The 68,395-nt window shown below is 43.5% G+C and overlaps 1 protein-coding gene across 6 annotated transcripts; it reads right to left on the bottom strand.

Moving 5' to 3' along the window:
- Positions 1-8,023: 8,023 nt before the first annotated feature.
- Positions 8,024-64,601, bottom strand: KIAA0232. 6 transcript variants are annotated; one of them, XM_080928461.1, is made up of 10 exons: positions 64,409-64,599; positions 46,071-46,565; positions 34,543-34,677; positions 26,617-26,683; positions 25,734-25,815; positions 20,555-23,849; positions 19,192-19,260; positions 15,645-15,753; positions 12,052-12,149; positions 8,024-10,341 (listed from the first exon to the last, which is right to left on the bottom strand). In XM_080928461.1, the coding sequence occupies exons 2-10, from the start codon at positions 46,299-46,301 to the stop codon at positions 10,162-10,164; spliced, it is 4,266 nt and encodes a 1,421-aa protein (XP_080784587.1). In that variant the 5' UTR covers positions 46,302-46,565; positions 64,409-64,599; the 3' UTR covers positions 8,024-10,161. The 6 variants fall into 6 exon arrangements, with proteins under 6 accessions (XP_080784587.1, XP_080784588.1, XP_080784589.1 ...); XM_080928462.1 differs by having other exon boundaries at positions 64,422-64,599; XM_080928463.1 differs by lacking the exon at positions 19,192-19,260 and having other exon boundaries at positions 64,409-64,597.
- Between the last annotated feature and the right edge of the window lie 3,794 nt (positions 64,602-68,395).

Below are 68,395 nucleotides of genomic sequence, written 5' to 3'. Positions count from 1 at the left end.
TGTGTGGCGTGTGTGGCTGAACATGAACAGGTACCTACCTCATCCTAGGCTGGAATCCCAACTCTGGTATTTCATGTGTGATGCTGATCAAAGTAGTCAGACTTTCTGAACCTCAACTTTCTCTTTCAGAAAGGGCACACCTCCTGTCACCCTTTGGGGGTGTGACTCAGTTCACTCAGAGGCGGTGGTTAGTGGGTGTGGACATCCTTCGAGACCCCTACCTACCCTATCTTCCCGTTCCAATTCCTCCCATCTTTCTCCAGTCTCATTCTCAAGCCTTTTCTATGACACATTGCACATTATTTTCCCTCCCAGTGTCCCAGATCCACAAGCATTTCTGGCTCCATCTAGTGGTACAGAGGTTGAGGTGCAAATGGCCTTGGGGGTCTGCTTGCCTCTTGTCTGCACAGATGCTGCCCCTCACCGTTGGGTAAAAAGCAGATCTCAGCTTTTTAAATTCAGAGGTCTCAGCCCTGAGGCAGATGAAGCCAACTAACCTTCCGCTCTGGCTTCTGTGGCTGTTTTCCTCCCGCCCATCTACCTCTGTGCCTGGTTCTGCACTTAACACCAGAGAGGAAAACCAGCAAGGCCTGGGCCCCTCTCCAGTCTCTTAGAACCTTCAGGCAGCACTGGCCACCCTACCCTCAGTCTTACATGCTTACCTGGAGGACAAGAAAGAGGATTTGAAACAGGATTTCCCAATGTAACCTAGGCTGGACTTGAACTTGCCACCTTCCTGCTTCAGCCTCCTGAATGCTGGGTTTATAAACACCTGTCTCTGTGCCCTCATTAAAATGGAGATCCAGAGGACACACCCTGGAAGAGTGAAGAACAGGTAGGTTCCCGGAGGCAGGTACACCAAGCAGGGTAGTAGCTAGTGTCTGGGAGGCCTTCTTTGCCCTTGTGCCCCAACAATATCAGGGAGGGGGACATGGCAGACAGCAGACCAAAGGGACAATAAAGACTAAAGGGACAGCCCATCTCCAAGGAGCTGCTGCTTCAATTTCAGCCAACCTATGGCCTCCAGAATGTTTCTGGGGCTCCCAGTTGTGGCCTTTCCTATAAATCTAGATAAGCAAGGTTCATTGCAGCCATAATGCACCCCCCCCCACACCAGCCTCAGCTAGTCCAGTTCCCACCAGCCTTGGCCTTTGACACCCCCCTGGATTGGAGGGGAGCTTACACTCAGCAGATTCAGTTATTCCTATGGAGTGTGTGGCCCAATGTGCCCCCACCTCCCACTGGCTCAATCAGAAATACCCACTAACACATCTGCCTCCTCTTTTAAATTCCAAAACAGGGGGCCAGGTGGCAGTGCAGGTTTTTAATCACAGCATTTGGAAGGCAGAGGAAGGTGGATCTCTGTGTGTTCCAGGCCAGTCTGGTCAACAGAGTGACTTCCAGAACACCCAGGGCTACATGTAGATTGTCTCAACTGAACAACAAAAGAAAACAAAACCCTCGGGACATGGGTCAGTAGTTAAGAGCACTGACTGCTCTTCCAGAGGTCCTGAGTTCAAATCCCAGCAACCACATAGTGGCTCACAACCATCTGTAATGGAGTCTGATGCCCTCTTCTGGTGTGTCTGAAGACAGCTACAGTGTACTTATGTGTAATAATAATTTAAAAAAAAAAAATCCAAAACAGGGAAGGATATGTACCAAAAAACCACACCTAGGGCACCAGGCACAGCCCTATGGATTTCTCTCAGGATGTCCCTTTCCTGTCCTCCTCCAGCCAGTACTGACTGTCCCAGGTCTCAGGTCAGTTGTCTCTGTACTGTGTCTCCTTGCCTCCTTGTTTGCTTCAGCTACAAAGCCTCACTTCCAGACACCCCATGCCCAGGGGCCCCAACGCTCTTGAGGACCAGGCAATCACCCAATAAACAGAAGCTAACCTGACCCTAAGGGGGAACCAGAGAAGGTATATCTGATACCAAACACAGCCTGGCCTGGGTGCTGGAAGCTAATAGAAAGTCACTCAACTGACCTCCTTGGAGTCCCAAAAAACAAGAGAAGAGGCTGATGGCCCTCAGGGCTGGCACAATCTGGAACCTCCTGGCTGGTACCTGGGTTACTGGCTCAATGCCAGCCTCTGCTGCTCAACTGCAGACAGGCTTTGCTGTAACACCCACCTCAGGAGGAGAGAAACATGTAAGACTCCTTCCCAACACCCTCCCCCAGCCCTTGGCCCAGCTTCCCGAAAGACTCCTCATTAGCACATGTGCTGATTAGATACTGCCAAGCTTTTGAAGGAGGTGGATATTGAAGGGCCTGCCTTTCCTCTGCAGGGCCTGGAGACTCCTGAAAGCCACCGGTTTGGCTTTCCTCCCTTTCCTCCAGCAGCAGGTGTTAGTGCAGCTCTATTGAAAAGGCTGCTGTGACACAGAGGTCACACCTTGTATTTTTAGCCAAAAGGGGCAGCTCCATGCTGAGTCCAGGGCCAACTTGTGGGATCTTCGCAGATGACTGGACCCTTCCTGTTAGGGAAGATGAATTAGACAAGGGTCATCCCAAGACCCACGGTCTCTTGTTCACAAGCTGGGTTTTTTTCAGGGTTGACATAGTAGTTCAGTGGGTAAAGGTGCTTGCTGCCAAGCCAGACGACCCATGCCTTTAAACCACCCCACCTTCTGATCCACACATTGGAGGTTGGAGGATGCAGCATATAATTTGGAGAAAGGAACACAGATGGAAAAATTATCAATAAAGTTGCTTTTTCAATATTGAAGAAATCAAGTCAGGAGGTGGTAAAGGAGGCAACCTTACCTACGTCTTGGAAGAACTATATTGCTCAGTTAGGCAGGCAAGCCTCAGTTCACAGGAAGCACGGTGTAGGGCGGCTGACAGTAACTTTGCAGGTGAGGTGTGTTGGACCTACAAAGGCCCATCTAGCCTGGGACAGGGCTTCCCTGGTTATGGATCTTGCGCAGAGTGTCAGTGTTCCAACTGTGTATTGTTCCTCATTTCTACTTTCCTAGACCCATTGTGGCCTCAATATCTTTGAACCCCCCTTAGATTCCCATGGCAGTGACTGACCAGCTCAGGCACACACTGACATCCTTTGTGAAATCTATTACTTAAGGTGCCGCAGTCACAGCTACTGGGAACAGCAAAGGGGGGACCTATGTATAGAGCTGAGATGCACAAGATGGCCCCATTCTCCTGTGCAGATACTGGCAGGGACCAGCTTCCACCTACCCAGAGCTGAAGAAGCAGCATCACTGGGCTCTCCTAGGACTGGGTGACTTATATTATGTACAGCATGGTTTAATGCCTGCCCTAAGGGATGCTCTGGAATAACATGGCGAGGAAAGGCTTCAAGGGAAGCCTTTTATGTGTCTCTTTGCCCCTGCTCCTGCTGCAGGAGCTAGAGATCTGGCTGGAATTCATTTTCAGCTCCTATCGGTGAAGAAACTGACGCAGGTCCCCAGGGTATGCAGACAAGTGCCAGGGCTGTGACCCTAAACAGTGGGAGGAAGCACACCCATGCTGTGGCTCTAAGTGGGTCTCAGCAGCTGGAGACAGGGCACAGAGGTGAGCCCTGGGTTCAGTTCAGCAAGGCTCAGCAAACTTAGAGGGACACAACACCGAATTAGCATCCAGAAGCACAGCATCCTAACTTGGAAGTGGGTGTGGCAGATGGCCTCTGTCTAGACTATGGAGGAAGGTATTTTTTGCAGTATCTCTTCCCCTGAAGCCCAGGAGCTGGTGCCAGTCTGAGGGCAGAAGCTAAGAGTGAGGCTTGGATGTAGCTCCTCCTGTTCCAGCTGGATGCTTCAAAACCCCGCCCCGCTGCTGGTCCAAACCTGGAGGCCCACTTGTAACACCTTAAAATGAGTCCCATGCTACGGAACAGAGTTCTGCTCACTTTTCCTGGCTGCACATTTTCACTTAGTCGGAATTCTTCTGGGAGTACATCTCAAGAGTTACCAGTCCACAGTAAATATCTCCACTTCTTCCACACAATCCCAAGTAGGACAGCTTTCCTAGGCACAATGCCAACACTGCCAGCATTCCTAAGGACACCGGACAGTTCTGTCTTTTAAGATCCCAGGCACCTCTTCCTCCTCCCTCCTGCTCCTCCCTCTCCCTCCTGCTCCTCCTCCTCCTCACCCTGCTCTTCCTCCTTTCTGTTTCTCCTCCTCATCCTCCTCCACTTTCTCTTCCTTCCTCTCCTCTTCTTTGTTCTGTCTTTTGTGGTACTGGAGAATAAGTTGGAACCCTTTTGGTTTATTTTTATTTTTAAATATTTTATTTTTATAAATGTTTTTAAGATTTATTTATGTATGTGAGTACACTGTAGCTGTCTTCAGACACAGCAGAAGAGGGTATCAAATCCTATACAGATGGTTGTGAGCCACCATGTGGTTGCTGGGAATTGAACTCAGGACCTCTGGAAGAGGAACCAGTGCTCTGAGCCATCTCTCCAGCCCTATTATTTTTAATTGTGTGTCCGCGTGTGGTTTTGTGCATGTGAGTGCAGTTGCCCTCAGAGAGGGCAGATGTGTCAGATCCCCTGGAGCTAGAACTAGGGAAGCTTGTGAGTCCCAATCTAATGTGGACTTGGGAACTGAACCGGGATCCTCTGAAGAGCAGCAGGTGCTCTTAACCACTGAGCTATCTCTCTCTCTGGCCCCAAGATGTTGAGTTGGGAACTGAACCGGGATCCTCTGAAGAGCAGCAGGTGCTTTTAACCACTGAGCTATCTCTCTCTCTGGCCCCAAGATGTTTTATTTATTTATTTATTTATTTATTTATTTATTTATTTATTTATTTATTTATTTAGCTAAATTGCTTAAGCAGGTTTGAGCACAACATTCTCCTGCCATTCAGATTAGTTGTCTCCCTCCCTCCCTCTCTCCTTCTCTCTCTGAAGACAGTGTGCAGTAGCATGGCCAGAAGTAATTTAAGAAAGAGTCCAGCTTCAGGGTCTAGGAGACCATACCTGGGGTGAGGTGGGGGAGGGGCGAGGGCATGGCAACAGACTCCTGTAGCAGAAAGCTGGGAGACCCCTTCCAACCACTCAGGAAGTCAACAGAGCAAACTGGAAGTATGGAGAGCTGATAAACCTTTAGAGCTAATCCCTCAGGATCTGTAAAACCAGCTAGCAGGGGTGCAAAATGGGGCAAGCTGGGCCCTGCCCTGCCTGGTGAACTAAGTGGCTAAGTCCTGTGGGCTCTGAATAAGGGAGATATGTTCCCTTCATTTCCCCCATGTATCCCCTCACATCCCCGTGAATGAAAGGGATACAAAAACATCCACCAGGTCCTGGGGAAGTGGCTGGTGCACAGCAGTTGTTCTCAAGCTGTGGGTCCTGACCCCATTGAGGTTGCATATCAAGTATTTACATTATGAATCATAACAGAAGCAAAATTACACTATGAAGTAGCAATGAAATAATTTAATGGTTGGGGGTCACCACAACAGGAGGAACTGTATTAAAGAGCCACAACATTAGGGAGGTTTAGAATCCAGATTAAGACTACCAGGGGGCTGGACAGATGGCTCAGTTAAGAGCACTCACTGTTCTTCCAGAGGTCATGAGTTCAAATCCAGACAACCACATGGTGGCTCCACAACCATCTGTAATGAGATCTGATGCCTTCTTCTGGTGTGTATGAAGACAGCTACAGTGTAATAAATAAATAAATAAATAAATAAATAAATAAATAAATATTACAAAAAAAAAAAAGACCCGTGAGAACATATAAAAGCATTTCAGGAGCTAACCTTCTTCCTGTTCCCCTTCTTCCCTTCACCAACTGAAGCTAGGCAAACCTGGGACTCAAAGGTTGGATTCTGAGAAATTCCAGGTGACATCAGCTCCAGAGGGTGCCCACTGTAGCATGCCCATCTAATCAGCCCTCCCCTTTCCAGCAGCTGGTACTCTACTCACTGTCCTGCTGCAGGAACACTTGGGGAGAGTGCACATGACCAGACCCTGCCCATCAGGCAGCCTTGGGTCTAAGTGTACAAGGGGCTGATGGTTATCATTGGTTGTGGGATAATCTAGTGATGATTTGGCACCAGTGACAAAGAAACAAAACCCTGAGTACATCCATAGTCCAGACCCAGCTCCTCACTCCATAGAAGCTTCCCCTCTACTGCTTTCAGTCTGAAGCTGTGGCAGGGTTCAGGTTTGTTCAACACCATGTCCCCAGCAGAGAAAGAATGCTCATTTGTCCACGAAGCCAGCTGGCACTCCCCTTTCTGAATAGTCTCAGCAAACAGGAGTCTTGGGCTACTGTCCTTGCATTCCCAGCCTGTGGTCTCTTGGAGGACAAACCTGTGTCCAAGGCATACAGCAAGGTTCCCTGAGACCTTGAGGGAGATCTACACCCCAGTACCCTGGCACCAGTGGTGGAATTCTTTCCCAATTGAAATTCTCTGGTGTGAGGTATAGCCCTGTGCTTGAGACTCTTAGCCATGCCAGCTCTTTGCACTCCTGGAGATTGCTGGGGACAATGGTGGGCATACGAGGTGCATCTGCTTTGTGCACCTCGCTACAGTAGAGTGCTGGTGGGAACATGGGGTAGGACAGAAACATCACTCCTCCTGGGAATAGTATAGGAAGGGCAAGCAATGCTTCTGAGCCTGTCAGGCTCAGCTAAGGCAAGAAGCTTTTGTTGCACGTGGGGAGGAGGGAGCAGCTAGACCAGGCCCTTCCCATCATGCTGTTCCAGGTGGCAGTGAAGGGGGAGAATGAAGAGCACCCCTATGACATGAGCTCCTGGTCTCTGGCTTCTCCTGAAGACCAATATATCCTTGACAGCTTTGGTACTTTCTCAACCTTTGAGACACTCTAGAAGAGGACATCGTCTCTGTGACAGGGCCTGTGACATAAGGCCTTTCTCACCTCTTGGTCTCCAAGTGGTACCTGAACTATGGTTCACACACTCAAGAGTCAGAAGCAACTAGAGGAGCCACTGACTGTGGCCTCTTAGGGCCTCCAGCTGACTAAATTCTCACTACAGAGCCTGATCCCGCACACACTGCACGAACTGGCACAGGGCAGTTTTGACTTGTCAAATCCTGAAGGGCTGCAGAGGACAGGTGCAAGATCTCAAGCAAGCATCTAGTAGCTGCACCATGCCTGTCTTCTTGGCCATATGCAATGTTGACACCCAGAACTCTGAGCCCCAGATCTAGCTGGTACAATCAGTGCCACTGCGGCAGTGCTGGGTCAGAAGGGCTTCCTGGTCTTGTTGCTTTCAACAATGCCAATCTGAGCAAGCAGCAGATGAGTAGTTTTCAAGGTCTGTGCCATGCTATTCCTAGGCTCCTGAGTGGAAACAGGTTGTAGGGACCTGAAGTTGACCACTTATAGCTAGATCCCACCACGTGATACCCAGTGACCAGAACATTGGTGACCACAGAAGTGGCTGGCTGCTTAAACAGGTGTTCAGCACATATGGGCTCAGGGAAAGTCAACAGGGGAAGGGGCTTAGCCACCTCATGGGATGTGCCTGCTAGTACTCAGGAAGAATGTCATGTCCTTAGTTCCCCACTGAGCTCAGTGTTGGTAACAAGAGATGATACTGAAGATCAAAGAGACAAAAAAAAAAAAAAAAAAAAAAAAAAAAAAAAGAATGCTGTCAATGAGTCTCCTGCTAATCTTTTGACCGCAGGGCAGCCTAGGAGTCTGTTGCGTGGCTGTGCTCCTGTAGGCACCGAGACCTAGAGACAGGTCTATAAGACACCTACAGGCACATACCAAGTTTTTTTTTCACTCTTGATCAAACACTGACTAGTTGTTTACTGTTGTGTATACACACGTGTGTAAGCACCTTTCCCACTGAGCCATCTCTGTGTACAGCAAACTCCACTCACATTAACACGGAGACTTGTCTAACGGGGAGGGACAAGGCCTGTTGGGGACATGGCCCTGCCTACTTGCTTTCCCAGCTTTGGGAGACTAACTACCCTCAGGAGGACGGGATCTGGCCTTTTCTTATTCTTCTCAGTTCAGGAGGCTGCTTACTCACTTTAAAAGATTACTATGATAAATAAAAACAACAAACACTTTTGAAATTTTTATTTGGTGTTAACTCCACAAGAAAACAAAACAAAACAAAAAATCAGTTATTCTGGTGTACGTGAAATCAGAACAATACAATCACGGAAAAAAAAAATCAGCCCAAGAATGGAGCTGATACCTCAGTGCTACGGATATGCAACGCGCTTCATACCACAGTGCGTTTCAGCGTTTGCCAACTTTTTTTAATGCTTTTTTGTGATCATCCATTCACGAAACTAAAACCACACTTTAATTCTGTGCCAAAGCCTCTGAGCATTAGCCACGTAACTACAAAAAGAAATCAAATACAGAATCTAGTTATCCCTTTGCCTTTGATGACCCACCGTGTCCCCTGTGGGGGGCCTCTCCCCACAGCTGAGGAGGTAGGTGTCTTTGCCACCTGGAGCCTTTTCCAGGTGATGAACATTGGCTGTCCAGGTTACCCAAGCTCAAGGCTGAGTATGAAATCCATTTGGTCATAGCAACAATTTCTAGAGTAATCGTGATGGCATTGATTTTAGGAATTTACAACTTCCAATCCTTTTTGCCTTTGCTGATAGGTTATATTTCAGTGCAGATGTTAATCAAATTTTAGGAAGCTCCAGAAGAAAAAAAATACATAAAACTTATCTGATACCTGTAAATAAATAAGAGCAACATGAAACCTTCCACATGCACACACGCACACACGCGCCACTGTAAAGTATCATAAGATGTGCTGTATGAAAACAAACCTTTAAGGTGGCAAGATGCCCCAGCCAGCAAGCCAGGCTCCTGGGATAAGGGTACACAGAACTACAGTGCCTGCACAGTCCGCTGTTTCCTGTGTTCCCGAGAAACAGGCAACAAACCCAAGTGCTACCAGCAAGGCCTGAGGGGCAGCTCCACTCCCAGCCAAGAAGCCACACACATGTCCAGTGCTGCCCCACTTACTGGTGAGGCCAGTTCAACTACTTCAGACCTCTCAGCCACTCCTGATGTTCTGGACATGCTGAATCCATGTCACAGACAAGGTGTTAAAAAACAACAAGTTGGTTAAAAGAGAAAATAATTTTAGATGTTTAGGTTTTGCACAATTGGCCCTACTAGCACCTGTGGCAGTGCTGCGGGAGCGATCCAAGGTGATCAGCACGCTTAGATGCAACTGTGTGAGGCCTGCTGCCTGCCTAATTCACCAAGCCACACAAGGTGATGATCAGAATAGCAATCACACAGGTATGTGGGAAATTCGTCTACCCACCCCAGCCCGCCACAAGCAGAACTTTCCCAGAACATTCTCTCAAACACAAAATGAGATACAAGCTACACTACATCACGGCCACAGGAGCAGCTAGCTATAGCAGCCAAGGTAAGAAGTAGCCCCACTGCATGCCAAATGTTTTTAAGTTCACTTGGAGACTTAAGTTCAGTGTAGTCGTAGTCAACAGATAACAATTTGCATGTAAGGTCCTCAACTCTGCACTGGAGAAGCAGCTCAGAGAACCCCACTGCTCCTGCTATGGACACACTGCAGCAGCAGAACTCACCCATTCACTACCCCATGCCTCAAATCCTTGGCTTCTTCAGCTAACAAAGTCATAAGCCACAGTAACTCCCATGGTACTTTAGGGGAATCCTAAGAGAATGCACAGTATTCTGTAAGTCTCTAAAGCACACCCTTGTGTTCCTACAGCAATGTCCATGAGATCTTCTGAGTGAGCCTGCAGATGAGTCACCATGCTTCCCTCCTCCTTCAGCAAGGCCCTGACCCACTGCAGGGGAGGACTGATCTCCTGGCTCAGAGAACAGAGCTAGAGTCTCTGGACGGTGGCGGTTGTCGCCACGGTGCTGACAAGGTGATGATGGCGACACAGCCGCCAGAGGGAGGCCTGCAGCTGCGATGCAGAAGCGGGACGCACTAGGACAAGCACATGCACACCCATTCCTCACTGGACAGCACAGTCTAATCTACTTCAGAGAGCAAGAACTTAACAGCTTGGAAACAAATCTTCAACAGGACAGCCGTCCTCAACGCTAAAATAAGCAAGAAGAGAAAGATAATCACTGATGTGGATCAGTTAATCGAAGAAGAAACCTAGGTTGCTGTTTTAGACTAACAGGCCCATCACAGCATTTTCAATGACTGGCACTACACTGCAGGGTCAGAGGTGTGTTCTGGAGAAGAGCTCCTCTCTGCTGGGCCCCACCCACTCTCCGCTGGCTTCGGAGCCTGTGTCGCCTGCGTCAGAGCTAGCACTGGAGCACATCTTCCTGTGGAGGCCATTGGGTTTTGTCTCAGAGCCTCTCTCTCCTGTGCATCTTGCTTCATAAACAGAAGACACCTACAATTCAAGAAACAATTTTCAATACATCAAAAATCAGACAATCCCCCCCCCCCCCAAGGCTGATTCTACTCATAGGCAGAGATGAAGTAGCCATCACTGATATCACTACAGAAAGCAATCACTTTAGAAAGCTACAAAAACGTAAAGTCACAGTTTCAGAGGGAACCGCTTCTTCTTTGCCCTTGAAGGGTCCAATCCTAATTCTGCACATCTGGAGTCACAAGAATCTACGTGGCCAAACTAGGGTAGGACAAAGGAACTCCTTAACTCTCAACAAGTCTTTTGAGTACCTGGTTCAGGATAGCCCATGAAGCTTTGCACAGGCTCCCCTGGATAAACAGACATCATCATGGTCAGGGGCTCACAGTTCCAGCAGACAAACCAAAGGACAGTAGATATGAGGATACTGGTTAAGGGGCACTCTGAACAGGAGTGGAGTGCTCCAGAAGGTGGCACTCCTGAGCAAAGGCTGGTGCTCTGCACAGCAGCGTCAGCATCACCAGGTGTGGTAAGGTATCTATCTTCCTTGTGTTTATAGGAAGGCTGGAATCTGGAGCCCCAAATATACTAGATGGCAATGGTAACCTTCCACCAGTTACACCAACTGACAATATTCCCCAGTCCATCACAATATCCACAATTAGCATCGCCCCTGTTTGAGTTCCAGGTGGAAACACAGAAAAGCTATGTGAGAGCAAAGCACACAAGGCTTCCAGGCATGAAGGGTCTGAATTTCTTCCAAGTTGCGTGGCTCCTACAGCCAGATGGTTGGGGTACACAGCCCTATGCTCCATCTCCTGATACCTCCATTTTGTACTCTGCAAATGGATGAGTATGCCAAGAATACTTCGTGCACCGTGGTGTTTTTAGGTCACTGTCTGGCAGAATGTCAATAATTGTCCAGGACAAGCAGAAGCAAGGACAGGAAAGGCTGTGGCTGCTGTTGAGGAGCGGTGGTCTGAACCACGTGGAAAGGACAGTGTGGTTAAAGAAATGGATGAAAGGTGGAGGTGAGATACAGTAACAGGCTGGCAGACACTGGGTAGAGGTGAGAGGAAGAGACAAGTGAAGAGACACTGAGGGTGGGAGGCTATGGGGAGGCCTCTACATGTGGCCTTAGACGTAGTAACACAGGCTAATAAGTCAGTGGGGTTAGCACTATATGGTGCTTTGAAAAATTCTTACAGAGCTTGAGCTAACATGGATAAAATAGGTTTCCTTCAATTCACTGGTCTTAACTTGCCTAACAGTGGAAGGCTTGAGACTGGGCCAAAAGTGGGTCAAGGTTTAAATGTGCCTTTACGGAGCTCACAGGCATGTTGGGGAGACAGAAGCGTCTGGGATGGTAAAACTCCATCCAGAGAGTGCACAAGGACACAGAAAGGGCAGGGTCTGCCCCACAGTTGGAAAAGTGCACTGAAAAAGAAAAAAAAGAAAAAGATGCTGCCCCAGGACTGAACAAGAAACAACAGGCTTGGTAGAGCATTTAAAACCCCTTGTCCCAGCAGTGCAGTGCCAGTGGGGGGACATTAGGGCTGTTCATCAAAGTCTGGCAAATGGTTGGGAGCTGCAGGTAGGGGTGAGGCAGATCCAAAGAAAGGGCCAAGAGGAGAAAGGCAACACCCAGGATCTGGGGAACATGGCCAGGGGTGGGTCACAGGACCCTCAGTTTGTGACTAGAATGGTAGGGGAGGACAGTCCACTTACCCTATTAAAATCTAACAGACGCTCTTCATGACTGGGTGTCTCTTTAGCATCTGGATATTCTTCTATACCATTCTCTCCCTTGGCATTTGTATAACATTCTTAATCATTTTGAATGGAGAAGGGAAAAGAGGGAAAGGGGGAAATTCAATTAAGACAGTTGAAACACACACCCTTGTTTTACCTCACTGAAAAGCTAGGCCTCCCGCCCTCTGGAGATTTAGGTTGTCATTGAAAGCACAGCCTGTCTGGAGTGTGAGAAAACACAACTGAGAACCACAAGTATGTAATGAATAATAAAGAACCAGGCCAGCATAAGCATATTGTACTGTACAACACTGTCTCAACAATTCAACAAATATATACACAGAATCTATGATGTAATGGTCCTAGGACATAGGGGAAAAGACCAGTGAGACCCATGCTCTTGAGAATGAGGGTCAATGTAGCACAGATATGCTCATGGAACAGGAGCAGAGGTTCCAGACAGGCAGCCCAATGAGAAAGCAAAGCAGGTCACCAGCTGGCCTGTTCTAACTCAACACCATGCCTCCAGTCTGTTAGCACCTTTGCGCATGGAGGCTCATGGTCCAGTTAGCCAAGACTCACAGAATGAAAAGGCAATGTAGCCTGGAGTTAGAGAAATCTAATCCAGAAGCAGCTTCACCTGTGCTTTGCCTATGCACTATATTATTTAGCCACCTAAGGAAGTTGGAGAAACCTAGGCTTCAGGAGACTGTCCTTCTGAAGTTTCCAGGTGATTTCTGAGCACTGCATCTCCTGTGTTGAACCTAGTCTTTTTTTAAATAGAATCATTTATTTGATTTATTAATTTCATTTATGTGTGTACATTGTCGCTGTCTTCAGACACACAAGAAGAGGTGTCAGATCCCATTATAGATGCTTGTGAGCCACCATGTGGTTGCTGGGAACTGAACTCAGGACCTTTGGAAGAACAGTCAGTGCTCTTAACCGCTGAGCCATCTCTCCAGCCCTGAACCTTAGTTTAGCCTAGCCTAGCCTCTTGTCTGTCTACTGACCCATGAAGAAGATAACTGTGATGGAGTTACAATGAAGGATGAAGACTTCAACAAACCTAGTTTAGACCTGGCTCATACAAGAGGTCAGACATGCTGATTCCTTAGTATCCCTGCTTGATAGGGTTATTCCACAGGTGTCAAATGATGTTATAGCTCCTGTGTGTCAGAGCCACAGAAAGCCAGCCTTACTGAGTGCTATACCCTAGGGAACTAAGTACAGACTTTGCTTGCCATGTGGATATTCTTCGTGACAGTCCTGGGCAGTACTTGAATAACTCTGGCTTGGAGTGACAAAGGCCACAGTAGACACAGGTTCTCCTTCTTATTTGTGACGACTCTGCAAACCACATACCCAATCTCTTTACAACAGAAGCAACATCCTCCTCCTCAAAGAGGTGCTGTGTGAGAAGTGAATGGGTATAGCAACATCTTCTATAGCCACCAACCTGGAAAAGGTTTTAGGTGGCTTGGAGGCCAGTGAGCTCTGGTGGAGGGGGCCTCAATTCACCCTATTCATTCCATACACACATAGCTAGACAAGAAGACAGACTGCAGAAGGGAAGATAGCTCTCTCCTGATCCATCTTCATACATCCATGCAGGGGTCTGGCTAGGAATCACACTGAGCACATCCCACGTTCTTGTTACTGCTCCTAGTGACAGCTAATTTATGTGGGTTACAGCTATAGGTACCTTGCTGGCTGAAGAGGCATCTTTATTCCTCACAATCATCCCAATAAGCATGGCTTCCTTTTACAAATACAGAGAACAGAGCAGAGAAGTCCAGCAGTTATGCAGAGGCACAAGGCTTCAGCTCAGCCTTGCTCCCCCACTAGTTGGTCTATGCTGCTCCCCAAAGGACTCACTCCACACAGCCTGAATAATGCATGTCAATAGCAACTGAGCCTCCAATGCACTGGAGAAAGCTACCAAGCCCTCTGTAGCCTCTACCCTAGCACACCCCTGTACCCTGCTAGTTATTCTCTGCCCCACACTGCTCCAATCCCAGCTGCTCTGTACCCTACCTCCAGCCCCACTGAGAAGACACATCCGGGACAAGCAGCCAGTTTCTCTAGATATTCCCAGAGCAGAATTTTGATCAGAGACACATACACAAAGAAGTGCCTAGGGCAGGTTTCTTAGCAGGATACACCTTGTCTCTTCGTCAGACTCAACAAGGAGATAGTCTTTCTCCCTTGGCATGCTCAGAGTTCTAGTTAGCCAGTGTCCAGAGTAGCACATGTTGATTACTAACCATTTCAATACTAGGAGCTTCAGGAATGCCTAGTCCTTTCAAGGGGGTGAGTAGCTAGTTATCCTTTTGCTTAACCTCCATGTGAGGCAACAGAAAGAGTACTTCACACTGTTGCTGTAAGGGAGTTTCACAGGATTAGTCATAGCTGTCACTCAGAAGATTGGCTACCATTCCTTCTCCACCAAACTTTCCTATGCGACATTTCACATACACATACAAAAAAGCATTATATCCATTCACTGGCACCTGCCAACAGACTGGATATCCAAAATGCAGAGCTGAGAGTTAGAACTGGGCTCCTACTAAGGAATGACAAAGTGAACCAAACTGATGCAGTGCTTCTAAAATCATCCCCAAGGAAGCAGCTTCTTTATTACTTGGTGAAACATCCCTCCCTCTTCTCCATCTTTATGGATAGGAGTTTCTGAGGCACAGCTATGGGGATTTATTTCTGACTTGTACGGTTAGATACACCTGTCTTAAGTTCATCCAGCTCAGATGAATCACTCAGGAGGTTGGGTCTATGCTCCTATGGCCCTGGCATCTTTCTCGTCAAGACAGAGCCGCCCTCACTAATCTTAGAACAGTGGTTCTCGACCTCTCTAACACTGCGACTCTTTGGTTCCTCATGCTGTGGTGACCCCAACCATAAAATGATCTTATAGTACTCTCTAACTCAGACTGAGAACCACTGCTCTAGAGCCCAACTCCCTCCTGCTGCTCACACTGCAGTCTCAGGGCAGGGTTGCCCACTACAGAGTCTCTCATCCTGTTCCTATTTCCCAACCCCCAACTAAAATTGTCTCTGTTGTTGCTACAAGTGTTCCAGTGCACATCTGACCTGAACGCCCTTCAAACAAGTCCTTTTCATAGCCACCCCTTGATGCATACCAAACTGGAGCCAGAAACCAAGTTCTCATACTTGTAGGCTCATTCCCATCAGACTTTCTGCCTCATCTTCAAATTAGCTGAGCCCAATGGGATTTGGTTCTTTCAACCTGCCTCACACCCTGTGGCCTTCTTTGCACAAGGATGACCTGAGGACTTCCTTCTCTTTGGTCAAGATGGTTATACTTATTTCAAAGGCCCATACTACTTATGCTTCTAATGCATTTCCAAACCTTTCCATAGCCTATAGTTAGGTTTAAAAGCAGGTCGAGTTTTCAACGCCTAGGTATCCCTAGAGTCTAACAAAGTGCTGGCCATAGTAATTTTTTTGGTCTTTCCTGGACTGTATCCACACCTAAAGAACCTGCTGCTCTTGGCGAATTAGACATTTGAACAGAATGACAGTCTCCTTACCTTCACACTCTGCCGTGGGAAAGAGGGGAGAGTACAAAGCTTTTTCCCACCAGCTCTGCTTTTGTTGATCTCTTGTTACTTCTTGCACATCGGTGCTTAGTACAGGAAACTGTTTAGATGAAGCCAAACAGAGCATGTTTATAAACCTTCAGGACAGAAAACTTACCGAAACACTACATATCTAGTGACTTTAGGTTGTTGAGTTAAAAAAAAAAATCTAAAGTTTTTCGTTGTTCAGGATAAGGCAAAGGAAAAAGGCCTTACTGTAAATAAAGGAAACTTTCTTAAGAAATACTTTAACTCCAAGTGGAAAAATCTTGACAAAAATCTTATCTTAAAACAGCAGACAGGAAATTCTCCCAGACTACTGAAGTGCAACTGTGACCTCAGGCCTGAGTCTGAGGTGCTGTGGAGAAACAGGTCCCACCCTTCCAAGTAGAATGTTTAAGGCTGCTCAGACCCTGCTCTCCTTCCTAGACAGTGAGAACAGATTACCAGACAAGTTGACCAATATATCCTGGTTTGCTGATGGTGGCCCCCTTCTTCACTGGGCCTGAGAGACTGGCCACTAGCTCTCCAGGGCAAAGCCTGGGTTCTCTATTTCCATACCACCCCAGTCCCTAAGCTATGCTCTTGCCAGAATGCCTGTGGACTGTATATAAGTCCATGACATCATTTGTTCAAAACCCAAACGGTTAAGAGCTAAACACCATTTATCTTCTAAAACGGTTTTGTTGTGGTTTGAACTGTAAATTATTGTATGGGTCTAAAATTGCATCATCTAGTAAGTTTTAAAGAATTGGATGAGAATATATTGGGCATTAAATGGGAAATATATTTTAAACCTTTATTTTCATTTAATATGACTTTTCAGAAATAGTTCCCAGTCTAGAACTGAAAGGAAACGGTACTGTCTGCCCAGAGTAGTCAGCTAACCTTCCTTATTCTCCGTATGGTTACTAACAACACAAGTGCTGCACAAGGACCTCTGAAGGCTGAGCTAAACGCACATGAAGCCACCAGTATAAAAGGTCTGCAGTAAAAGTGGGTACCAGGACCCAATACCAATGTGCAATATGTGAAAGTCTCTGGGACATGAGCCGGTACTACTTAGGGCAGCAAAGGAGAGGGGCCAGAGGTATTTCCATTATCCCATAGTTCTGAAGAGACAGGAGGCAGCAGGTTGCTGAGTTCTTATCTGTGTGGTTAGTTGTGCTACTTGGTATTTTTTAATCCCCTTGTGAAATGGAATAGACAGAGTCAATCAAGGACAGGTGTGGTGAGAGAAACAGGTTTGAGCAGGTAAGATACCACCCAGGAACTGGGTGCACACCGAGATTTGGTCAGATTGAGAGCCCTGGAAGCTAAAGCGCAAGACTGTTATCTGGATTATCTCTGCATCTCTAGGCAGAGTACTCACTCTACAAATGACAGAAACTGGCTCCCAGGATGTCTCTGATTCCAGAGCACATCAAGTCCTCTCTTCACCCTGCTGTGGCTCTTGCCTGAGTCTGCATTATTTGAGGAGTCTTTTCTGAATTCCCCATTTTGGTGACACTTCCTATGGCTAAGACTCACTATCTTCTCCAGCAGCCACCCATATCCACAAGCATGCACCATTTCATGACACCTTTCCACTCAGTTATTCCCAGATTTTGGGGAGCACAGCAAACTACACAACAGTTCACTCATCCGAGGCTGTTTCATGCTTTAACAATATGTAAAGAATACTAAGAGGGAGAGGCGAGAGAATCAGACTCGGGATCATTCCTTATTTACATAGTGAATTCAAGGCCAGCCAGAGAATAGACAGGACAGGACACAGAAACAGAAAGAACTGGGAAAAGGCAGAAGAGAGTTGTACCACCCACAGAAGCTGCTCCTGCCCAGACACACTCAGAAGGAGCTCCGGAGAAAGCCTGCCTGGCTCCTCACTAACAGAGCAAGCCGCTTCCAGCACTCTTCACTCGCTGTCATCGGGGCTCTTCCTTTCTTCAGATGCTTATATCCTCACAGCATTAGCCTAGCATGCTTGCTGTTTGCCTCAAGCCTGCAGGAAAACACAGGCTAGTAGCTAATAATTCCAGCACCTGCAACTGCACTGGACAGAGGGCACTCTAGACATGCAATGACCAGGACAATGAAAAGGGAGGGAAGGCACAAACTGCACCCAAAAAGACTGACCACAGACGTTTCAGCAATTCTTGGAAGTTCTTCAGAAGCTGGCAGTCAAGGATAATTCACACTCCCACTAAATAGTCTATTTCTGTTGAAAAGGAAGGTGCTAAGGTTTCCTTTCACCGGGGTTCAGTGGCCCTTCTCCACTGGTCACTCTTCATCACTGGGCCACAGTGGCAGAGAAAGTGTTTTGTGGACCTCTCTTAAAGAAATGCAGTATAGATAAGAGAATACCCAGAGAGACACGAAGGGCTGCTGCTGCTCTACTCCTGGAGGCAGAGAGCAGCCGAGCACTGTTTGGTCCTCACTGTGGGACAGGGTCAGTTTCTTTTTGAGGTCTAAGCATTCCTGGCTATCGGGTGAGAAAATCAGTCTCTGTGGCTGTCTGGTAGGACAACACTGACAAACTGGTACAGAAGGATGTGTGCCACAAGCCAGAATGACCTTTGCTACCTCTCCAACCTCCAGAGCTGCTGACCTTCACAGTGTAATATTCCTGGGGCAAAATGAACTTATCTTTTGAACACGACTGGATGGAGAGTCCTTAAAGATTGGGAATATCCCTTTTCACAGCCTTCAGGGCTCATTTCAACTGCTCCACCTACCACAGCACCCACAACTATACTGGCCCTGATGTCCTAAAAGATAAGGAACTGGTCAAGTAATCTGTGGTGAAACCGTATGTAGAACAGTATGAGAAATAAAAGGCAGGGGTGATTACAATAAAGGCCATTTCAGGGAAATATACCACGTAGAGAATACTTTTGGCAGGTTTACCACAACTAGTACATACGAGGGCTGGTAGGAAGAGCTATCACTGTGAGTATGCCCTCCGTATTCATATGAACAGCCCATTTCAGATAAGATTTACAAACAGGGCTTTTTGCCTAGACTGAACTTTTCACAGACAAGGATGGCACCCCATGCATTAAGGTTCTCCCTTTAGTGACAGGAACATAATAGGCATCCAAATCATGTCTGCCCAATCTGACTCAACTTTTAAGTAAGCCCTATTCTTTCCTATTCCAATTAAATGCTAATTCTAAGGAAGACCCTCCTTTTTCATTCTCTTGCACTGAAACAAAAGGCCTTTGGCTAAGTGGAGCCAGTCTTAGTAACTCCTCCTAACAGACCCGGGGATTACAATGGGTGGATAGACACAGCTCCTAGCCAGCCTGGTCCAAACTATTCCTTCAAGTCACTCTCAACTCTGTCTCAAGCCAGCCTATGAAGTGAGCTCCAACCTGCAGTGACACTGACAGCATGACAGCACCCATACTCTCACAATGTCCCCAAGGCTGCAGCAAGCTAGACCTCTCCAAAAAAAAAAAAAAACCAATTCTGAGAACACGGAAATACATCAACATACTAGAAAGCGAAGGAATATGGTAGTAGTAGGTAGAATCTTGCTTCTTTCCTCATTTTCTTTCTTCCCAATCTGGAACCAGGTGAAATACAAAGTACATAAAGGAACATTTAAGGAGGAAAATGGGGGCAACACAACACATAAAGGCTAACAACACTGTGGGGTTTTCCCTAACAGTTTAGATTTCAGGGATTCAATGGGGTTAAACTTGGCCTTTTATAGACCAAGGAGCATGCTAACTAGAGCAGCAACCCTCAAGCTCCTCTGAGGCTTTTGCAACCATCCAAAGGCAAGCAGTTGCACTTCGAGGTGCTCTGCCTCTGATGAGTCAGTGCAGTGTCCAGCTATAGAAGCCAATAGTCAAGTACTATCCTCCTCCCCCCCAAAAAAAGGCAAAAGGAAAGGAACTTATGAGACAGAAAATGCAATTACAAAAGAGGCCAAGAGTGCAGGTAAATTAGGAAAAGGGAGAAATTAATTCTGGTATGAGGTGGGATGAGAACTGAACAGGATTTAGGGAGGTATCAGTGAAGGTGGTAGATCTGAAGGCCTCACAGACTGGGTGGGAGCCAGTAGGCAGGGCAGTTGAGAGGAAGGACAACACATATCCATCTGCATCAGGTATTATGATTTGAGATTGCCTCTAGCACTGTTTACTGTTTAACCACTCCAACCTGCTTCTGGAAAAAAGCCAGGCACTGCTATATCAACTAATCAAATAAAGTGGGCAGGCAGCTCTGCTTTCTCCCGTGGAACAGCTTATTGCTGTGTCCGTTCTAGTGCAGCCAATTTAACTTCAAGGGACTTCCTAGAAACACTCAAGGGGAATGACGATTCCATGCACAAAACTGCTGACACTAACATCGCCTAGCAGTTCCACACAAAACTTCCCACCCAGAGCCCCTTCTTGCTGAGCACTGAGAAGACATTTCCCTTCACTTGGTCGTTTTACACACGAACCACAACACACTTCAGAGAACAGTGTCCAGATTCCATGTAAGGTATTTTATATGGAATACACAACTATAATAAAACTGATCACCATTCTTTACTCACAGCTACATTCTGGCTCCCTGACTCTGAAAGATAAAATGCTCATTACACACAGGCCGTATGTTTTATCCATACTGCACACATAAGACCTTCACATCCTGAGAGTCATTATGTCTTTTCCATGCAGAGTCAATTATTTACCTCCAATCTGTACACAGCAAATCCATTTTAAGTCCTTAAATCTAAACTAAGAATTTTAAGTTCTAAAAATTTTAAATTAATTTTCCAGCAATTCAGCCCCACTTTTTTCTGATAAGACTGCCTTATTATTAATTATTAATGATCAAATTCCTTATTCAATACTGACACATACCTTTTCCAACTGTCCTGAAGAAACTGGATTATCTTCACAAGCAGGGAACTGACAACCTGCTTTGCAACTGCAAAAATCATTCATTTCCTCTTCACACTGTGTCATTATTTTACAGTTTGCTGCTGAGCTTTCTAAATTTATTTCCAGAGATTCATTAAAGTTACATTCCAAACACTGATTTTGTTTTCCTACTGGAAGAATCCCAGTTGCCTCCTCCTGGGAATCCAGTGATGTCTGAGCACTCTTCTCCATTCCAGATTTTTTTAACCTGGGCAGGAACTTCCCAGACTCCAGCTCTAACTTTCCATAATAGTGACCTTCTTTTTCTGCATCTTCTTCTAAAGGTTTGAGATCTGCTTGTGGGTCTTCAAATACATCAACTTGAGAAGGAATAGAAATATTTGCTTCATCTTTTTCAGATTCGAATTCTGACTCACTTCCTCCTCCAGGGGATAGTTCAGATGCAGAAATTGGGCGAAAGTGAGTCCGAGGAGAGATTCGAATAGCCCTGTACTGTGTCCTGTCAACACCACATATTCTGGGGTGCAAAACCTCACTGTCAGAATCAGAGCAGAGGATTGATTTCGGCTTGAAACTAGGGCTAAAAGATGCAATCCCTTCTGGTTCGAATGAGCACTCTACATGGAGAACTTGTGAGAAGGGATTGCTTAGGTCAAAGGAAGAGAATGAGTATTCAAGCCCAGGATCTTCAACTTGAAAGTTACTGCAGGCTCCTAGCAAGTCTTCATGGAAGATAAAAGAAAACCCCTTATTTAATCCATTTTCCCCACTCTTCGGTATGTCATTCTGTTCAAATGACACAAAGGGCTTCCAGAGCTGCCTGTGACCAGGAGCAAAGCTGTTTCCAGGGGTCATAAAGACATCTGTACCAGCAATTGTCACCACATCAGAGGCTGCACACTGTAGCAAGCTCCCTTTAGTGTGACCAGGTGGTACAACTGCCCACTCCCCATCACTGTTGAACGTTTTGAGCTCTCCATAAACTCCTCCAAGAATGAATGTGTTCTCTTTATCTTGGGCTATATCCCAAGGTTTGGAGGGTGTGGTGTAATCGCCACCGTCCACCTTGGACAGCTCACTAGAGACAAATGCTCTTTTCTCCACGTTCTCCTTCTGTCCCTCCCAGAGATGATACTCTGATCTCTGCACAGCCCTACTAGGCTCCTGAAGGGCTTCTATCTTAGCCTCAGTGTCCAAACAGCAGCAGTAGTTATTTACATCTGTGGAAAACAATTCCTCCCCAGCTCTTTCTGTCTCTCCTGCAGCCATAGAACTATCTACCATCTTTGTCCAAATGTCTTTAATAACCCCTGAGCTGTACCCATCTCCATGTGGACTGCTTTCACCACATGCTTGTGTTGTTTCCAAGTTCTTGCTTTCTGCCTTTTGTTCTAGCTGAATACCACACACAGATTCTAGCTTAGATCTCTTTTTGAAAACTAAAGTAGGAATTTCTCCTAAAGTTCTACTGTTTTGCTGGCAAGTTTCATCCTGCAAAAAATCTAGAAGTTCTTCATCTACAAAATCTGACGAGACTCTGGGAACCACATAATTAATATCTTCTGCAGTAAACTGTGTCGATTCTTCAAACTGAATGTTTAACGCCTCGTTGTCCGAGCGTGCTTCTTCTGAATGGGACCATGGACTACAAGTTCTTGTTGAAAGATTAGAACAGTGTTCGTTTTCTTCAAAGGCACTATTTTTGGTCCATATTAGCAATCTAGACTGTGTTTTCCCTAGCATATTAGCACTAGAATCTGCATGCTCACTTCCCAAGTTGAGCGTTTCAAAAGAAAATGGTAAAACAGAATTACTGCATTGCACTTCAAATACTGAAAAACAAGAGTTTATACCAGATCCTTCATTAATATTGGAAAAGGGCTCTTGATTGCCAGCAAGCATATGTGAACTGAGTATCGTGCTGTCTAAGATAGGAGAGAGTCTAACTGGAGAGTCTCCTCCAAAACTCTCTCCATCAGCATCACCAGAACTAGATGAACAACACTCCCAAAACTGAGCCAGATTGCCAAGGTCTTGCAGGAAGAAGCCCTCAGCACCCACAGGGCTGGTAGAATCTGTCCATATTGCACGTTCCCCTTGCAACTCCATACCATCTAACACTATGCAACATTCTGCCTCAAAATCTGTATTCTCCTTGCTTTTTTGCCGAATCATATTCAAAATTCGACTTTCTCCTTGCATTGTTTCTGAGGCACCAGGATCCAACATGGATTGATCAATATCCACTTCATAGAAGTGTGTTAGTTCTGATAGATGAATATCATCCAAATATTTATTATCCTCTGGTAGAGAACATAATGAGGTCCCAGAGAGGTCAATATCCTCATTTATAACTGCAGGCATTTCTACAAAATGACCATCAATAAAAGTACCTGCTGCGAGGTATGTTCTATGGATATTACTGTTGCTGATACACAGACCATGCATAGAGTCAGACAAATCTTCCACTGCCTCTGCTGTCAGAGCACTTGTATCTTCCCTGTTTCGGTATGTGGTCTCTAGTTTGCTTTTTCTACTCAAAGGAACAAAATACTCAGCAATGGGCTCTGTGTACCACAGTGGCTCTTCCTTGTACTCTCTGTTGTTTCTGCTCTCCACAAACAGCTCTTTCACTGCAGTGTTCCCAGAGTCGCTCCTTCCTGTCTCCTTTGCTGGTCTTTTACCCCGCTTGCACAGCTGCCTGATGGACCCATTGCTGCTGCTGCTGCTGCTGCTGCCACTGCTGCTGCCTGCATGGACTCCTCTCTCTGCCTTCCCACAATGCTTCAGTGACTGCCTGCTTTGCCCATTCCGCCCTTTTTTGTTTCGAATTTCTCGTGCCTTGTGTCTGACTTTAACATACTTCATGGATGCCTTTAATTCTCCCTGATTACCACTTGAACTTGAACCTGCTTCACTAGAGCCAGATGACCATGAGCGAGGGCGCATTTTCCCTTCAGGTTTGTGTCGGATCTGCTTTCTGTACAAGGCAGGCTTTTCTTCAATAGTGCTGTGGCTCAGCTTGTTCTCCTCATGTCTGCTCCTGCTCTGGGCTTTCTCCTGCGTGAGGGTGGAGGCGGCACTGCTTCTTTCTCGGACGGCTTCGTTCTCACTATAGCAGTCCTTTGGAGAAGATGTGTCTGTGCTTGCTGGTGGGGCCGTGGATGACGATGAGGAGCTAGAGTAAGAACAGGGTTTGGACTTGTTCCACACGGTCATGATCTCTTGCAGGCAAACTGGTTTTTCAGAAAGTGGTGGAAATGCTTCATAGTACCTGCAAAACAGAGAAAGAGTTGGAAAGCAAGCCACATGTTATAGTCACCATCTACACAAAGACAGCAATGCGAACCTGAGAGGCAGCACTTCAGCTCAATCGTGTCAGCATTCACACCATCAAGAAAGCGATAATTTGAAAAGAATGACCAAACAGTAAACTGTGCTGTGCCTTAAAATCAGTCCCATACATCAAGCACTTCAGCACTGCTTGGACATGAGAGGCACTATGCAAATACGTAAGATTTGTCAACGCTTCAATGTCATTTAGGAAGAAATGACAAAAACAATGTAATAGGAAGAATGTACTGCACTACTAGGAAATGTCTGAACTTGAATCTCATCTTGGTCACAATGCTTGTGACATTAAACTCTGATATTTTAGTCTTTTTCCTCCCTATAAAATAGTGAGCATGTAAGAACCTCACAGTTGTGAATAGTGGAAATGACTCAGGAATACAGCTTGATAGCCATTTCCAAGTCAGAACCTGCTCTGCTGCTTACTTTCTAGGCACCCTTAGGCCATTATATAACCTTGCAGTGGCTCCAAGCAGGAGTAAAGGGCAAAAAATGAGTCAGACGATCATCTACTCCATCCTCATTCCTGCTACATCACTGGGGCAGCAGCACTGATGCAGGTGCTCAGGAAGGGTAGGGATCATTATATTCAGTTGTCATGAGTGCGGATGCTGGTACAATCAGAGACAAGAATCACAGTTGGGTTTAGTCGACACCGTGAGGGGTGAGACCTACACACATGCTATGCTCCAGGATGGAAGTCTGATTAGACCGTAATCCCCTGAACATGCTTAGAAGACCACAGAAAGAGACTTGCTAGAAAAAAAAATAGCAATTGTTGAAGATTTGAGAACAAACTAGATTTCCCCAAAGGATGTTTAAAACTATGCTTCCAGACACAACACCAAGGTCACACACTAAGTGGCAAAGGCTATGTTTACAAAGGTGTTGAATGTGTATTAAAGCTATATAGTACAATTATATAATCTTTTCTTTAAAAAATTAATTTTAGTCACACGTATGCGTAAGCGCATGTCACCTATATGTGAGATCAGCTAAGAAGGCCAGAAGACAACAATGGATTCCCTGGAGGAGTGACAGTGGTTGTGAGCTACTTGACATGGGTGCTAGGAACTGAACTTAGGTCCTCTGGAAGAGCATCAGTGTTCTTAACTGCCGAGTCATGTCTCTAATCCCAAACATAATTTCCAACATCCTAGCAGTGATATTAGAAGTCTAAGAAGAAACTGGTGAAATTCTAATAACTTATTAAAATTATATTATCACTTCCACATGTAATTGGTATTAAACCAATTAATGCACTGTTTTGTACTTTTCTGTTCTGTTCCTAATCTCTACTGAGAATGTCACTTACAATACAACCAAATGAATGTACAATATAACTAAATTAATGCAATTTTTTCCTTCACTAGAGATTCAGAAGATTAAAATAAAATATATAGCAAGGAAGTCTGTTTATAGTACAGATGATTTCAATATTAATCACTCACAACAGATGAACTAAAGATACAGGGAACAGGTCTAGTCAGGTCCTCTGAGCTAACATAAACCCAGTTCTCTGCTCTATGTACAGGGATAATCTCATAGCTGTCTCAAAGACCATGTCAGTTTCAAACATGCCGCAAATGCTTCAGTAAACAGTAACCATCCTGTTTCCTTCACTTTCCAAACACTGATTGTAGACACATTAGACAACCCAATCATTTTACTCACTTTCGAACTCTCACTATGAATGAAGCTCCTATGTATTCATGTGTTTTCTATATTAAGACATCATACAGATGACAGAATGGACACCATGTATCAGTAACGATACATACTTCATACTCAGTATAGTCTTACATACATTTCCACTTGATCCTTTGCTGTAGGGGACAATTCTGCCTCTGGAGAAGGAGAACCCTCTAACTTTTTGTGAATCTTCTCTTCTGTTATAAGACAAAAATTCAGAAAAAGTTAACATATATCCAGTAGTAATAAACACTAAACTTTAAGACATTTCTCAAGTAATTTTAATCAAATATAATACAGGATTTTTTTTTTTTTTTTGGGGGGGCTTACAGAGAACTCCATGCCAGTAGGTGTATCTTTAATAAGCACAGACCCACTGAGTATGCAGAAGGCACACTTGGTTGTGGGCTGAGTGAGAGTCCTTCATCAAGAAACCACACTTAACTGAAAGCCTGATGTTCCCTGTGTATTTATTAGACCAGAAGGAGTGAACATCTACCTGTTCAGATTCCAAAAATACTTTCTCACAAAATTCTGACTCATGGACTTTGTATTGACTCATTTTGATTAATACTAATGTGTAAAAAAAGCTCCTCATTACAGTTAGATCTGTGACATAACATGTAGGTATGTCATTCTGTGCTTCAGTACCAACAGAAACAAAGGGTATCCACTGAATTTGGTCAAGGATATTACCTTAAATTAAAAATAAGGTAGGCCCTTAACAGACAGCTTAGACAGCTTCAAGGGTGTATGCTGTACATTTCATTCAGAGTATGCAGCCACTTCCTGAAGTCCTGAACCTAAACAACTGAGAATGCCTGGGAAGCTGGCCTACCCCAAACACTCGAAGTGAAGCCTGAGAGGTACCCGTGGTTACAGCCCTCCTCTAGAGCAGAGGTTTCCCACGTGGCCACTGAGGGCTTCACTGAAGCCTCTTGCAGAGCTGAGGGTGATGAGAAGGGCCCCGTAGGGCTCTGGCTGCCCCATGTGCTCACCTTGCTCACTCTGTAGGTCTTTCAGTCTGCAGCAGAGCTCCTCTACTAAAGTCTCAATTCCAGAGCTCTGTGTGAAACAGAAGAAAGTCAGGTCACCACTAGGAGCAGGAAACAGGCTTTTATGTTACTACTGAGGACCACGAGTCTCCCAGTTTCCAAAAGGAATTATCAATTCTTAAATGAATCCCAGAGTTTAAAAACAGTCAAACTTAAAAACATGTAAAGCCAACCTAGTGTGAGCATCTTACTAATGAAGGACACTAAGTGGAACTTACTGATAAATTGTGGCAATGTGAATGTGTCTCCAAGAGGCTTCTGTCTTGCTCAATAAAGCAGATCAAGGATTAAGTATCCATCATCAGACAAAAGTTAGTCACCCACAAAAGCAACCTCAAGATTTTTAATAAGGATTCAAAACCTCCTTTGTCCTCTAGAATATTATAGCCTAAAGAAGCCTTCTTTCCCTTTCTTGTCTTTTCTTTTTTAAAAAGAACTCTCACAACTCCAACAGAAAGAGCTGCACAGAACACAGGTCAATGCTGAAGGCACACATGGAAGCTCTAGGTGATTTTAAGAGAGACGCAACCACATTTCTATAAAGAAATGCAAGGGGCCAGTGAGGTGGTCCAGCTGGTGGTAAAGACACTTGCCACCAAGCAGACAACATGAGTTCAATGCCCAGGACCAACAAATGTGCAAGAAAAGAATATGTTTCTAAAGTTCCACAGGCATGTGCATATGGAGAGAGCCTAAAAGGATTTGGTACCGAGGATAAAATGTGTCAAGCTTCTAAGAAAATGTGTACAAGTGTATAGCACAAGTACAAATCTTTTACTCATTTGAAATTCTCTTTTATTTGCAAGAAAGTAGAAAAATATTGTACAATCTTAGAAATTCTAGATTTACTCAGGGGCAAGCTATGTCTGGGTTGGAGTTTGTCTCTTTGAAAGGACACAGCTGGCCAGATGCAGAGAAGAGCCACCCAAGTTCCCGTGCCTCTGCTCTGCCTCTGAGGGCTAAAAATAAACTTTACCCATTTGCCGAACTCAAAATGACTCAGCAAAGTATGGCAGATATTCTTTAAAAAAAAAAAAATAATAAGCCCCCTTTACAGGGTTTTGGCTACAAGAAACAGATTTCAGTTAGGAAGGTAAATTGTAAATACCCACAGTTACTTTCTATCTGTAGAATATCCCAGTCTTCAAGAAGGAAAGGAGAAAATAGGTCAGAGGACAGCTACTTCTTACTTACAGCTCTAAAAAGCAGGCAGACAATACGCTCAACAGTGGTAGACTGCACAATCCCATCACTGAGGACTGCTTACCATAACGGTCAAGGTGTGATGAGGCCCGCAATTATAGTCCATTTCTCCAGGATACTGAAACTAGCACGGCTGTCAGCTGACACGGCGCATACTGTCTTGTACAAACAAGCCTATGTCACTGCTTGCAAACCTGGGGCTATCTCCGGTGCAGAACGTGGAACCTCTGGGGACTGCTTATCAAACTCCTTTCAACCTCTAAAATAGGCTACTATTTTCCGGGCCTGCAGAATGGCTATGACAACCTGTGAGCAGGGTACTCATATTATCTTTTAGTTAGTATAAGCTACACAGACACACAACTAGTTACACATGAAAGATTATATATATATATATATATATATACATATATATATATATATGTAAACAATACACCATATGCTATCATTTATTCATAGACTATATGTACATATCTTTATCTATATCTATATATACCCATCTTTTCAAATACAAGCAGCATAAGAAACAGTACCTTACTTCTTCCTATGCATAAATAAAGCTTTAATGACCAGGTTACTTCTTATCTAATTTTTTTACCTACACATGTGTATGCACACACTCAGACACATACCACTAATACCATGCACATTTTTAAAAACAGTACTAGAGACTGAACCTACTTTAGTTATTATTTTTAATAATCATTAGGTCACCATGGTATCCTAATAGCAAACTGAGAAACAAAGTCATCCGCCTACTATTGTATGGTGGCAAGTATTCTAATGAGTTCATTTAAGACTGTTACCAAGAAATTTCTTTCATTTCCATTTCTACTTATGATACATATTAAAAACTCAGTAACTATATTGTGGTAGGCTATCATATCCATAGGATTGCAGAAAATACTTATCTCCCCACTGTGACCAAACTCAATCACCAAATGTCCAAATATTTGGGAAGTACTCTGCAGAGCAAGAACACTCTAACATGCACAGTGAAGCCATGAGCAGGATGGGCATGTTCCAGGAGCTACTTAGAAGGCAGCCCTGGAAGCAAGGCTAGATACTCACTGAACAATCAACTCTCACCCAGTGTACAAGGTGTACAGACAGACAGACATACACCAGACAGGTCATATGGAGAACAAGGACTTGTCCTCTTGAAGTCTCTTCTCTAAGCACAGAGTTATGTGGTAGAGATTTGGGTTTGAAATCTCCATGCCTGGCTCTGAATTCCTGCCCTGCCACACACATGGGTATGCCTATTTCTCTAGCTCTAAACCTAAGAATACCTCCAGTTCTCTCTCAAAGCCTACCTAATTAATACATGGCTGATTGATGCACCGGTCAGACAGAGCTTATTGTCACCCAGGTTATATAAGTACCAGTGTCATTTCTAAATGTTGTATGTTTAACTTCTTCAAAACTGCCTTCAGTATCAATATTAAGACTGCCTCTAGCAGACAAGTACCCCTGTGGGCTGCTCTCTGCAACCTCCTTGGCCTGGTCCTCTGCTGGTGGCTATATGATGACATTAGGTCTACTACTTGATGATGTAAACTGAGTTTGGTCACGGCTTACAGCTGCTGTAACTATTTCTAGGTTTTCTTTTATCCCTTGCTTCTCACCCCAAAGAATTCTCAGAAATCTCCAACTCTCTCCAGGCTTCCTGTGCTTTTCAATTTAAACCTGTATCAGTCACAGGCCTGGTCTCATTATCTGCCTTATCAATACCAAGACTTCATGCTGCATTAAGCATCTTAAGTTAAGTTGTTCTTTCATGAAGAACTCATTGTACTGGATAGTCTCCAAGTGTTAAGATGGGTAACACCCTGAGCCCTACTAGAGAGCACCCAGTATGCAAGCACATTCTTTTTGTTTTATTTCATTTTTTGAGACAGGGTTTTCTCTATGTCTCATAGGTTGTCCTGGAACTCAGATCTGTAGACCAGGCTGGCCTCAAATTCTGAGATCTGCCTGCCTCTGCCTCCCAAGTGCTGGAATTAAAGGTATACACCACCACTACCAGGATGAAAGCAGTCTTAATTTCCATTTGAACATGGCACAAAGAGGTCTGGGGTCTAAAGCTATGGTAAACTACGTGGGCCCACATAAGCCACTTACCTATCCCAGGCTAGGTTTCCATATATGGAAACTAGTTGCAGTAGCTGATTATTGGACTTCCTGTGCTGGTTGGTACCTCATCTTTGTTCCTCTGTCGTTCCTAATGCTGCAGCCACACACTCTAAGTTTGTTTCATATTTACTGTCATGCTAAGAATATAAGAGATCGCTTTGTCTTTGTCTTTTATTTGCTGTTTTTCTGCTGCTGGATCACCCTTCTGAATGGTCAACAGGCACCAAGGGGCAGGGAGTCTCAAGCTTTCTTCTCAATGAAGCCTAATATCTCACAGCTCAGCCTGTCTCCAGAACATGAGTGCTAGAGTGCCACCCCTTCCTTAGCCCTCCTCCCCCATCCCCGGTGAAAATGCATTGGTAAGGGGGGCAACATGTACTTGTAGAATGCCAACTCCTGCTCCACAGACCATGCCTATTAACGCACCAGGCCTATCAAGACAGGAATCATTCCTACCCTGTTGCAGCTGCAAACAAGACCAGCAAAACTTCCCAGTGAACTCTGCTGATCTACAGTTGAAATCAAATACAGGCTCTCTTTTAGTTTCATGGATTAGAACCTTTAATTTCTATAGCAGAGCTGGAAGGGGAATGAAAAGAAGGCAAGGTGTGGGAAGAATGGCTACTGGAGACAGCACACAAGAGAGCCAATGCCGGGAGGTTTGAAAATCCTTACAAAATTTGGAACTGTCAGTGATAAGCTAGTAAACTCAAGACTACGACTAAGCAGACTGAACACATAGAGCCAGCTCACAAACTCTTGCCATCAGAGCCAAGAGCAGTACAAGAATTTAAAATCCCCAAACCAAAACTCTCTTCGCTCTGAGGCCCCAGTGAGACTGACAGAACTACATCTTTGAACACAGAAGGATGTCCAAAGTGCCTCCTGCTCTTACCATCATTTCTAACATCACCTGTGCTTTAATATGGATCAGGAGACAAGCACCCGCTGAATGAACACAAGCCACATGCAGGAAGACTGCACATTGCTTGGGTGGTGCGCATATGACACGGAGAAATTCAATCTGGGCCAGCACAGAGCTTAGTGGTGCAGTACCTACTTAGGCATGTGGGCCTAGGTCTCAGGCCAGCACTGTCTTCCCTACACGGTGACAGTGGTCTGAGATGCCAGCCACCAGGAGGATGGCATAGGATGCAGTTTGAGGGCAGCCTGGTCTAGATAATGAGATATTTTCCTAAAAAAAACAAAAACCAAAACCAAACAATGAACCTTGTTTATTCACTAATTTATTTTTGAGGCAGGTCTTACTCTGTAATTCAAAACTAACCTTAGACTTACCATCTTCTAGTCCCAGATACCAAATGCTGTGGTTACAGATATGACCCACCATGCCTGCCTGGAGAAGACATTTTTTATCTATGAAGTATAAATAGAGAAGGTCATTAATATGAAAGAAAACTGTTGTACAGAAAAGGCTTACATTTCCTTCTGGCCAGGTCCTCAGTTTGTCAAATACCACTAAGACTTCAATCTAGCCAATGGCTCATTGAAAAGGTACTACAAATACACAAGAGTCTATCAACATGAAAGAACACACCTTTAATCCCAGCAGTTAGGGAACAGAAGCAGGTCTCTGTGAGTTCCAGGACAGCCAGACCTAGCTACATAGTAAGATATTATCTCAACAAAACTACCACCACCACCAGCCACACCCACAGAGAGAAGGTGTTTCTCTTTTTAAAAAAGATATCTATCTATTATAGATACACTGTCACTGATTGCCGACACACCAGAAGAGGGCATCAGATCTTATTACAGATGGCTGTGAGCCACCATGTAGTTGCTGAGAATTGAACTCAGGACCTCTGGAAGAGCACTCAGTGCTCTTAACCACTGAGCCATCTCTCTGGCCCGAGCAAGGTGTTTCTTATAAGGCTAACATTTAATTGGTGCTGGTTCAGAGGTTCAGTCCATTACCATCAAGGCAGGAACATGACAGCATCCAGGCAGGCATGGTGCAGGAGGAGGGGAGTTTTAAAGTATGAATGGTCTGGTCTGATGTGTCTGTCTGTCTGAGCATTTTAAAGCCAGCACCCACAGTGACATACCTACTCCAACAAGGCTACACCAATAGTGCCTCTCCCCAGACCTAGCATATACAAACCATCACAGCCACCAAGTAGAAAAAAAAGGCAATGGAAACCCATGAGTAGGCCTTTGTAGGCTTCTAGTCTGGTCAAACGTTTGCTTCCTTATCTTCCAAAAGCTAACAAACCAAGCCTCAATTCCTCCTGGCCCCACAACCTGCTCTACATCATGCCTTTGCCACCATGATATACTGTAATCCCCAAAACTCTGAACCCAAACAAACACTTCCTCCCTAAAGCCAGGGTTACTGGATTCTGTAGTGTCCTGACTTCAGGGGAGAGTAACCAGCACTGTCCTCAGGACTGTCCCCAGAGGATATGGCATATAAACAGCAACTTCATCAATTTACAATTTTAAAAGTCCAAAGGGGGGAGAGAAAAAGAGCTGGGTATAGAATTTCCATGATGGAGAGTGAGAGGTGGAGTTCTTAAAGAGAAGAAAAGAAAAAACACCATCATTATATCCAAAGAGAATAGTCAAAATTAACAATGGAAATCTAGGGTTAGCTTCCCAGGGTGATGTGGAAGAGTTCTCTAGAGTCACAGAACTTATGGAATGTCTCTCTATATTGAAGGAATTTATCATGATGACTTACAGTCTTACAGTCTGTAGTCCAACTATCTGAACGATGGTCAGCTGTAAATGGGAAGTCCAAGAATCGGGTAGCTGCTCAGTCCCACAAGGCTTGTTGTTTTACCTGGTTTTCTGTATATCTGGAATCCTTAGAAGTAAATCCCAACAGATGTCCTGGCAAGTGAATGCAAGCAGGAGAAGAAGGAACTTCTTCCAAAGTCCTTATGTATGTCTCCAGCAGAAGGTGTGGCCCAGATTAAAGGTGTGTAGCACCACGCCTGGATCTGGGACTTGTTTTGTCCCAGGCTGACCTTGAACTCAGAGATCTCCTTGCCTTAGTCTCCTGGGATTAAAGGTTTGTACTGCCTTGTGTGAGCCTAAGCTTTTCATGGCCACTATCCTCAAGATCTACATGCCAAGATCCAGGTCAGAAACTTGTGTCTACCAGCCTCAAGATCTGGATCACAAGTGAGCCCTCCAATTCTGGGTTATAGTTCATTCCGGGTATAGTCAAGTTGACAAGCAGGAAAGCAGGTTTTTACAAATAATTGTGAGTTGTCTAAGAACATAGTGTGAGGTGGGTGTAAGAGGACAGGACAGGGACTAGGACAAGGACTAACATAGAGCAAGTAAGACATGCGCAGCAGGATACAGCCAGGTGAGTAAACTACATAGGTCATCAGATGAAGAAAACTGCCAAGCAGCACATCCTGGTTCAGGAAGAAAGTAGAGGCTGAAGCCCTCTCAGTTCAGCCTTCCACTGTGACAGTATTTAAAACTGCACCATCTCATCACCATCTCACTACTCACATTTAAAAACATTGAGTAGTTACATTTCAAAGATTTCACCTTAAGGGTGGGGGGCAAAATATGAATTGATAGTATTTGTTTAAACAGATGATCACATTCTAAAGCAAATTTAGCAGACTGTATTTTTTATATAAAGATCTTTTTAAAAAGTAAACTCATTTTCTGAAAAAGAAAACAAATCTGAGTTATAAACAAATATGGTACTTAGGGCATAAGAAGTTCTAGCCCACTTCTAGGAATATATCTAAAAGAAGCAAACATACAACAGAGACACTGCACAGAGTATCCAGACAGCACAATGAATCAGCTCTAAGTCAGCTATCAAACCGTGACCACTGTGTTACAATGCTGTTGCAATATTATTTGATGAAATTTAATAGGATGCAATAATGATTTGTTTGTTTGTTCGTTTAAAGACAGAGTTGGGATACATAGCTCAGTACCAGAGCTCTAACCAAGTAGACTCAAGTCTAAAACAATAGTGGAGCACTAGTTAGAATACTACATACAAAAATATTTATATATATTTAGTTTTTGTTCTTGTTTTATTTGTTTGTTTTTGAGACAGAGGTTCTCTGGCTGTCCTGGAACTCATTCTGTAGACCAAGCTGGCCTTGAACTCAAGAGATCCACTTGTCTCTGCTTCCCAAGTGCTGGATTAAAGGCATGCACTATCAGCAGCCTACAAATACATTTTATATAAAAAAAAGAAAGAAAAGTAAGGCCATGCATGGTGGGCACGCCTTTATTTTTGGCACTCAGATCTCTGTGAGCCTGAGGCCAGCCAGCTTGGAGTACATATTGAGTTCCAGGCCAACCAGGGATACATAGTAGAACCCTGTTTTAAAACAAAGAAAACAAAACAAAATAAATAAATAAATAGATAAATCCCAAGATATGAAAGTTTATAAAGTAAAAATGTTAGCCTATCTATAGTGAGATGAGTATTTATTTCTAGGTTATTTTTGTCAAGTTGTTGTATGTGTAAACTTCTAAAGGCACCCCATTTCCCCTAAGCATTAGAAAACAGGAACTTACTTCATCAGAAGCAGAGCGCAGACACTGGACAGCAGCCTGCTTTTTCATCTCCTCCAGTGTTAGATCGGAACACTTCTTCTTACTCCTTCCCCATTTCTTGTAAGCTCCTTTCTCCCAGCCCAAGATGTCATTCTCCTGCAATGAGATTGCACCAGGTTAGATGACTAAGACTAGAAAACAAGTTTAAGGAGCCCTGCACACAACAGCTTACATATACGGTCTTAGGATCATACTGATGTAAACAGATACCATGACCAAGGCAACTCTTATTGTCCATTATCATGAAGTTGGGGCACGGAAGCATCCAGGCAGGCATGGGGGAAAAGGAGTTAGGAGTTCTACATCTTTTTTCTGAAGATTTATTTATTTTATATATGTGAGTACACTACTGCTGTCCTTAGACATACCAGAAGAGGGCATCAGATCCCATTACAGATGGTTGTGAGCCACCATGTGGTTGCTGGGAATTGAACTCAGGACCTCTGGAAGAGCAGTCAGTGCTCTTAACCGTGGAGCCACCTCTATATCTTGATCTGAAGGCTGCTAGCCAAATACTGACTTCCAGGCAGCTAGAGTGGGGGGGGGGGTGTCTTAAGCTCATGCCCACAGTGATATCAAACAAAGCCATACCTCCTAATAGTGCCAATCCTATTGACCAAACATATACAAACCATCACATGTACATTTCCTACTTAATATTTACTCACAAGATAAGCACCTTAGAGCACAGCACTCACTTGGATTCTGTTTAGATTATTTATCATCTCAGTAACCTGACTCCTTGCAGTGGTTAAAATGCTTACTGGCAAACAAGTCAACTCATGCTGTGCATAAACAAAAATGTGGCTGAAATCCAATATAAATTCTATGCTATATACTAAATTTTCCAATCATTTCTACTTTTCAGTAAAATATTCAAGTTATGGTAAGGTTTTTACATCTTAAGAGTTAAATGATTAAATTCCTATTTCTCTACCTTACTGTCTAAAAAACACCCAACAGATGTAAAACATTTTATAGGGATTGCCAGTTTCTTATTTTCCCTGGCTTATGTATGTCAGAATAAAGATCTAAAGTTAATTTCAGAAGCAAGAAGGCAGAGGGGGGACGTCAACCATGAAACCACACAGTAAAAACCAGAAAACCAGGTGTGCTTCCATTAGTTTTACATGTGCAGTTAAAGAATACCTCTACAGATTCATGGTAGTGCTTGCATAATTGTGTATCCCACCATTACCCATGACACAGAGTCTTTGGCTATATACTATTGCAATATAGGTTTACTTAGCTTTTCTCCTAAAGCAGAAATTTATGAAATCATTTTCTATCACTGTGCTAGTGTGTTTTGCTTGCAAGGCCCTTCATTTGATAAAGTGATTAAACAGTAGAAAGATGAGATGTAAAAAAGAGCAGACAGAGCAGAGGATGATGGAATGGGGGAAGTTCCTATTCAGAAGGGCCCAGCTCTCAGGAAACAGACAAAAGCAAATGATGGGCCTGGGCTATAGAAGGAAAAGAACCACAACCATACAGTCCATCCATCTTTGAAAGAGCAGAATGCAAATTATCAACTGCCAACCCAGTTTTCATGTTGATCCAAAACATAAAAGTTACTCTTAGGCTGCCAAATGAGTAGGAGCAGACCACCCCTGCATGGCTCACACACTCAGAACCTGCAATAGGCATTTGCTGGCCATGTTTTCAGATCTCATTTTTAAACGAATGATGTTATACCCACTTTCTAAGGAAACAATTCTGTTGGCCGAATGAGCGTGGTCAGTATTTTCATTTATTGACTGTGTTTAACTGAACTACATCTGAGAACCAACACATCTATTACCTGATGGAGACAGGATGTATACTATAACAAGAACATGGTTCTGAGCCTTAACAGTGTTGACTCAAAGCTTCTTCAAGAATGACAAAATGCTCTAAGCTCCTGTAGTTTGCACTATATTTAAGTAAAATAAAATAAAGTAGGGCTGGAAAGATGAGTCAGCAGTTAAGAGAACTGGTTGGTCTTCTGGAGGATCTGGGTTTGATTCCTAGCCCCTACATGGCAGTTCACAACTACCTGTAACTTCAATTCTGGGTGACTCAATACCCTCTTCTGGCCTTTTTAAGCACCAGGCATGCAAGGGGTACATAGATACACATGAAGGAAAACATCCATACACAGGCAATAAAAAGGGGTGGGAGAGAAAGAAGGAAAGAACATGGAGGAGCATCATTTGCAAATTGCTGTATATGGATGAAGCTTAGTTCTATCTGAACTGAGATTACCTTTCCTCTTACTGAGCATCCAGAGCCTGAAATCTATTATAGCTCAGTAAAGGTGAAATACAATCAGTAGTATGAACTGCAAACTCACAAGTACAATTTGACAGCATGTGTCAAACATCTTAAGCATGTACTTCATCTACTAAACCTACTTCTGGGAATTCCTAAAGGAATAATCACTAATGTAAAAGATTTAGCAAAGCTAGGTTAACTGTATCACTGTCAGTTATGGCAAGCAAGGGAAGACAGCCTCAATGTCAAATGGGAGAGCACTGGCTAAGTAAGGTGTGATCCATGCAGACATCGGACAGGGCAGCTACTAAGGGATCTGAAGTGCACTGGAATGGAAAACAGTTGTAAGACAGGAGCTTAATACAGTGTGATCTTATTTTAGTCTGTCTCTGTCTGCACCCCTCTATCTATCTATCTGTCTGTCTGTCTGTCTACCTACCTACCTATTTGAGAAAAATGTTATGTTTCCAATGAACAAAACAATATATTTATCATATATACTGTCTTATGAGTCATACGCCAAAAAGCTTTACATTCAAAGCTTCTAAGAGGACAGAATCAAGAAAAGGCCTGAATCTAGTATCTGGCAGCAGTCTTAGGTTTCCTGCCTGGCAGGCCTTTGTTTGTACATGGAGAAAAAGCCATCCTCTTACCAGGGTGTCTTCCCTTTGGTATTAGGCTTCAACACTGATTTCAGCATAAGCCTCACTAGTTGGAGCAGCACAGTCTAGCAGGAAGAAGTGAGCCAACCATTCTGGGATGACAATTATTAAGAAAATGCTTAAGAGGCAGGTAACATTTAGCATGTCCCCAATGTTCGTCCATGCTGTAATAACATGAATCAGTGTTTTACTCCTGTTTAGGACCAAATTAATACAAACTGTATGGTTGGAGTGTGTTTTGTTTACCTATCCATCCACAGATGTTTAAGCTATTTTCACTTTTGGCTAGCAGCCACATTGCTTTGAACACTCAAATACAAGCCTTGGCATAGATACTGATTTTCAATGCTCTTCGGTATAGATAGAAGGTAGACAGACAGAGGTACTGGACTGCATTTGGACTGTGTTTAATCTAATCTCTAAAGAACTACTTGACTTTCCCAAAGCTGCTGCTATACAGTCACATCAGCACCCTGCATCATCTGGGACTGTGTTCCTCACTGTGGCCACCTTGTAATGACAACTAATGCTAACCCCCTTCCTGTGGACTGAATGTCATTAGCACATTGTCTCTGACAAATGTAACTTGGGGCTTTTCTCTGTGCTGAGCTGCAAGAGGTCCTAACCTACCTGCCTGCAAATTCTGGAGAATATGACCTGCCTCTTCACCTCCATGATAGTATTATCTGAAGTGTCAAAGGTTTTGCTTTGATAAGGTCTTATTAGGCCTGGAGAGATGGCTCAGTGATTAAGAGCTCTGGCTGATTTTCCAGAGGACCTGAGTTCAATTCCCAGAAACCACTTGGTGGCTCAGAACCATCTGTAATAGGATCCCATGTACTCTTCTGGTGTGTCTGAGGACAGCTACAGTGTACTCACATATATAAAGAAATAAATCTTTTTAAAAGGGTCTGATTAATTTATATTTCCTATAAATTCATAATTTAATTCACATTTAAGCAACCAATGTCTAACCCAAGTTTTTAGCCCTTATATTCAAGTGTCTGGACCACTGTGAGCTAATTTTTCAATATGGTAGGAGAAAGAGTTAAGCTTCATTTTCTTTTTTAGTATCATAAAAAACAAACAAACAAATAAACAACAACAACAACAACAAAAACCAAGGAATGCTTTGTGAATCTGCGAGGCATTCCTGTATAGCAGGCAACTAATCTTCTCTGCAAGCTCCATTTTATTGCACATGCTGCTGAAATGAGCACACCTTCATTCTCTGTTCCATTAGCAGAAATAATGTTTTTCCACATTGTTGTTAACCACAGACAAAAGGGCTATCAGTGACTTAAGGCTTGTAGTCATAAGCCAGGATTAAAGTATCTTATCAGACTCTTATAGGAAAATCTGGAATTGGGAAATAAACCCTCTAAAGTTGCTGTCTTTTTCTTTGTTTCCAAGAATGTTGGGCTATTGTGCATACTACTTGTTTCCCATATAAAGTTTAGGATTCACTCTCTTCAATATACTCTCTTCAATATACAATTCACTCTCTTCAGCCAGGGTTTTGACAGGCTGGGGAGCACTACCATTTTAATGATAACAAGTTTGTTCACCATGAACACATTTTCCCATTTGGGTTTTAAGGCCTTTACACATTTAATGCCTTCTTACAAAAGTCTCACACTCCTGCTAAATGTATGCCTAATATTTTGCTTTTGAAACTACTATAAATGGAACTGTCTTTAGGATGCCCCTACCCTTCTGTATCTCTCCCTCCCCTATTTCTTGTTTTGTTTTGTAATACTGGGAATAAACCCAGGACCTCCACAAACTAAGCAAATGCTCTACCACTGAAATGTAACCCTAGTGCCAAGTGCCCCACCACATCCAATCTGGATATTCAACCCTTAATAGGTATCTTATTGTCTACAAAATTATGTCTTATCTGACTAGAGATAGTTCGACTCCTTTCCAATATGGATGCCTTTTCTTCTTAACTGTCCTGTTAATGGCCAGTCATAAAAAGGATTTTATGTATTTTATCTCTGATAATGTCCTCAAACAATACTTACAAGGCATTTGTAAAACCACATCTTTTCCTGATGCCTGCTTATTAATATACTGGTATGATTTGCGACTTAAAAATCTGTTAAAAATTTCACTGCATTACAGACACGCAGAGTTGTTTACCCTCTAAGTTGTTTCAAGCTGAATGCACTAGGAAACATAAAACCTGTAACGAAAGCTGCATAAAAATATAGCATCGCACATAGACCTTTTATATTCTGTTCTTTCCACTTATTTCATGATCTCCCACTTGATATTTTTATTTTACATATTGTATAATGTATTATAAATTATTAAATATTTTATTAAACTAAACTAACCATATTTTAAAAACAATATAGTATAAAAGGACCCAAAATACTTCTATTTTGTACTGAATATAAATGCACCCACTGCTGAGTTCATGCTGAACTGGCCTCAGCTAAGTCACCTAGCTGCACATGAAGAAGCAGGGCTAGCCCTTACTTGGTTTGTTTCCAAGCTTCAGTGTGACTGGGGCTTCTGCTCTGACTCTCTGGCTGCCTCCTTTCAGCTTGGTTTTGACCTAGCTCCCCTTAGGGCAGATGGTGATGACACTGGGCATCATATTTTCACACCTCTCCTGAGCAGACCCTTGAAGGCAGGCCCTGATACTTTGCTTTTAGCCACCTAGGGCCTTAAGTGGAACAAGAGTATAAAGAAGCAAGAACTATTCTGAAAATGAGGGTGTGATGGTTTGCATATGCTTGGCTCAGGGAGTGGCACTATTAGAAGGTATGCCCATGTTGGAGGAAGTGTGTACTCTGGGGGTGGGCTTGGAGGCACTCCTCATAGCTGCCTGAGGATACTCAGTCTGTTCCTGGCTTCCTTTGGATGAAGGTGAACTCTCAGTTCCTCTTGCACCAAGCCTGCTTGGATGCTGCCATGCTCCCACCTTGATGATAATGGACTCCACCTTTGAACCTGTAAGCCAGCCCCAATTAAATGTTGTCATTTTTAAGACTTGCCTTGGTCATGGTATCTGTTCACAGCAATAAAACCCTAACTAAGACAGAAGTTGGTACCAGGGACTGGGGTATTGCCTGACCATGCTTTTGTTTGGAAGAATGTGGATTTTGGGACTTTGGATTTGGAAAGTTGTTGGAAGGCTTTAAATGGGGTTTAACAGGCTATCCTAGTAAGAATATGGAAGACTTTGTTACTGAGAGTGATGTGAAATGTGTTGACTTGGATCAAGTGGTTTCAGTGGAGAATTTTAGTAAGTGGCCAAGAGACTGTTTTTGTATTATTTTGGTGAAGAACATGGATGCTTTTTGCCTTTGTCCAAAGAGTCTGCCTGAGTTTAAGATAAGAGATTTAGATTAATTGCTTTAAAAAAAGGAAGTCTCAAAACAGCCTGGTGTAAATTCTGTTGTGTGGTTACTAAAGCTCACCCTTATGAAGAGCATTTTTAAAAAAGGAGCAAGTTGAGAAAGGAAAGATACAAAATATAGGGGGCATGTTCCAGCTCCGGCAAGCAACAGAACTTGGCAGCTTTGGCCATGTGGCTCTGGTCTTATAATTAAGAGAAGGAGACTCTGGGACAACTAATGCTGGTGAGCTGGAGCTAAGAAATTAGTGGTGATTAAGAAGAGACCAGCATCACTGAGGTGATATGTTCTGAGAAGTTTTCTGAGAGGACAAAAAACTGTGTTCCAGAGATAGCCAAGGTCGTACCTTATGCTGCAGCTGTACTTGGTAATGTGTAAGAATCACCCAGGTGGTACTGGTTTTGAAGGGATGAAGGTGTCAGGAAGAACAGCTGAGGCTTGGGACTGTAAAAGGCCATGTTGTAGTTGACAATCCAGGATTGAAGGGGTCATGCAAAGGATTTGAAGCTTGGCACCATGAAGGAAGCCTATGAGAGGCTATTGGTGAAGCCTAGTTGCAGCAGAAGACCCCAGTGTATTGGAGATGCCAGTACCATGGGATGATCACCAAGAACAACTGCAAAGGTGTAGTGGACCAACCTGAGCTTAAAGTGCTACAGAGAACAGAGCAATCCAAATTAATCCTTCCCCTTTCGGGCTTTGTTGTGTGTGTGTATGTGTGTGTGTGTATGTGTGTGTGTGTGTGTATGTGTGTGTGTGTGTTTTATGTATATATGTTTGTTTATTGTCACAGCAACAGAAAGTTCACTGATATATAAGTTAATAAAAAGTACTATCTATGATCCACTTAAAGTCGACTGGTTGATAAACATAAATCGGTAGACATGTGATAAACAGTTTACTCAAAACACTGAATAAGATAAACTGTGTTTTTCACAGCCCTATTCTGGAAATCAGAACAATATCAAGTACCAAAACCAGATGAGGCAGAAGAGCTCCTTGGGAAACTATTTATCAGCAGCTGCTTTTTCTAGACACACTTGAGAGGTGACATAAGGTTAAGTAAGACTTTGACTGACTTCCTCATGCTGTCTTCATTCACAAAGAAGATTGGGAACTGGAGGAAGAAAAAGGACACGGCATTCTAAAATACAGCTGGTGTTACCGCCGTCTGCTGCTAAGCACCCACCCTGCCTCCCACATCTTCCTGTTAACAGCCTCCCCGAGAACAGAGCCCAGTGAGTCTGAATGAGACTGTGTTCCCTCCCCCAGCATGCACACTATCATCAACTTTAGGCCCTAGGTGGCTAAAAGCAAAGTATCAGGGCCTGCCATCAAGGGTCTGCTCAGGAGAGGTGTGAAAATATGATGCCCAGTGTCATCACCGTCTGCCCTAAGGGGAGCTAGGTCAAAACCAAGCTGAAAGGAGGAGGCAGCCAGAGAGTCAGAGCAGAAGCCCCAGTCACACTGAAGCTTGGAAACAAACCAAGTAAGGGCTAGCCCTGCTTCTGCATGTGCAGCTAGGTGACTTAGCTGAGGCCAGTTCAATTCAGACCTTTTAGGTGCTTGTGAATGGCAACTATGACCAGAATTGAAGCTGTTGATGATCCACTAACCTTTCATCCCACTGCTTAGAAAAGTTACCTGCTGCTAGAAGAGACAGAAAGCTCCAAATGGACTCTTCAGGGCAACTGGATCTACTTCTGTCCTCTATGTCTTCCCTAAACAGAGGTTGTCTCCTCTGTGGCTTCCTAACTTCAGTGGCCCAAAGTCTATATCCCCACTACCATGTATCTCCTCCTGTTGGCTGAAAGAATGCTGGCCTCTTGTCTCTAACCCACAACAGCTGATTCTTCAGCATCTTCTCCTGCTTGCTCTCAGTCTCACCATATTTTCTAACCTATTCATGGACCTCTGGTGTCCCTGTGCCCAAACTCTGCCCAATCAAGTGTTTTGTTGCTCTGCAAACTGTCAAATGCCTTTTATGAACCCATTCTTAGTTGTCTCTGAGTCCAATGCTGTGTAAGGCATGCATAATGCCATAATATTTAAGTAAAATGTAGAAACTGAACCTTAAATCTAATACTTATCAAGACTTCTTTGTGCCATTAAACTATTATTTTTTTAAAGATTTATTTATTATATATGAGCACACTGTAACTGTTTTCAGACACACCAGAAGAGGGCATCAGATTTCATTACAGATGGTTGTGAGCCACCATGTGGTTGCTGGGAATTGAATTCGGGACCTCTGAAAGAACAGTCAGTGCTCTTAAGCACTAAGCCATCTCTCCAGCCCCTTAAAACTATTCTTAAACACATACTGCTAGGTAACTGAGGGGTGGGGTTTACAGAATCGCAACACATACAAATAAAAAACTATAAAGAGCCTAGAAAGGTAGCTTAGTAAGATTAAAAGCCTATTACAGCTCTTCCAAGGACATGAATTCTGTTCTTAGCACTTACATTAAGTGAGTGGAACTCCAGTTCCAGAGGGTCTGATGCCGCTAACTTCCTTAGGCTTCCATACACATGCACAGACACACATGATTAAGAACAATTTTCAAAAAATGTTAAAAAAAAAAATCTACAATGTGGTTCAGTTGGTTGGGTGCTTGCCTTAGTCTTCAGGAAACCCTGGGTTCAATTAATAGCATCACATCACTGGGCATGGTGGTGCACTACCGTAATCCTAGCACTTGTAGAGGCAAAAGTTCAAGGTCATCTTTAATTATGAAGTAAGCAAGACCAGCCTAGCTTACAGAAAACTATATCTCAAAAGGGGGAGGGGCACAGCCCTGGAGAGATGGCTCAGCAGTTAAGAGCACTGACTGCCCTGCCTGAGTTCAAATCCCAGCAACCACATGGTGGCTCACAACCATCTGTAATGAGATCTGATGCCCTCTTCTGGTGTGACTGAAGACAGCAACAGTGTACTAAGCAGGCGCGGCAGCCAACTGTAATCTTAGTACTTGGTCAGAGAACTCCAGAGGCAAGCCTGCTAGGCAAGCTGGAATTGGCATAATCCACATTTAATAGCCCTGCTAATAAGTAGAGAGGAAGTTAATCTGATACCATAGGCCTCTGCTTGCACCTACACACATTTAAATATGTACAAGCCCCCACCCCATTTTCATACAGGTCCTATCTCACAGCTCCAACATAGTATGTATTCCCCAGCTATCATCTGTTTGTCTATAAGCAAAGAACCAGAACTTGGGAAGAGGACCAAATTTGGGTGGGTACATGCTGTTCCTTTGATCTCTTACCCCAACTTGTTACAATAAATAAACCAAAGAACTCCTGACCAAATCTTTCTGAGCCATGCACATATACTCTCCTTTGACTACATCTACATGTTACCTCGACACCCCACAGCACTTAGTACATAAACACCTTGCCTTAGGAAACATATTGCTGTTGATTAAATCTTCTAGACTGAGACTCCAGACTGAGACTTATAACAAACAAATGTAAGAAATGAGAAATTAGGGCCTGGAGAGATGGCTCAGAGGTTAAGAGCACTGGCTGCTCTTCCAAATGTCCCGAGTTCAATTTCCAGCAACCACATGGTGGCTTGCACCATCTGTAATGGGATCTGATACCCTCTTCTGGTGTCCAAGTGTATATGCAGGCAGAACTCTATACATAATGAGAAGTTAAAAGTCTTACTGACTACAACTCATTCCCCATAAATTGTAGAATCAATGAGAAATGTGCTCATTTCTGGAAATACAATTCTCCTGTGTTTATAGAAATAACTCTATTTTACATTTTCTAGAAAGATGGCAATAAATGAAAAAGCAAATTCCAAAATAACACATCTGCTGATCATGAGGTTTTCAATCCCTTCAGAACCTTACTTGAGCAGATGTGTTGGTACATGTATTCCTAACACTTGGAAGAGTAATGCAGGAATACCATGTTCAGGTTCAAGACTATCCTGGGATATCAAAGTAAAACAGAAGCTAAAAATAAACAAAAAACACGAAACAAAATTTTACTTGACCTAGTTGCTAGCCAGGGCAATAAACAACCTAAAAGTCAGTACAGTGCAGATGTGCCCAACCCAAGGATGACAACACTCACTCCAGACTGCTGAAGTATGAGAAAGCCTCGGCAGTATGCACTGTACTTGAGGGCTTTTGAGTGCGTTTGGAAGGGTAAAGCCAGATTCTGGTCAATATAAGTTTGTTCTTCCTCCCCGAGAGTGTTGCAGGTGTGGCTGCTGTGTCACATGTGTATCAGCAGGTGGCAGAGAGGACAGAGGCTATGCTTATGCTCAGTGTTCTGATCTGTAAACAACATTCCCTGAAGAAAGTAAGCCTCAGGAGACTGGCACCAAGGGGCTAGAACAGGAGCTAGCTTGAGATGACCACCAGCTCAGTGCCAGGATCTCAGGGCCAGGAGCAAATCCAAGACTGCGTGGGATGGCAGGCCCCAAGAGGGAGTGAGCCTGAGACAGATGATGATCCTCAAAGGTGCCTGCTATTAAGCCTGACAACCCAAGTTCAATCCCTGGAACCTACAAGGTAGAGAGTCAGCTCCTACAAGTTGTCCTCTGATCCTCATGCGAATGCTGCGGCACATGTGCCCTTCTACCTCAAAAATAGATAAAAGAATATACAAACACAGTTAATACTATCAACTTGATGCCTAAGAGGCAGGCATAAAGGTTCACTTGTGAGGGATTGTCTAGATCATTAGTTCTCAACCTGTGGTTGGAAAGCCCTTTGGGAGTCACATATCAAATATCCTGCATATCAGATATTTACATTATGATTCTTAACAGTGGCAAAATTATAGTTTATGGTTGGGAGTCACCACAACATGAACTATATTTAAAGGGTCACAACACTAAGAAGGTTAAGAAACACTAGTCTAGATTAAGGCATCTCTGAGAATGTGTGAAGGACTGTCTTGATTGAGTTGATGACCCATCTTAATTGTGGGTGCTATCAGTCCCTGAGCAGAGGACTCTGGACTGAATGGGCTGGAGAGGGCAAGCTGAGCACATGCATGCACACATCCATTGCTCTCTGCTCCTGACTGGACATAAGGTGACCTCCTAGCCACAATGACCAATAATCTGGATTTATGAGCCAAATAAGCTCTCTCCCTTAAGTTTCTATTGGGGTATTTCATCACAAGAGTGTAACTAGGCACAGACAGTCACCGACTGTCAGAAAACACTCAGTCCTACCTGTTCCTGCAGGTCGTAGTCATAGCTGTCATGCAGCAGAAGACTGAGAATATACCGCGAATAGATCATGGCATCAATGCCACATTTTTCCAGCTCTTGTCCCAGCCAGGTTTGCACTGGGCCCAATGCATGAAGCAGCGACATGTCAGAAACAGACACAGGGCCTGGATAAGAACTTGAGGTACTTTCAGATGGCAAACCATCCACAACAACTGTACAGACAGGGCGCATGAACTTAGGTTGCTGACATCCTTAAAATGCAAAGCATTTTCTACAGTGGACGTTCTGTTGGTATCCAGAGAGGATTTCACTCCAGCAGAAAGGAGAGGAGCTGGACATGGAGGACAGGCAGTGACCGCACAGCAGTCAGCTCTCTACGACACAGTTTCCCTCTTCAGACATGACCAGTGAATCAACACCATGACAGCAACATACAAGGAGATGCAATTTTCAACTTTCATTTCACATTGAAGCAATGTCAGTCTCTGGCAGTACCTACAGAAATGAAAAAGAAAGGAACACATTACATATACACATAAAGTTATGAGGATGGTTTTTATTTTATTTATTTATTCTGATTGTTCAAGACAGGGTTTCTCTGTCCTGTCCTCTGTTAGCTCTGGTTGTCCTAGAACTCATTCTGTAGACCAGGCTGGCTTCAAACTCAAGAGATCCCCTGGTCTCTACCTCCCAAGTGGGATTAAAGGTGTGAGCCACCACCACCCTCCAAGTGGTGATAATTTTTTAAAGAAAGGTATCCCTCCTTTTAAAATGTATCTGGTAACTTGGAACAATGTTTCCCCTGTGGAGTATTTGGCATTTTAAACTGAGTGACACTGTAAAATGTAAAACTTGATATCATCTGGAATGAAAACAAAGAAAGTGGTGTTTTCTGCTTGTTCCCAATGACACAAACATTCATTTCCTATCTCAAGAGACTGGACTGGTAAAATGTTTACAAAAAAAAATTAGGTTCATACTTAAATTCAATGAAAACAATCAAAACAGTGGTAAAAATAATCTTTAAATTTAAATTCATGCCAGACAGTGGTAATACACACCTTTAATCCAAGCACAAGTGGGGCAGAGCCCGGCAGATCTCTGAGTTCAAAGCCAGCCTGGTCTACAGAGCAAATTTTAGAACAGCCAGGGCTACACTAGAGCAATCCTTTCTCAAAAAAACAGAACAAACAAAAAATATTTAGATTCACAGATCATTATTTTATATGGCTAAAAACAGGATGGTAACCAGGGAGTTCATGAGACTGGAAGTGTTCTAAGGCTGTATGTAAGACAGGCTACACTGTCAGACCTGCTGTGGCCGCTCCTAGCTAGACTTCTGATTCAGTGACACTCTTCCTTTGAACACTTTCATTATGTCCAATAATGGGTTTATCGAGTAAAAAACTATTCTTTATCTTTTGAGCTTGGGTTGTTTTATTTTTTGCAAACAGGGAAAGCAACACTGATCAGCCTAGTGTGCTTGTGAACATCAGCCGCTACACAGGATTCAGAGCAGCATCTTGAATGAAAGGTGGACCCTCTCTACAACTGATGTATGCCTGAGTTCTCTAGGTGTCAGTAAAATTTATACACAGTAAATACACAGAATACAACCCTAAATTTATTGTACCACTAGACTAATAAGTTTTACTAAGTATTTTGCTACTTACAAAAATCCTTCCTAATATTCTACTTTATTAAACTGTAAAAGGTAGTTAAATTAAAGCAAAAATTTTTTACTTTTCATCAGCTGATATTTCCCAGCTGCCTCTCAAAATTAAAACATTTTCCATCAATGATTTAATTAATGTTTGGTTCCTAGGCAAGATATTAGACAGACCACCAATTAACACTAGCCATGTGAAACAAGCTGACAAGTTACTTGATGAAAACCAGCCAGACTGAGGAGCCTTGAAACAGCTGAAGGGGAGCAAGAGAATTCAGGCAGTTTAAACTCATAGGGAGACCTTGAGAAAGGCACAAACAAACGTCAGAGGTTGCAATGAGCTATCCTGGAGTATTCAGCAGAGTACAGATGGGTTTGAGCATGTAAGGGACTGAGGCAGAGTTGGGAGTCCTTGTACTCACAGATAAGCACTAGAGAAACCAGGAATGTTAAACATTCAGGGTTGTTTTATCAAAGGGAAAAAATGTATTACCTGTTTTCTGCCCAGAAGACAAGGAATGGGAGTGGCTAATTGCTTAGGGTCAGTGATTCTCAACCTTCCTAATACTGTGACTCTAACACAGTTCCCAATGTTGTGGTTACCCCAAACATAAAATTATTTTTGTTGCTACTTTATAACTGTAATTTTGCTACTGTTATAAATTATAATGTAAATGTCTGATATGTAGGATACTGTAATCTATGCAGAGAAACACTAGCCTTGGTTAACCTATGCTATCTGTAGGGCCAGGACTTACCTAGCTCACCTAAGCTCCAACAAACAGGCCAGAGGTGGTTAATGGTCTAAATGACCTCTATGCTGTCTGTATGACTGAGACCATACCAGATCCTCCCCTAGTCCCTTAAGATAACACATTTAGTAACCATCTTCATAGAAGATGTACTTAGAAGACTTTCAATGTAATTATGCCTCTTTGTACACAGGGGATGTGTTAAACTATAAAACTTTTTTCCAAATTATATTGTACTTAAATATGCCTAAAATAAACTGTCTGGTGTTAACTGTGTTAGTTTGAACTAACACCAGCTACTGAGTCATGCTGAATCAGATTCGCTTTTTGTCTCATGCAGATCGTTACTCTGCAGGGTCTGGTGGTCACAGAGGCCCCCACAGCAAGGAAGAATCCCTGGGACAGATGAATCAGTACCTAATCCCAACAACAGCAAGTAGCACCTCCAGCCAAGCCAGGAAACTCACAACTCCGGAAGTCAGGTCTTTGTATTTGGGAAGGATTAGACATTGTGTAAATACTGGGTCTGGTCCTGCCTAACAAATCTTTTGCTGGCTTTTTTTTTTGGTGGTGGTGATGGTAACGTCTTAAAACAGCATTTCATGTAGATCATGATTGCCTGGCCTTGAACCTCCAGCCTCCATCTTCCTAACCCACTACCAGCAACCATGTCTGTACCCAAACAAATCTTACAAGACTCCAAAGAAACAAACTGTTTTCAGTTAACTTTACTGAGGTTTCAGAACAAAGCCCAAGGATATTTATAGAAATTCAAAAACACCAGGATCTGAGAAATTAAAATTTACAATGTCTGACAACTATTCAAAATACGAGACAAGAATGAGAAAATAAATTCACTTAAATAGACTAAAAGCTGACACATGCACTTATGTACTTTAATTAATATTTACTTTTTCAAAACGATAGAAACTATAGCAAGATAGTCAAGGATTCTAAGCACATAAAATGAGGAAAATGGCACAGCACAAAAAGTAAGTCAAACCTGTAACCAACAAAAAAATCCTAAAGCAGCCAGAGTGAGACAGAGACATTAAGTATAGTGGCAAAGGTAAGAATAACATCTAGTTCTTGCTGGAAACAGTGCAAGTGAGCAGATGATCAGGTAGACACCAAAGGACCTAGTCAACCTAGTACTCCATACTTACAAAACTCTCAAAGCCAAGGTAAAATAGATTTTCAGATGAGTAAAAAATGAAATTATTCCCAACAAACCTATCCTACAGGAAATATGAAAAGACTTTTAGGCAAAAGTAAAAGTATTCCAGCACAGAAGGCTAGAGAGATGACTCAGAGGTTAAGAGCACTGACTGCTCTTCCAGATTTCCTGAGTTCAAAACCCAACAACCACATGGTGGCTCACAACCATCTGTAATGGGATCTGATGCCCTCTTCTGGTGTGTGTCTGAAGACAGCTACAGTGTACTCATATACATAAAATAAATAATATATTTTTTGAAGTATTGCAGCCAGTATTCCAGCACAAAATGTGGATCCACTTAAAGAAACAAAGACAGCCGCAGTGCAGCTACAGCTATATCTGTTTCACTAAGGATCTTTTTTGTTTGTGGTTTTTTTTTTTTTTTTTTTTTTTTTTTTTTTTTTAATTCCTCTGAGCAGCCCTGGCTGTCCTGGAATTCACTGTGTAGACCAGGTTGGCTTCCAACTCAGATATCCACCTGTCTCTGACTCCCCAGTACCAGGACTAAAGGTGTGCACCACCACCTCATTAATTAACTCAGGGACAGTGAGATGGCTTAGCAGGTAAAGGCACTTGTCATACAAGCCTGAAAACCTAAATTCCATCTCTAAAACCCACATGGTAAATGAGAGAACTGACTCCTGCAAGTTGTCTCACCTCCACATGCATGTTGTGGCATACATGCATATGCACACATGCATGCAGACAAACAAATGTGTACTATTTTTTTCAATTAAGAAATTAAATGGCTTCTAAAACAAATAAAAACCAACAAAGGGCCAAGTATAGTGGTGTATGTCTGTAACCCCTGTATTCCCCAAGTTATAGGGGGATGTCAAGTTCTAGGTCAACTCATTGTTAGGTGGGTATGATCTTATCTCAAAAACACCACCACCATATAAACCAGTATGTTGGTTCAAACCTGTAAGCTTATGAACACACACACACACACACACACACACACACACACACACACACGTGTGCACACACAAATATGTATATATGCACTCGAGTGCACACACACACATATATAGAGATTTTCCCCTCAGATACCGCCTCCAGTATACACTCCCTTGTCAGTTAAAATACAGGGGTCATATAGCCCACTTAATTGAAATAGGAAGGTTATTTATTTCCCTTGTTTGGGATGCAGTATACTTTAGAGTTATCAACACATGAAGATTATTTTACACAACAGTGTGCATTCATATGGACAGTAGGTAGGGTATGTATGCATGAGTGTGGAAGCACGAAGAACCTTTGCTGTTCCTCCTCACATGGTATCCACCTATTTTTTTAATACTGTATCTCACTGGCCTGGCTCATTAACCTAGACTGACTAGTAATAAGCACCAAAGAGTAACCCTCTCTTCTCCCCAACACTGAGATAAAAAGGTATACCACCATATCCTTTAAATTTTTTTTTTAGATTTATTTTTCTTTAGATTCATGTGAATGAGTGTTTTGCTTCCATATATGTCTCCGAACCACATGCATGTCTAGGATCTATGGGGATCAGACAAGGGTGTTGAATCTCCTGGAACTAGAGTTATAGAGGTTGTGAGTAACCATATGGGTATAGGAAATTGATCTCAGGTCCTCTGCAAGAGGAGTAAGTACTCTAACTGGTGACCTCTCTCTCCAGCCTCCACATTCAGTTTGTTTATTGTTTAATGTAAAGTGCTAGGAACCAAACACGTGATGAACTGAGCCATCTCCCGATCACAGTGCCTTTATGGCATGATAGCAGACATCTGAACTGTTTCTAGACTCCCTTCCGTTCCTGTGAAGCCATTCAGAGCATCAGGGAAAAGACAACTATGAGAACCTGGTTACTCTGGCGCCGGTACACTTGCTTCTTTCTTCTTCTTTACCTTATATTCTTTTTGTAAGTTCAAATAGTTTCTTGAATAGGAGCAAACATTTCTACACCTGAAAGCTTAGCATCTTAGTAAGTCGCAAGTTAAACACAGCATACGAACGTTTGCTTCATTCCCAGCAGCACTGTCACCACGTTGTGCTAGAGTACCACTGCACTACCCAGGTTAAAGTCCATTTCTTGAGCTGAGTATGGCAACAGATGTTAGAATCCCAGTGTCCTGAAAGCTGGGCAGGAAAATCCCGAGTTTGAGGCCAGCCTGGGCTGAGATCTGTCGAAAACAACAAAAAAGCCAATCTTCCTATCGTACTAGCCACACTTCAAGTGCCCAGATACTACATACAGCTGATGATTACTGTGAGAATATGGTGCATTCACACTGCTCAGAAGTTCTACTGAACACTGGCTTTGACTCATTTCTGCAAACAACCATTTTGAGTTAACAAGTTGTTCTCTTTTCAACAGTGTACAAGCCCCTCCCTGTGAAGACAGGATGCAACCAACAGGCCAAATTACACTCTGGCTCAATGTACTTGTGGATGGTTCAATGACAAGGTCAAACTGTATGGAACAGTAAAAACAAATGGAACTCACCGACAATGTAACCAGAAAAAACGGATTCCGTTAAACTAGGGAGGTACACAATGCTGTAGAGACACAACCCCTACATTTTAATGTCTTAATCCAAAAGGGCTGAACTTGATGGTGCCACATATTCATCTATCTAGCTTTGGCAGGGATGCTCGAGGACATTACCAAGTGTGATCCACCTGGGACGTGGCTGACAAAATGGTCAGCATCTGGAACCCAGCTAATCCAGGGATGAAAGTCATCAACGTCTGTGCCAAAGTATGTCCTGATGCTTTGAAAGCTTCTTCTTGGATGTGAGTTGCTCATAGTCAGCTAAAGCAAGCCTAGCCACACTTTAACACAGCAGTTCTCAACCTGTGGGTCATGACCCTTTTTGGGGGTGAGAGGGCAAATGGCCCTTTCACAGGAGTTGTATATCAGACATCCTGCCTATCAGATATTTACATTAGAATTCATACCAGTAGCAAAATTACAGCTGTGAAGTAAATAATTTAATGGCTGGGGTGGCCACACAAGAAACAGTATTAAAGAGTCACTGCATTAGGAAGATTAAGAACCATTGTTTTAACAGGAACAGGTGTCACCAGCCACAATAACTTCAAGGAGCACAATAAGAGGAATGCTTATTGAAATGCTACTGCCCCTCCATAACTCCTGCCACCATCTCTGCCAGCACACAGGCAGTCACCATCTTCATAAATGTCACAGGCACTCAGAGTTGACGACATCCTTTCAGAATACTTCTGGCTTCTAGGTTAGACTTCTTCACAAATGAGGCCGCAAAGGCTTCAGTGGAAACTGTGCACACTCCATGCCCTACTTAGCAGAATGCTTAGACCTTAGCAGGTGATCAAAACTGTGTTGAACTAATGCTTTCCTAATCCAAACACAAGAGAGTAAACTCTCAAAGAGGGGTTTGGGAAATAGCAATGTAGTCGCACTGGGGAAAGCACCTGGTTACCTGTGTGTCTACCAGGAGGGCAATAAGACTGTGGCCCAGGCTTTTAACTCACCTTTTACCACCCCACATGAAAAACAGGCTCCCTACTGCCAGGCACTGGCAACACAAAGACAACAGCCGACAGATTTTTCCCCTCAGTATTTTCCAAACTCTACTGTAGGCTTCAGTTTTACTCTTGAGCATGCTACTCTCTTCTATCTAATGTGGTGCTTCTGCAGTACATGCCTCCAGTCTGTTCTAACTGGTCCTTCCTCACTACAAAGGTGCACTGCTTGTTGGCATACCTGGTTCTCAAAGGTCTACGTTACTTGCAATTGACTTTCATACAAACAGATGGATAGATGGATGGACGGATAGAGAGATGGCTCAGCAGGTAAAGGCACTTGCCACCAAGCTTTACGATGACCTGAGTTCAATTTCCAGAACCCACATGGTGGAAGGAATTATTCTCTCACCTCCACATGCATGCCTACAAAAACATACACACATATACAAATAAATGTACTTGTGAAATATGAGTGGAGATGGGAGAAGAGAAGGAAAAGAAATAGAAGAGAATAAAGGCAAGGATCTCAGGTTCTAAGACTCTGGCTTTCAGAAGCTCTTTGTCTTTTTGAGGGATTTTTTTTGAGGGTGGGGGGTCTGGGATTTCTAAGCAGTGTCTGCCTAGAAAGCATAATGTAATTACCCCACTTGTAAACAAGCCTTGCTTGCTACCCACAACCTAAGCAAACTCAGCCTGGAAGGCATGAAGTATGCCCATACATGAAGCAGTTTCACACTCGTAAACACATCTTGCTTGCTATTCCTGACCTTGGCACATAATTTGAAGCCCACACTTCTCATTCTTTATAGAAGGGTGCCGCCTCTAAAGCCTGTGTATAACCAAAGGAAGTGTCACAAGGCATCTACAACCCAAAGAAAAACTAAGACTGGAAACAGCAAAGGGATATAACAGCTGATTCTGTCAGCTTGCTTCCTCTATGTATCCGAGAAGTAAACACAAATAGTTTTCTAGACCTAGTTTTCTGCCCTATTGTAGAAACATGACAAGTCTTAGGAAATGAATAAAGCTTCTTTTTAAGATAATATAATAAAAACAAAACAAAACAAAACTCTACCACCTAGTATGTGGCCACATTCTTTTTATACCAACAGGAAGAGCTGCATAAAGATTAAGAAGCTTCATTTTTACTAGCCAAGTAGCTGAAACAAACTGATGGTCTATACTAGGAAGCACAGACCCTCAATGACAATTAAAATTCTTTTTATACCACAGTACTGTTCTTAGACTACTATGTGATACTAAGTAAATATCTTATACTTATACTTCTCATTCTTTATAGGAAGGAGCAGCCTCTAAAGCCTGTGTATAACCAAAGGAAGACTCATAAGGAATCTACAACCCAAACAAAACCTTGTATCTTATAAAATGGAAGCCTATAGTAGGCCTGCTTAATTATTTACATTCAGGATAAGGATGGTGGTTAGGAAAGCTTCTTCCTATACTGAGTAGCAGTTGATGCACATCAACTGGTCATATCTGGCCAAACTGCTGAGAATAAGTGACTGCTAAATACTCAGCCCTAATGAGACAGTTGTATCAATTTCCCCCTCCCAAGGCTCGGGAACACCATGGAAGAGGGAAGAGGGGCTGGAAGAAATGTGAGAGCCAGAAGATGAGAAGATGCTGTGACAGGACAGAAACTACACTCACGAGCTCACTGTTCTTCAGTGTCCTGCATAAGGACAAGAGCCTTCACAGCCAGGCCACATTCAACAAGCAGCCCTACTGGAGTCAGTGGATACAAAAGGAAATGAGAGGAAAAGAAGGGAAGTGGGGAATGGACTGCCATAGGAGGTGTTAGAAAGAAGTAGAGCAGGAAATTGGAGTGGACATAATAAAAACACACTGTATAAAACTGTCAAAGAATAAATAAAAGGATTGGTTTGCTTGTTTGTCTAGATAGGGTTTCACCATGTAGGCCAGGATGTCCTGGAACTCACTGTATGGACCAAGCTGGCCTCAAACTCACATAGATCTACCTGACTCTGCAGGCACTGTGATTAAAAAGGTAAGTATGACCGTGCCCAGCTAAAAAATATCCATGAAGGAAGGAAGGAAAGAGGAAGAACAGGATGAAGAGGAACTTTGAGTTTTGTTTGTCCTAAAGCTTTGATGGGTGTCTACTAATACCTCTGGTTTGAAAGCTACATACGGAAGAAAGCCTTGTATCTTATAAAATGCACCTTCTCTAATGATCAGTGTAGATGCTCAGTTCAATTAGATGTGCTAGGTGCTGAGTACTTCAGCAGGGCTACAAAATTACAGTTTATATGCCATTTAAAAAATGTTCTTTTTCTCTAGCAGAGACAAACTTTACATTCAGCGGTTTATAAAATTAAAAACCTAAGTAAAAGATGACAGCCAAGGGAAGGAAAGGGAAATGTGTACATAACTAAGATAGACAACTGTGCCTATGCAGAAAGTCACAGCCACCAACCAAAATTCCAAGGCAAAAACATAGTTCAGTGAGGTAGAATCCTAAAAGATTTTTGGAAAAATAATGAATAAAATGAAATTAGGGTGGGTGAGATGGCTCAGCAGGTAAAGGTGCCTAGAAGCCTGAGTTTAATCCTAGAACCCATATAGAGATGGAAGGAGAGAGCCAACTTCATAAAATTATCCTCTGACCACCCCTCTCACCCCAAACACACCAAGGCACATGCACCAACACATATACACACAATACACACACATATACATACATTAATTTTTTAATAAAAAATATTTTTAAAAATCTTTAATTTTAAAAACATGAAATTGATGAAGACTGTTGGAAAATTAACTAAATTTTTGGGCTGAAGAGATGGCTCAATGGTTAAGAGGACTGACTGTTCTTTCAGAGGTCCCGAGTTCAATTCCCAGAAACCACATGGTGGCTCACAACCATCTGTAATGGGATCTGAGGCCCTCTTCAGGTGTGTGTCTCATCATATAAATATAGAATAAATAAATAAAAATCTTTCAAAAAATAAACAACTAAATTTTATAAAATTAAACTTAAATTAGGAGAGATTGAAATTTTACTGTGAAATAGGTGCATGCCTTTAATCCCAGGACTCAGAAGGCAGAAGCAGGCAGATCTTTGTGAGTTCAAAGCCAGCCTCATCTACATAGTGAGTTCCAAGACAGCCAGAGCTAGAGTGAAACCTTGTCTCAAAAAAAAAATTTTTTTTCTAAGCAAGTTTACCTAGAAACAAAAGGTTTTTGGAATGTCTGTAACCATAAAGCATGAAACCTGAGAGGAGAACTGGCAAGTACGTAGAAGAATTTACCCTTCACACAAGAGCAGAAAAGGACAAGCATCTACGACACCAATAGCACAGGACAAGGAAGGACAGGAACAGAAGAGCACCTGCCAGACCTACTACCAGCCTGCCCGCTCCAGGTGAGAGACTGGAGAGCTAGCTTCTTGAACTGGAGTGACCAGATAAGCAATTCTTGCCAGGCTGGTCAATGATACAAAACAGGACTTCAGTTAATTGAAAGCTGTCAATCAAATTAATTCATTTGGTTATTCCTGGTCCACAGCAAAGGTGGATCTGTTTTGGTTTGTTTTTTTGGTTTTTTCCAGGACACATTCTGGACCAGTCTTGCATTGTGGAAATTGCTCCATAGGGACCTGTTATCTTTCTGTTTTCTCAGCCACAAATGCTCCTCCATAAAACTTACTGTTAAAGTTGAAAACATCTTATCACATAAAATATTAGCTCATAATGTGCATATAATTTTCAGTGTGAAACTGTATCCTGTTAAAGTGCTTAGGAATAAAACTTCTACAGTTGTGAACTGTAAAACATACTAAACCTATATACATGCAGGTAAAACATTCATTCACATGAAATAAAATAAAGAGTAAGTTTTATGGGCTGGAGAAATGAGTTAGCAGTTGAGAGAAATTGCTAATCTTCCAGAGGACTCCAGTCCAGTTCCCAGTAGCAACATCAGGCAACTCAATCACCTGTAATTTCAGCTTATGGGCTGGGCACCTGCACATGTGTTGCAAAAACAAAGATGCACAAATAAAATAGACACTCAAATAAAATAGCAAATCTTTTATTTAAAACAACAACAACAAGTAAGCTTTCTAACAACTACTTATATCCAAAACTACATTATGGAAAACTACACTGCAGTGGAAACCTCAGCCACCAGCCAGCCCTCTCCACCATAAGGCAATGTATCAAACACTCTCATCAATGGGACTACCTATCTTAATTTTGAATCTCCAAAACGTGTGAGCCAAATAAATCTCTTTTATTTGCAAAAAGGCTACCTTAGATACCTCATTAAAATGAGAAACTAGTGTACACACTCACAGACACACAGACACACACACAGACACACACACACACACACACACACACACACACACGAAGTGGCATAGTTCTTTTAAGTCATTTACCCTCTCGTATTTTATATACCATAGAACTGATAGACTTGGCCACACCCATGCTCTTGCTCCAATTCCTCCACCCCCTACCCTGTTCTTAGAGTTCACTCACTCACTCAGGCTAGAAGCATGCATACACAGAGAAGATCATCAAGCATTCTGAACTCACTGCCCCAATGCCTTTATGTGTAACTCAGACACTAGCAATACAAGTTCATCTTCTGGAATAATGCTATCATTCCCAAATCTCTGGAACAGGTTTTAAGAGATTAGCAATACACAAATTCCAATGATTAAGAAAAGCAATAATCATAAAATAGTCAATACAAAAAACTCCCACTAATATGCTGCTCCAGGGAAGGAGCTCTATGTTATACTAATCCAACAGGTACCATTTTTGAAGACTTAATTAGTATAATACATAAATGGCATCATAAATATTTAAAGTGTCAACATTCAAATGTAATTTGTCACTTATCTGCTCCCAAGACAATGGTAGGGTAGGGGTGGAGTGATACTGACAAGAGACAGATGGTATGGACAATGCTTAGCAACAGGGAAAAGTTTTAGAGGTTTCAATAGGGACCACTTGGCACCAGACATTTTAAAAATCTCAAAACTGTTAAGAAATTTAATTTGAATTAAATGCACTGTGCATATGAGATGGCCATGAATCTTAGAGCATCTAAGGCCAAATGTTAGGATCTAAATATGAACTGGCTCATGTTCTGAATGTCTGGTCCCTAGCTAGTGGGACTACTTGAGAGGTCATCTGGGCAGAAGTGACCCTGAGATTACGTTATCCTGTCCATCTCCTGTCTGGCTTTCCATTTGCTGGTTTGCTGTGATATGAACAGCCTCCACCATATGCTTCTGCCTCCATGAAGTGGTGTCCCCACATGCTGTCCCTAAAGGAACTAAAATCCTGTGAATCCATGTTTCCACCAGGTACTGTGGTAACAGCAACACCAATGTAACTAAGGCACCAAACTCCAGTGTTTTCTACACCTGCTAGAACAAGCCGAAGGCTGCCCCTTACTGACACACCTGGGATATATTGGGCCCTGCACTGAGTCACAAAGTTCTCCCAGTCCTTCTGCAATCAGATTATGAAGTGATTCTGAGTTAATTCAGTCAAGTATCTAATGAATTAATACTGTGCAAAAAGATTATTCTACATATTAGAAGGAAGCATCAAACAGAAGTCTCTTCCTTCAAGACACTAAGAGCCAGGAGATTCTTCCACGAAAAACAAAACAAAAACCCTAAAATGTCATAAGCAAACAACAATGACAAAACTACTTGAGCAACTAGAAAGACGGATCAGCAATTAAGAGCACTAACTACTCTTATAGAAGATGCAGGTATAGTTCCCAGCACACACACTGAGCAGCTCACAACTCCCTGCAACTCCAGTTCCAGTAAATCTGATGCCTTTTTTGCCCTCCATAGGCACCTGCACACATGTGGTACATATTCAAACATGCACATAAAATAAATTGTTCCCCCATAGGCTCTGCAGCTTAGTGGCACTTTACTGGGAAATGCTGGAAATTTTAAGAGCAAGGTTTAGCTGGAAGAAGTAGGTCACTTTGATATATCTTAGGGATACCTTATCTGTCCATCTCTCATCGTCCACCCCCTCCTCCTCCTCTTTTCTTGGCTATCAGGAGATGAAAAACTTTGCTCCAGCATATATTTTCCACCATGAGGGTACTGAAACCACAAACCAACACAAACTTTTCTCCCAGTTAAGTTGCACATGTCAGATGAAAGTCTAACATAGAAAATTGGCCCCAGAAAAGTGAGGTCATAGCTGTCTGTTGCTGGTGTCGTTCAGAAGCCTTTGGACTCAGTCTTAAGCAGGAATATGAAAGACTTTAGAAAAACAAGCCAAAGCCAAGAATGTTGTCAGCAGAACTTAATAGACAATTTTGGTTGGAGCTCAGAAAACCAAAATCCACTAAGAATGTGGACATTCAAGACAGGTTTCAGACAACCAAGACTGCTGGAAACTGAACTAGACACTGTACATGTTATAATAAAGAAGATATCTAAATTTTATCCATTTACTAAAACACTAAACTGAGTTTATGAGTGAACCAGTGGAAATTCCAAAGAAAGGAGGTTTACTAACAGCTCTTAGCGTTTATAATGAGAAAAAAGCAACAAAGACTGAAAAATGTGCAACACGGTTAGAAAAGTTGGGGCCAAAGAAAGTGTCACTACTGAAGAAATTAAAGCCATTAATTATAAGAGCCAAGGATTATCAAGACAAAAGGTGTCTCTGGTCATCTTAGGAACTGGCCAGGCCCCACACATCACAGGTTCTAGAATAGTAAAGCATAAACTAATTTGGAATACATCTCCCTTGAGAAGAGAGAAAAATATGAGTGGACAAGGACAAGGCCATCTGGGAAGCTGTTTCCCCAGGATTTGTTTCCTTGTGTTCAGCCACCCAGGTACTCTGGAGGCTGCTGTAGCTATGGTCTCAGGGAGCCAGGCTACTACTGCAACTGGCAGCAAATCTTTGCACTTCCAAGTGATGCTAAGTTAGTAGGTAAGCAAAGCAGAGCCACAGAGGTTTTCATCCAGATTTCAAAGAAAAGCCTGAGAAGTCAGGAAATGTGTAATAAGATTAGGGTCCCTGCACTATGACAGCCCAAGGCACTTAGTGGAGCCAACCCAAGAAAGTTAATATGGGCTGCATGCAAACAGCAAAGGCAAAAGGCAGGGCTGTCGAAGCCCACTGGAGCTTACAACACATTTCAGAAGACAGACATTAGCAACAAGCTTTGAAGTTCGCCCTGCTGGGTTTTGCTCTTGCTTTGGTCCATACACAATTCTTACTGGCTATTCCATTCTACTTTTTAGAATGGAAATGTTTACTCTGTGCCTTTGTGTATATAACTTTCTTTTTCATTTACAGGAATTCATAGCTGAGAGATTGCCTCAAGTCTTAGAAGAGACTTTGGACTTTTGAGCAATGTTGAAATGTAATACATTGGGGACTTGAGATAGAGTAAATATATAAATACATTTTGGGGCTCCGGGGGAATGTTATAAATCTGAAATGTGCCCCCTTGGGCTTATTTGAACATTTGGTATCCAGCTGAGGGCACTATTTTTGAAGGTGCTAAAAACATCAGAAGGCAAGATTTAACAGAAAAAAGTAAGTCGCTGGAGGCAGATCCTTGTCTCTGCCCCCTATCTGTCTGTCTTTCTCTGCTTCCTGGCTTCCATTAGGTTGAGATCTCCAAGCTACCATATTTATCCTCTGTCATGATGGACTGAAAACTCAGAACCATAAGCCAAAACAGAACTTCCCTCCCAGAGGTTGTTTATGTCAAATGTTCTGGGAGTTGTCTAACATATGAAGTGCAAGAAGACACATGGTTTCAGACATGACTAAAAGATAAGTACAGGTGGCAATGCTGTGAGAGCATTCTTAACCCTTTGATAACCACCTCTTAGTCATGGGGACAGTGCACAGTCTTTCCTAGAGACCAGCAACAGCTTCAGAGGGTAGATAGAGCAATAGAACCAGAGAGGAAAGCATTCAAGGAAATAGATAAAAAGTGCATAGAGGGACAGGGGATGTAACTAAGTTGGGAGAGTGCTTGTCTAGAATACATAATGCCTCGAGTTTAATCCCAAACACTACAAAAAGAAAAAAGAAAAAGGAAGGAAGCAGGAACAAAAAAAGCACGAATATAGAGCTGGTAAAATCTAATACCTGGGCTTCGTAGTTAAGTAATTAATGATTACTGCTCTTCCATAGGACTAGAGTTCAGTTCCTAGCTCCCAAGTCAGGCAGACCACAACTGTCTGTAACTATGGTTCCAGAGAAATCCAACTCCATCTTCTGGTCTCCAAGGGAAGAATATGCATATACATGCATATAAATAAAAATAAATCCTTCTTTTTAAAAAATCTGGTAAACAAAACTGCCCCCAGGGCCAGCAAGATGGCTCAGTGGATAAAGGCATTTGTCAAGCAAGCCCGGAAATCTGAGTTCAATCCCTAGAACCCAGCTCGCTACAAAGCAAAAGACATGTGACTTCTTGTTTCACAGAAAGACTGAAGGTCAAGATATAACAAGCTTGCCCACAGTGACCCAGGAAGCAAGAGAGGGGCCAGAATGTAACTTGAGTCTTTCCAGTACTAATGGGCTAATAAGTAAGTCTTCTTGAAAGCAATAATACTTTGTTTAATTTCCACAAAAGAAACATTTTAAGGAAAAGCATGTCATCCAGCTATAAGGCCTACAGCAAGGAGGAATTCATTCTGAAGGACTTCCAAAGGCTCTGGAGAGGATACGGTCTCTTTTAAGTTTTTTTAAAACTAGAGGAAACAGAAGTGAGGGATACTCGGATCAGAAGGAAGAGTATAAATCAAGTCTAAAACTGCTTGGCATGTTCAGAGCAGCATAGGAGGTGGCCAGTACACGATGCAAGGACCTCCAACACTGTGCTATCATAACTGCATTCCAAGCTCCAAATCACAGGTGCTTAGAAGCCTGCGGGACCAGAGGCTGCCCTGTGTCTGGAAAAGAGAATCCTGGAAGTCAGGCAAAGTAGAGAGAAAACAATAGTGACCTGAAGACAACCTACTGTTTCCAACCAGCAGGGGAACCTGAGGACTTAGAAATATCAGCACTAACGCAGCATTTTAAGCGCTTGCGTGAGGATGGAATTACTTCACATCCTCCTTCTCTGCCTATGTATCCTGCAAGACAGGTATCGCTGTTCTTCCCATTTCACAGATGACAAAACTAGCTCAGAGGCCATTAACTGCTCCAAGTCAAATGATGCAAAAACAGGGGCAAAGCTCAGGCTTGGTGCATTTCCACACAAGAGGAATAAATAGCAAGCCCCAAACCTTTAAAGAGCCCTGGGATAAAATCAAGCAGATGGAGCTACACAACAAATGGAAACAAGCAAAAACTCCATTAAGTTTCATTTTTAAAATGTTCATAATTTGTGTATCAAATACACCAATCACCCTTTAAACATTTGCCTTGTTAAATGTTGCCATGTTAAAAAATATTTACCCTCTGTTCAAAGAACAATACATGTATCTCTATGACATGTATAAATAAAAGCAAAACTCTCATCTTGATATTTCACTGGCCAAGGTGGCACTTTCTTAGTAAAAACAGGTTCATAAAAAATCCTGTTATACTCAACTTGAAGCCCTATTTTATTTTACATTCTGAGAATTTAATACTGGGCTTCATCTGGGCTACATCCCCAGCCCTAATTACTTTTTAAATGATTAAACATTTGTGGAATCCCAGAGATGGGGAGGCTGAGATGAAGAATCCCTGAAGCTTGCTGGCCAGCCAACCTTGCTGAATTGGTAAACTCCAGGTTCAGTGAGAGACCTTGACTCAAATCCCAGCCATTTCAACATCACAGGCAGTCAGATCTCTAAAGTTCTTGGCCAGGCTAGTCTAACCTAGTTCAAAAATAACACCTTAGGGCTGGAGAGATGGCTCAGTAATTAAGAGCACTAGACCCAGGACCCAGCAACTGTACAGTGGCTCACAACTGTCTGACATCCTCACAGATATACATGCAGGTCAAATACCAATACATATTAAATAAATATTTTAAAAACAATTATAAAAAACACCTGATATTGATCACTGGCCTCCACACATGCACCCAAAGACACACGCACAAATACATACATAATTATAATTCGATGTTTGGATAAGAGAAGATAATGGGGAAATATGATCAAGGTGCATTATATAAATATATGAGCTTGTGAAAGAACACATTTTAAAAGTACATCATTTGGCAAGAATAGCAACTAAATCTACAATAATAAGTATTAACTGCACGAAGCCTCCATGGGTATTTCAAATGCACAGTTCCAGAATGGTTGTTGTCCTAAAGATCCTGAGACCTAGTTAAGAATGGTTCAGCCCAAAATATCTGCGGTCGAATATTTGACCTTCAGAACGCAGAGTGACAGATATTTTTTCCCCTTTTTTTAAATCTGAAGTCTATAAAAACGGCAAAGTGTCATGCAACGGGTCCTATACTGGTGGCAGAAATCTTGCGTGGGGTTTTCATTGCATAGTCTTTTCCATGGTATCACCTGTTATCCAAACTGTTCGTCCCCAGCTCCTCAGCAATCCTCTCCTACCGTTTCCTTAGCAAGCCAAGAGCCAGAAATGCAAATTGCATTGTCAGTTACTTGGGCAACGAGGCAAAGTCTACGATGCAGATGAGAGCCAAGAACCCCATTTAGTAAATGACTCCAGAGTTGCATATCCCCCTCCCCAGCTTATCTCCATCCCACTTTTCTTGGCTAAACCTTTAAGGTTTGTCTACAGAAGGGCAAACACTGAAGGGAGGGGTTGCCAGGTTCGGGGGTCTGCTCCCCATTGCTCGTCCTGGCCTGGCCTGGCTTCTACGCAGCGCGCTCAGCCCTGGCCGGCAGTGGACGCCTGGAGCTCCAGAGACGCCGGCCGGAAGCCGGGCCGCGAGGGTCCGGGCGGTGGCGCGCGCAGGCCGGCGACTCCGGGGCCTGTCACTTCTGCCCTCGGTCGTCACCTTCTCCGACCCCGCGCCATAGGCCCGAATGCCCGCCACTCACCGCGCCGCGCCCGCCCCCGACCGCCGAAGGACAAAGCTGAGGGCGCGGGGCGAGGCTCGGCCGCTGTCCTCAGGCCGGGCCGTCTCAGCCCGCCGCGGCCCATTGTGCGCACTCATCGCACGCCGCCCGCAGGGTCCTGGAGCCAGACATCCCTCGGACCGGCCACCCGCCACGGCCCAGCTTCCGGCCCCCGCCTACCTGCCAAGGCTACCTGGTGGTGGGCGCCTCTCCTTGCGCTCCGAGGGCTGCAGGCGGCTGCCGAGCGCCGGGCGGCCCTGGCCTGCGCCTTACGTAAAGCGGCGGCGGCCCCAGCGCCTGGCGGCGGAGGGCGGGAGGCGGCGCGCGGCAGCCGCTCTGCTGCGTTACCTGGCAACGGCCTCAGCGCCTGGCCAGCCAGCGCCGCGTTCCATATCCTTCCGCCCAGGCGCCGGGATTACATCAGCGCGCCAGGGCTCCGCCCTCGTACTGTGGGTGGAGGAGCAGCAGGCGCGCAGCCCTGGGTTCTGGGGTCCTGGAAATCCTAACCCGCGAGGCCGATCTGGGAATCCGAGACTTTGAAGTTTCACCAGGTCCTGAGAGAGTGCGCCAGGGTCGGTGACCACTCAGGCCAGGCTTTGCAGAACCCCTCCACCACGCACCCCCGCGTTACACCTGTCTGCGCCCCCTCTTCGCCACGTCCTGGGATGGCTGGAGTGGGTGGCTTAACATAAAGACTTCAATTTAAAAAAAAAAGTGACATGACTTTTTTTATGTTATTATTAAGTAGGCAAAAAAAAAAAAAAAAAAAAAAAAAAAAAAGACCTTTCGGGAGATTCGGAAGTGGGAGCCAAAAATGTGCACTAACCTTTTAGTCAAAAGCCTCTTCCCACCTACTCACCTTCCCTAAATGTGACTCCTAGGCTCTCGTAGAAAAGCAGAAGTAGATGTCAGAAGTAAGTACCAGGAAGGAAAGCCTGAGATGTGCCTTCTATACAAAGACATGAACAGGTCCAGAAGGGGAGTGACCTGCATACAGTTCATCAAACTCATTGAGCACCGCTTGGCACCAGGCCCTGCTCTTAGGTTCAGAGCCTGAGACTCGAAGTTCCCAAGCTCAACTCAGGCTTCTGGGAGGAGCAGAGAACTGCAAGTACTTTTCTGCTGAGGTAGGCTGGACTCTGTATGCAAGCCAAGGTCAGGAACCTAAAAGAACTGTCCTTTTACTGAAGCCATACTGTGTCTGCAAACATCTTTTCACTCTCGTAGAAACCCAAGGTAAAGCCTTACTGGCCCATTTCAATGGAAAGAAGAGACACTCAGAAACAGGCTGGTGAGTGGATGGTGCCTCAGGGTGGAGGCAGAATTTGAGCCCAGGCCCTTCCTTGGCTCTGTTGTCGGGAATCTTCTCCTTCATCTAATTCTTACCCTTCCTCAGTTTGCTACCGGTTTTGTTGCCTTGGGGTTCATTTCAGGTGAGTCACAAACCACAGTTTTATTTAGTACACGTCTTTTGGTTACCTGTTCTAGGCTGGGCAGCCAGGCAAACTCACACAACATGGGAGAGAGTGAAAAAATCCAGGGCCGTCTGGGAGCAAGGGTGGGGATAACTGGTGTCAGGATCTTCCCTGACCTCAGAAGCCAGGGTTGCACAGACTAGTGAAACATTTCCCCAAATATGGAGAATTTGCACACATTTTTTTGGTACATTCATAACATTACTGTCTCCTAGTCTATACCTTCTGTAAAGGCGTATGGATAGTACAGAAGTTCAAAAGAGTAACAAAGTATCGCAAATATCTGAAAGAAAAGACAACAGAGCCACTTTGTAGCTCCGCTGTTGACTATTTTCTGTGTGTATGCTGTTCCTTGGTTGGTTGTAGGCAGGAACCTGTGGAGGTCAGAGGATAACATCAGTTTGTAGGAATGAATCACAGCTGGAGTGTGGGGTCAGAGGACAACCCACAGGAGTCCGTTTCTCTCCATCTATGTGAATTCCAGGGATCAAACCTAAATCCTCAGGCTTAGCGGCAAGCTTTTACCCACAGAGAGAAACTCTCTCATCTGCCCTCTATCTTGTGTTTCTGTTTTAGTTTTTGTCTTTATTTTTAACCTTGTAAGACATGGCCTCTCAGTGAGCCTGGAGCTCATAGGTTCAGCTAGACTGGCTGGCTAGCCAGCTCGGGGGTCTTCCTGTGCTCCCTCCCCCAATGCTACAATTAAAGGTGTAGTGGCCCAAGTGTAGTGGTGCACCCAAGAGGCAGAGGCGGGCAGATCTCAGAGAGTTCAAGGTCAACCGGGTCTACATTGTGAGTTCCAGGATACCAAGAGGTACATAATGGCACCCTGTCACAAAAAAACAATTGTTTAAAAAAAAAAAAAAAAAAAAAAAAAAAAGTGTGTAGTCTTGCTTCCACTTACTGTTTAAATGTGGGTACTGTGGATCCAAACTTATGTAGGTGCTTTTTACTAACTAGGTTGTCTCCCCAACTCCCCCCACCCCATACACACACATAAATTTTTACTTTTGTTACTGAATCACAGGCCAGTTTTTTATAAACTGCTGACAACTAAACCCTGAAGAATTTCCTGAAAGAAAAAAAAAAAAATCATAGTAAGTAGGAATTGACTTGGATGAGAGGAATTTGGAGGCAGTGGGGAAGTCACAGAGGACTGAAAATGGTTTCCTTTGTCTCGATGAAATAACCCCTACAATTCTGGTTGTATTGATCAGAAGCTCCAGAGGGCATTGTGGACTGCAGCCTCAGGACCTTTGCACCTGTGGAGCATCTGCACAGGCTCTCCAGATCTTTGCCCAGCTGTCTCCTTCCATTCCAAGGTCAGGTACAATGTTACTATAGAGATATACTCTCCCTGATGCCAATGTATAGCAGTCTACTTCCCAGTCCTGTGTTGTTTCTCAGTTCCCAGTTCTTATCAGTACTTGAGAGTACCTTTGTGTGTTTGTTTTCTCATTAAGACCCTTTTACTAGGAGAGCAGTGAGTGTCCTTGTCCATGGGGCTCATTTCTGCAGTTTGGTTTTCTATGGTCACTTGGAAAGAGAGCTCAGAGTCAGCTGTACCCTGAGTCCTCCAATTTGCCGCTCTACACACCATCTTCCTTAACGTTGCTGCGTACAGATCAGCAGAGGTAACCTCAGGATAACTTCAGCTCTGGTGCCATAGCTGTGGTCCCCAGGGAACACAAACGAGGCCAGAGGCCTCTGGCTGAAACAGTAGCAGAAGAAGAAACAGTGGCAGAGCTAAAACTCACCATAGTTGTGCATAGATGTGCTTGCTCTCTCATTCTGTGTGGGAAAGAGATAGAGAGAGCGAGAGCGAGAGCAAGAGAGAGAGAGAGAGAGAGAGAGAGAGAGAGAGAGAGAGAGAGGATGGGAATTTCAGGGTCAGGAGCACAGACCACTGTATCTGACCCCCCTGCACAAGGACACATGAAGAATGGATGGAAATGACAGCCATCCCATCCCACCCCTGATTTGATTCAGATCTTTTCAGCCATAGTAGGGGTCCTGGAGGGCACCAGCTGAGGCAACTTGTCATACATATGCCTGGAGAAGGATAGACTAGAACTGGAGGGTGTTTTGTGGCATTCAGTAACACTCTGGTGAATTGAAGGCAAGGCCGAGCCTCCTCGGATCTAGGATCTTCCTTACCCAATTTCCCTGTTTGAGCCTCAGTTTCCCCATCTATACAGCAAGGGAGGAAGATTTCAAAAGCCCATCCTGTCCTTTTTTTTTCTCCTTTGTCTGTGAACTTTAGAAATAAATGTTGAAGTGAAGCAACACTGAGGAGACTGTTCAACGCTCCCCCGTCACCAAAACTAATGATATCCACATTGATTCCTCTGCTGGGCCCTCCCTCATAGCTTACGAGTGCCATCCTAGACACTACTGGCCATTCTTGCTCCCTGCTACGTAGTCAGAGGCTGAGACTCCTGAGAGGCTTACAGATTCTCTTGGGCCTCACAATGAGAAAGCAGCCAAGCAGAGTAACATCCCAGCCCTGTGCCTGTGACACAGTTTATATCAGTTCATGAAAACCAACCCTAAGTAATAATGCCTGCATGGCCTACCTCAGGCCAAACACCCTCATGTAGGGTGCTCCTAACTATTCAACTTGGCACAGACACCATAAATCAACATGTCTAATGGCCTTCAGATCTCCCCCAACCCCCATTAATTTATTTAC

The sequence above is a fragment of the Micromys minutus genome (genome assembly GCF_963924665.1).
Source record: "Micromys minutus genome assembly, chromosome: 1".
NCBI classification, from domain to species: Eukaryota; Metazoa; Chordata; class Mammalia; order Rodentia; family Muridae; genus Micromys; species Micromys minutus.
This window is presented reverse-complemented; position numbering and strand designations above follow the sequence as displayed.

Excerpts from the sequence above, each read along its gene's own strand:
- KIAA0232 (XM_080928461.1), bottom strand. The coding sequence starts at position 46,301 with ATGCGCCCTGTCTGTACAGTTGTTGTGGATGGTTTGCCATCTGAAAGT. Across the intron at positions 34,678-46,070 it reads ACTACGACCTGCAGGAACAG|GAGAATGACATCTTGGGCTG; the intron begins GTAGGACTGAGT and ends ATCTCATTGCAG. Across the intron at positions 15,754-19,191 it reads CCATATTCCTTCGCTTTCTA|TTTCCTGTACTAAGCACCGA; the intron begins GTATGTTGATGT and ends TCATCTAAACAG.